Raw genomic sequence first — 72,089 nt, forward strand, 5'->3', positions numbered from 1 at the left:
CAAACCTATTTGTATGATCAAAGCCTTTAATTCCCATTTAACCCCAGGAATCCTGTATACCATACTCATCAGCTTAAAATAAAATGCAAAAGTGTGATTGGAAACTGAGGACTTATGAGTCAGATATAAAATAACTACAACTGATATACAAGCCATTGCTCAGCTGTTTCTGTCAGGGTCTACAATAGGCTCTTTCTGCTGACCTTCCAAGTTGTCTTGGGTTGGAAATTAGTTTCACTCCATCTTTTCATGGGTTCTGCAGCTCCAGAATTTGTTTAATGTCATATTTTAGAGAGTTCAGGGGAGTCCTTGTTTTACTCTATCATATTAGCTTCCTATAGGTTCACATAGTAGGTTCTTAATAAGTATTTATTGCCTGATTATTATGTGACTGATAGATATCTACTTTGTTTGCAATTCTGTGCTGTCACAAAAAGTGTTACTATAAAGTTACATTTTATCATCAATAATATATTTAGGGTATAAATCTCACAATGAAAATTCTTGGTGAAAAGGTGTACTTTAATCGATTTATTTGCATAGTTCCAAATTGGGCTTAGATGATCACCCTATGTATTATTCCACCATAAATTCAAAATAGATAGTTCATAGAGCAAGATTTGGAAGGGGGTTGGCAGAGAGGTAGGATGTGGGGATTGAGTACTGCTGCAAAGTGGAAAATGATCAGGGTGAAAGAGTATGGTCAGCAGAAGCTCTTTGTTGATCGATAAGTGGTCAACAGTTATGAACAGATTTCTCAAAATAAGGATCGCACAACATCGATAACCAAAGAAATGAATGCTCCAAAGGTAAATGCAAGTAAAAAGTGAGCTTTTGCTTCACGCTTTAGCAAACTGGCAAGAATAACAAGAGATAAGAATAGTCGCTGTCAGAGGGGTGTTGGGAAGACAGGCATACTGATGTATTGTTGGTAGAGCTGTGAATTATTATTATTTTTAGAAAGCAATTTGGAATGATGCAATAAATGATCAAAGCATAACCTTTGACCAAGATTTTTCACTGTGAGGTTTATATCCCAAGGTTGTTTTTGATAATAAGCATGTCTTCATAGACACACAAAAAGTTTATAGCAACCCTTTCTGTGGTAGGACAGAATTGTAAACAAAGTAGAAGTCCATCTGTCAGTGAATATACATTTATTAAGCACCTACTATGTGCCAGCCGCTACGCTTGTCAATTACTAACAACAATATATCAGCAATTGTGAAAAGGCCCAACAAATTTTGTGTGGTAAATTCAGGTAGTGGAATATTGCTGTCCTATAAGAAATAATGACTGTAGTAGATATGAACAAAGAGTTCTCAAAAAGATTGCAAAGCATTAACAACCATATGAATTAATGCTCCAAATCACTAGTAAGATGAATGCAAATTAAAAAACTCCTAAGGTTGATTTTTGTTTTTGCTCCCCCTCCCCACTCCAGCCAGGCTGGACTATATTGTACATGAAGGCAAGCTTTGTATAAAAGCCTGGAAACGAAGGTCTGAGCCCAGTTGTGAAAGTCTCTTTAAGGCCAAACAAAGGCATTTGTATCTGATCCTAGAGGGAAGAGGGCCCCTGGAGCTTGTGGAATAGGACAGTGACAGGGTCAGACGCCTTCTGTCATTTTCTTTTCCCTCCTGGCTTTTTGTAATGCTGAGGACCATGTTGCCTTCCCAAGCCAGCTCCATGCCAATGGGAGGCTGCTGGAGAATCAGAATCTTAGCACAAAGATATGAATGTTGATTAGTGGAATACTGGACTCTTTGCAGAATAAAATTGATGAAAAAGGTTTCTGTGAGAGTGAGAGGTGGGAGAATTAAGGAAAAGCAGACTTTCTTCGTGGCCTTCCTACAGCTATAGATTTATTTGATCTGCTGATAACTATGGTTGAGTTGAGCAGTGTCACTTAACTTTAAGTTCCATTTCATAGGAGAGCCGGAAGGGATCATTTCACTTCTCCAGAAGGGTGGTCCAGAGAACCTCATGTGACCTCCTGGTCACTCAGGAAGCAAGCTGTGCTTGAGGAAGATCATATTGGTGGCTGATAGCAGAAGGGGGAGACTAGAGGTAGGGAGGTGAATGAGAAGGCTATTGCAGTTGTCTAGGTGAGAGGCGACAAGGGCCTGACCTAGGAAGCTGTCCCTTCTACAGAAAGGGACGTGTGGGACAGGGACCACCCACTCAAAATAAAAGCAAAGACTTAGATACCTTGAAAGCAGAAAGGAGTTTATTGCTTTCTCATGAGAAGGGGTACCACCCCTACTCGTCATTGCCAGCCAGGAGATTAGGAGTTGGGAGCTGCACCCTTGGCTTTTTATCCCCTAACGTGATGCCCCCTCTTACTCTCTTACCCCTTTCTCTTTTGACTGGGTACTCAGGGTGTACATTCTAAATGTGGCAGCTAATACCCAATAGAAGTCAACATGCCCATGTTTGGACTAGATGCATATGTGTACTAGGAAGTAGGAGCGACCAGGCACCGAGCTCCCCCACCGTGCTGACATGGTGCTGGAGAAATAGAAGCTTATCGGGGAAAATGGAAACTTAACTCTAGGCTTTCTGGAGGAACAAAACTTGGACCTGTGGGAACTGCACTGTAGGCCATCTCTCACACTCAGGCAGAGTGCAGGAGAGAGATAGGAGCGGAGCAGGGAGGTAAGAGTGTAGCAGGGAGATACTAATAAAGGAACTTCACTGTGAGCCATCCCTGACAGGGATGAGGACGTGGAGCCAAGGTGGCACACAAAAGGCAGGGACTCGCCTGAGCTCTCCCCCAAATGCCTCTGAACACCTTTACATAATGTCATAAAACAGTTCCTGGAGGAGCAGAACCCACAAGTGAGTGGAGCATAGTACAGTGCAGACTGAGCTAACAGATACCCAGCTCCAGCAAATCATGGGCAGGCCTTGGGAGCCATGGAATCAGCAGTGACAGTGACTGCTTCTGGAGCTCTCAGTCCACAGGTGGTAAGGTAGTGAAACAGCTTGTCAGAAGATTATTGGGGTCTCTTTGCTAGCACTGAGCCAGGACTCTGTTGCTTTGCCTATACTCAGGTCCAGGTTGTAGACCTGGGTGGCAGTGCCAGGGTGAAGAGGAGCGCTAACGCACCAGAGCTTGTGGCTGCAGTGGAACCAGGACCTTTGTCAAAGTTCCAGGGCAAAAAAGAGTGCTTGTGGTTTGCTCACAGACCAGAGCACAGGCGGCCCCTCCTGTGCAGCTCATAGTGTCTTAGAGAATTGCCTTTAGCACTGAGAAGTTACCTTGCCCGGGGTCACATGGCCAGGATATGTTAAGAGGAGATTTGAACTGAGCTCTTCCAAGCTTTGAGGCTGGCTCTCTACCCGCTCTAGCTGAATGGTCTCTAGAGGCAAAACCAAAAGAGTGTCTGTCCTCACAGTGTAGAGAAATATCACAATAGTGCACAGGTGCTTTTCTAGGGCACCACTCCTTCTGAGCAGCCTGTGAAGCATCGGGCTCCTGGCTCAGTCCTGAAGGACACGGATGATGATGCGTATGCATGGTATTTGTTTAACAGATTGCTCTGATTATGTCAGTGTGTATATTATAAATGACAGTCTAGGACTCCAGGTTTCAATGCTTCTTTACTTATCCCCCACACAAAATGATGCTTTCTCCTAAAGAGCTGTAAGCTCCAGTTGCTACAATTAAAAATGTAAGGCATCTTCCTGCTTTCCGTTCAATGAATTTGCATTTCCCTTATAAACCTAGTTGTACCTTACTTACCACACAATTCCTTCCTAGTGCAACTCCTTCTTCAGTGAGCTGAGAGGTGCAATGGTCCTTGAAGAGCTGAGGCCCAGAGCAGGTAAGGAATTTGCTCAAAGCCAAATAACAATGAACAGAGTAGAGGATGAACCCATTTCCTTGATTCCAAATCTTGTGCTCTTCCCATGAGTTCATACTGTATTCCTAGGGGTAAGTATTAGCTTTGCTAGACAAATTTTTTTGGTTATGGTAACATCTTTGCTTTCCATGTCTCCCACTCAAGGAATTTAAACAAGACACCATCTTGTTTGTCTTAGACTTTAACTTTAACATCTTTACCTTCTTAGACTTCATTTAACTGCTGTTAACATGTTGTTAAAATGTGACTCATGATAGCCTGGAAAACATTTCTCAGGAATGCAGTCATGTCCAAAGATCAGAACTTGAGTGCAATAAATCAATCTTAGATGAGGAAGTCACCTTGGAGGTCATCTGCTCCAGCCCTCTCATGTGAGAGATGAGGAGAATGAGGCTCTAAGAGTAACTGGCAAGGTCCCTCAGATGGGCGGTGGCAGGAACTGGATTGAGGTCCACATACTCTGGTTCCAAATCCAGCATCCTTTCATTGTACCTTGAAACCTCTGTATGAACAGACACAAAACAGCAGGCATGCATGGATGAGTCCACAGTGTACCCTAGTGACTAGAGAGCTGGCAGTCTCTCTGATTGATTCCCACTAGACTAAGAGTAGCTTCTTTATCACCCCATACCCACACCAAGTGTTATGTACCTGAACAAAGGAATTGGTTTTTTCCTTCTGCTTTTCATATGATGCCACACAAAGAACCTCTAAAAGAGAAGCTGTGAAAAAGAGGATGATGTCTGTCCCAGAAACAGTCATCAAATTGGCCCCTTAATCTCTACAAAAAGAGACTAAACAAGTGTACATTAAGTATTGAGCAACAATGGGCAGAATGTCTGAGCCTAAAATTAGCAAATGGGTGAATCATCTGGTTTTCTCCAGACTTGAAGATAAGATAATGATTAATTTAAAACCATAGCAGGAAGATGAGTTAGGAGACAATGGAAACATTAGATATATAGCCCAAGAAAGACAAATAAACAAAGGAGAGGAGAGAGTTGGTAAATAACACACTCAAGGGTCATTTTGTGTGACAAATTTGAGTTTGAACCTCAATGGAGGAGAGGTTGCTCAGTGAAGATGGTACAGAGAGAGTCTGGAAGTAACAATGGTGAGAGAAGAGTCTTCCACCTCTCTTCAACATGACCCATAATGACTCAGGGTATGAATGTAACTAGTGCTAGAAAGGGTGGCAATGGAAACTGTGGAAGCTACGGTGCCAGGAAAGAGCCATGTCCCAGTGAGGATGGAGTGAGATGGAAGGAGTGAGAAAACAATATGGAGGATAAGAGGAATTTGTTAATTATGGAGCAGGCATGCCAAAGGGCACATTGGAGGCAGAAGACAGACATTGTCCTGGAGTAAGACAACAGGGAACAAGGGTAAACTGATTAAGTGTAAAGAAGAGGCAAGTCAAAGATGGGGAATTGTTTAAACCTCTGAGGCAAAGGCTTCAGAGTTACTGGGATGGGATCCTTGCAAGGGAATGGAAATATGGTAGCCATTGGCAATGAAGCTACGCAAAGTATTGATGGCTGGGAAAAGATTACTTACAGGAAGAACCAGATTAGAGTATTCCAGGTTGTTACTTGATGTTGGACCTCCTGGTAGACAGAGATGCTCTGTCGTCTGATACCCTAGGAGTCCTGCTTCACAACAGGCAGGACCAGGAAGCAGTATGGAAGCACAGGCAGGAGGCAAGGATAGCTTGCTTGTCCTAGAGAAGGCCCTAGGGCACAGAAGATGGAAGAGGTCTTATATAAAGATGGTAACTGGTCACAGAGCCCTACGGACTTGGGAGGAGGACAGTGATGTTTTACACTCAACACACACACAGAGACACACTGCAGAAGATGAACCTCTAATGTAATGACAAACTAGGCAAGAGGGCAGTGGAGCACCTCCTTCAAGTCGTAACCTAGTCCAAGAAGTAGCCTTGAGTGTTGGAGCAGAATGGTTCCATGGCCGCCAGTTATTGGATGCCTGATAGCCATCAGTGTTATGGGCCCTTACCAAAGATTACTGATTTGTGGGCTCATCAACTATGACAATGCCACCATCAAAAGGGTTTTTTGAACTGCTGTGGATTCTTGATGAATGTGAATAGGATATAAATGAATGAAAAAATTTATATTGTTTATTATCTGCCAGATAATTTGGGATTAGGGATACTAATACAAAAGCAGAACAGTCATTGACCCCAAAGAGCTTACATTCTAATTGTGAGAGACAAAACACATAAGGGATGTGGGAAATGTCATGGACAGAGAGTAAAGCTTTAGGGCAATTGATATGTCCTTTCTCAGGATGCTAGTGTTGATCTGATTATTGTTCCCGAAGAAAGAGGAGAAAATGGGGAAAGGGGGTGGCGCACTCGGCATTGACATTGCATGAACATGGCCAGACTGCATCAGTGTGGTGGGTCTGGTTCAGGCTAGTTATGGAGAGCTGTCACCGATCAGAGCCCAGGTCAAGAGCTGGAAAGCTGCACTGTGTAGTATTGGGGAAAACGTTGGGAAAGGAATGAGATGAACTTGGACCTTGCAAGAGCTGCCTCATGTCCTGAAGCCTCCTCAGTTGTCAAGACAGGTAGCTAGAAAAGGAAGCCTCTAGATATTATTAACTAAACCTAGACCTGGGATTTGCTAGAGAAAATGAAATGGAGTGGGAACTGTGAACTCTGATGTGTGAAGGGGCATGTCTCTTTTTCCAGACCCAGAACGAGTGTGGAGAATATAATTGTAGAACAGGCTGAATTTCCTCTGAGGGGCCCGAGGCAACTCTTGCTAGGCTGGGCAGAAGACACTCACTGCTGCTCTGAGGACCTAGGAGAATCTTTTGGCCCTGAAGATTTTCTTTGAAACAAATGGCTAGAGACTTGGGGAAAGGTGAAATCCAAGTCCATATTGTTTGTATAAATGAATACTGCAGCAGGAGAAGGCTTGCTCACCTGAATAACTCCTGAGAGACCACTGGAGACACAGACTGGGAGCTCCAGTGACCATGAACTTAGCCGGGCATACAACTGTCCAGCCTGGGAATGGGAGTGGACAAGCTCCAGAAGAAGGTGGAGGTGGATGATAAAAAGAGAGCTCCTCTCACTGAAGCCCTTGAGGTCTGAGCCCTGAGACTGAGGCAAAGCTGAATAGGAGGAAGAGTGTTAAGACCTCTGGGTGACAGTAATTTACCAGGATACTGTGCTACTGCTCTTGGTTGTAGACAGAGATGGAAGCAGTCTTACAAGTCATTGAATGTGACCCTTTTATTTTCTAGATGAGGAAACCGAGGCCAGAGAGTTGAAGTGGCTGCCCACAATCACATAGAAAATGGCAAGAGTGAGGATTCAGAGAAGCCCTTTGACTCAAATTCTGAACTGCATCTGTCATATCTTGCTGCCTCCCTGAAAAGGTGTTATATTTCTGTTGTTAATAAACCTGTTTATTCAATTGTTTGAATCTTCCTGCTTGAGGAGGTACCAGAAGGAAAGCTGCTTTAGCTATTCCTTGAGGTTGAAATCTGGGCAATTGCTGAATTATTTTTGAGAGGTTGAGATTTTGAGCCTGTGGTTATAGTGGTATGAGACCACCAGAAAGGGAGAAAAAAATACTGGCAGCCTTCAAAATGGAAACAACAGCCCTTGGAATGGATTCCATGCCAACAAAAATGGAGAGAGGAGTTAGTTGGGTGTAACATTAGGCTTATAATTCCCAACAGGGATCATGCCTCCCAACTCCACTCTTAGTTTCACTAAAGAGGCCATTCATTTGAACAAAGCATATGTCCCTGGGCATGTTTAAAGGATTAAAGGTGAGTTCAAAAGGCCCACAAAATGACAGAAATGAATAAACACACAAATGAGCCAAAATAGTGACATCTTGATTGTTAAGGAGAAAAGCCAATGGGAATAAGTACTGATAGGCTGGTAGGGAAACATCAGGGAGCCCAATTCCCCCAAATAAACCCACAGTGATTTCCCAAGCTGTCGTTTGACCAATGCTGTGAACACACCAAAGCTGAAACAGACTGAGGTCTGGCCAGCAATATAAATGCTCCAGAAACATTATTTTTTAAAATTTATTTTAAACTTTTTTAGTTTTGGTTTTAATACTTTAAAGCAAATATATGTTAAGAAAAGAAAAGGAATATAATATAAATTTAAATATTAAAACTTAAATACAAATTAAGCAAAGAAAAAATGCATTGCCATGTGAACAGCAGAACATAAGAGAGGATTCAATATATACAGCAATACATTTCCATTTCACAAAAGCTTACATAAGAAATACTATGCCTTGTGTATAGAGCTATACATCTTTTCTTTGCTTCCTTGTAAATTTTCTTTGTTCTCTGCTGTGCACTTTTTACTTTGTTCTTTCCTCCCCCCTTACCCCCTTCCTCAGTAAGGCTACAATTAAGTGCAGATATATGTATATGTATAAATATATTAAATATATGTATATAGATTTGTATATATGTGCATGTATATATACACACATCTATATACTTATACATACATATACCTTATGTATACATATACACATACAAGAATGAATATGTATGCACATATACACACAAAGCTATATATACATACATACCTATATGCATAGACATACATATATTTTGATATGTATAATCATCCTCATATATAGACAAGTACATTCATATGCATCTTTGTAAGACTATACTATACTGTTCTCTGCTTCTCTAAGGGTGAAGGGTAGATAATGTCTTCCATCATTAAGTATGAGTCTTTCCATATTTTTCTAAGTCCACCAACTTGTGATTTACCACACCACAGCAGTATTCCAACCTTATGCTATCTAGATATTTCAATACTCTAAAACAATATGGATTAATATGACTGACATGTAGTGTAGTTTCACTATTTTTCTCTTTTGATTGAATCTATTTTAGCTTTAACTTTGTCTGAGATCATGATTACTACCCATACTTTTTTTCCCCTAGTAAATTCCACTCCTGATATCTATTTTGTGTTTGCATGTATCTCTTATTTTCTATCCCTCTTTATTTCTCAACTTTACTTCTACCTATTACCTTGCCCTTCTATTACTTAACCTACCCCCCTTCCAAGGATCCCTCCTTTATCCTTCCATTCCTGTTAATCTAAACACCATTCTATACCCCTCTTATCCTATTCCCTCACTATCCCCTCTAAAATCCCTCCCTTAGCCTCTCCTCTCTCCCTAAGCCCCTAGCCTTTTATTTCTTTCTGAATTTAGAAGACTTTTCTACACATATACATATGTGTGTATACATACAGATGTATGTATTGTTCCTTCTTTAACTCATTCTCGATGAAAGTAGAGTTCCAGAACTACCAGTCCCCCTCCCCCATCTAATTCCTGTGTCAGTTCTTCTTCTCATACCTCACTGATATAACATAATTACTCTTTATGCCTTTTCCTAAATGGTTTTGTTTTTTAGAATCATATCATACTCAGTTGTACTCCAATTTTTCTTTTGAACTACCCTATTACTAATAAAAATATTCTTCTCTGAATTCCTTTTGGGCATGTATCCATTTGGCATTACTCTTTGGGGTAGGAGATGTTTTTTCTTTTGCTTTAGTATCCTCCTCTCAAGACAAACCCTGGTCTTGTCAATTTCCATAGTAACTTTCTGTGGTTGGAGTCTTTCTCCTTTGCCTGCTCTTTTTTTATTATTTGTAGCAGATAATTTTTTGTAGTCACCTCTAGTTCTGGGGTATGGTAGGCGCCTCTGGCCTGAGGTTCTGTTTCAGTTCTTCTCTCTGGCCTGGAACTGAAACCAAGAACTCAGCCCTCCTGTAAGTGCCCACAGCCAGCAGCATTCTGGCCCCACTGCTTCTGCACTCACCAGGTGTTCCTTCACCCCCAGGGCCATGCCTGGGCAGCCCAGCTGGCTCTGGACTCCCTTATCAGCAGAGGTTCCCTCAATCTTCCCCTGCTCAAGCTCTTGACTTTCCACATTGTCTGGGAGGTGAAAGTTCTTGTGACTGGTGCTGAAGCTACTTCCCAACCCAGCTAGCCCCAGGGCCCACTGCTTTCTGTTTCAGCAGAACTGGCCTGAAGCTGTTTATGCTACACAGGGCACCAAACCTCAGTCCTGGGCTTTTTCTACTATTCTCCAGTTTTCCCAGGAGGACTACTGTCCTGCCCCAACTCTTGTGTATTTTTTACCACTCTATGTTCACACTGAGGCACTATTTTGGCTTGTGTAGGGGTAAATCTGGGGGACTTGGAATTTTCTTCATCTCGTTAAATCCTCCCCAGGAACATTATTTTTAATTTTTTCTGTACGTAATTACCAAAAAGAGAGGGCATTTCCATACACACAGCAAAACAGAAAAGCAGGGCTGGGTATGGAGCCATGCATTTCTATTGCACATGTCTTGCTTTTATATATATACACACATACACACACATATACATATATATATACACACACATATACACACATATACATATATATACACATACACACATATGCATATACATATATAATATATACATGCACATATATGTATATATATATTTTAAAAGTCACATTAAAAATGGTCCTACTCGTCAGTATTTTCCTTTGAACTTCATTCTGTTCTCTTCAGTGCATTTTTTAAAAACATATTTCATTGACCCTTGCTTTTATATCACTCTTGCTAACTTCCTCAATCGCAAGAATGCCCAGTATTAAAAAAGAGAAAAACAAATCCTTTGTAGCATATAAACATATTGAAGCGAGGTTAATCAGAGTAGTTCCCATGGGCACCTCCAAAATTACATGTCTCTCTGTACTTTGACTCCATCACTTTCATGTCAGAGGGTAGGTAATATCCGTCATCATAAGTCCTTTCAAGACACGGACGGCCATTGCATTGATCAAAGTTTTGCTTGCAAAGTTCCTTTTCTTTGCAGTATTGTGGTCCTTGTAGAAATTGTACCGGCTCTGATCGCTTCACTCTGCGTAAGTGCCTGCTGCTGCTGATTCACTATTGAATAATCTCTTTTTATCATTTCTTACGATGTATTAAAATTCTGTTGTATCTGTGTGTCACAATTTGTTCAGTCATTTCCAAGTTGATAGGATTTTCTTTACATGCTATTTCTTTTCTCTTTTTGGGCTCTTTTAAATGCCTGTTCAGGATCAAGAAGTCTGATTTCTTTGCAACCATTTTTTCACCTCTTAGCTCCCAAGGGCAGCTAGATGGCACAGTGGATAGAGCACTGGGGTTAAAATGAAGAAGGCTCATACTTGTGAGTTCACATCTGGCCTCAGATACACACTAGCTATGTGATCCTGGGCAAGTCATTTAACCCTGTTTGCCTCAGTTTTCTCATCTGTAAAATGACCTGGAGAAAGAAATGTCAAACTACTTAAGTATCTTTGACAAGAAAACTCTGAGTGGCATCATAAAGAGTTGAACAGGACTGAAAAAAACACTGAACAACTCCCTAAATCCTCACTTTTTCTCCCTGATGAGTTTGACGTAAATGCATGCCAAACTATTTGTGTGCATTCTTTACCTGTTTCAGATAAATGTCAGCTTCCTGTGACTCCCACCTCCCCACCCATTCCTCCAAATTTGTATACTTTTGTCACACACCCCAATTATAGGAAATAGCAAGTTCCACCGATTACTTCCTTATTTCTGTTCTTAAAAATTGCAGAACAGAACCACTCCACCTCTAGGTCTTCTGTTTTTTTCTTATGTAATTCCATACAGATATCTTGAAAATATCAAGCTCTGAAGGAAAGTTGCTTCTCTCCCTACTAGGATGTTAGCACTATATCATTATGCAGTTCCTTCTAGTTGTTCAAATATATTTACCCTTCAAGGTTTCTCTGGATCTTTGTGTTTATATTTCAAATTTCCAAAACTTTGGTAATTTTGTGAGAAATTCTTGATGATCCTTTTTTCCCCTTAAAGGTCTACTTTTCCACCATACATTGTACTCAGTACTTCAGGGTAAGTAATTCTTAGCTATAAAGCTATCTGTTTTTGGTTTTGGAATATTGCATTCCAGGAGTTCTCATTTGTAGAAGAAGCCACCAGGTTTTGTGTAATCCTAACTATAGATCTTTAAGTACTTGAACTCCTTTTTGGATGCTTGGTCTTTTTTCCACCTTAGATATTTCCTTTCGGTGTTTCCTTCAGGAAGTGATCAATGGATTCATCATCACTTTTTTCTCCAGTTCTAATATATCTGAGCAATTTTCATCTATGATTTCTTGAAATATAATGTTCATACTTAAAAAAGTCATGAATTTCAAGGAGTCCAATGATTTTTAAATTATGCCTACACAACTGATGGAGCGTCAATAGCTTTAAGAAACTGGGGGAAAATTTTTACACTAATTTTTGTCTGAAAAAGGCCTCATTTCTCAAATACATACTGAGCCAAATTTATAAGAATAAGAGCCATTCTTCAACTGATAAGTGGTCAAAGATATGAACAGGTGGTTTTCAGATGAAGAAATTAAAGCTATCAATAATCATTTAAAAGTGTTCTAAATCACTATTGATTAGAAAAATGCAAATTAAAACAAATCTGAGGTACCACACCATAACTACCAGACTGGCTAACTCAAGAGTAAAGAAAAATGATAAATGCTGTAGAAGGTATTAAAAACAGGTATATTAATCTATTGTTGGTGGAGTTGTAAAGTGGTCCAACCATTATGGAGACCTATTTGGAACTCTGCCCAAAGGACTGACTATAAAACTGTGCATTCACTTTGACCCACTACTAGGTCTATACACAAAAGAGATCAAAGAAAAGGGCAAACAACTCACAGACACAAGAATATTTACAGCAGCTCTTTTTGTGGTGGCAATTTATGATCGGCTTCCCTAAACATTTGTTATTCCTTGGGTTTTCTGTAAGAATTTGGACTGTGGTTGGGTTATTTAGGAACAGTAAGCATCATGAATTATCAATATTGCCCCAAGAACTTTTTTCTTCTATTATCATCTCAGGCCCTATACCACAAGCAGTAAGTAGATGATTTGAAGAAGCTGGTGAACATAAAATTTTCAAGGCATTTTGTTCAGAGGTGACAGTGAGGCCTTTTCTTCTCTGGTAAAATCCGACATTGTGTGGAAATGCCGCCTCTTTCCTTGGCCACAATGGTTCTTCAGCCCAGGGCACTACTTGACAGAGAGGCCTGATGGCTTCCCAAATTTATAATTCAGATCAATTTTTCATCTTCATAACGTTAGTGTTCTTCCATAAATTCTAGGAAAAGATTGCTGATCAAACTACCACCATTTAAGATAACAAACAGATTTGTTATAATTGAACCCCACAAAAATGCAATGTGCTCTTTTCCCTCCCAAAGAGCACACTGAATGTGTAGTGTGCCAGTGTGATAAAGTTTCAACTCAATCAACCAGGCTTCATTTATTAAGCTAACTACAAAGGGCCAGGCTTTCTAGGGTCTAGGAATGGAGTCAGTGAGTGAGCTAGCATTTAGGTACCTACTATGTGCCAGGCATTTATGCTAACCTCTGGGGATACAAAGAAAGGAAAAAAGTCACCAACAAGAATGAAATAGTGTCTGCCTTCAAAGAACTTCCATTCTATCAGCGGAACCAGCTTATACACATATTATATTTTGTAGACCCATGATTTCATCTCTGTGTCTGCCTATTGAGATCACCATTTCCTCTGAGTTACAGTTCTGGTCAGTCATTTAGAGTACTGACAGGTTAACTGCTTTGCTCATGGTCACCAAGATGGAACTGAACCCGGGTGTCCTTGACTCCAAGATGGCTCTTCTCCCACTGTGCCGTATTGTGAGTGGGTGTCTGAATATATAGAAATTCCTATGTATGATATGTCCTTTCAACCTAAAATCCCAGTCCCAAAAAGCCATCTCAGCTTCCTCAACTAAGAAGCTTCACATCTTCTCCTTATGTTATTCTCATCTACATATGAATCCAAATGGAAGAAGGGAAAAAAGGACGACAGAGATTCAATAAGCTGTGAGCTGAATTTATTATATGGGGAGTGTAAAGGAGAGCATTAGTCCTTTGGAAGAATGATTCATGTTAATCTAACAAGGTTGGAGCTACTATCTAATGCTCAATAATAGAGGCTGATAACTAGGCAGATAGAGAGATTCACAAAGACAGCTTGAGTCAGTCTTCCAGGCAAAGCTACAAATAAACAAAAAAATATGGCCTTAGTTAGGTTTTATTCCACAATATTGTTTTTGGGGCAATCTGTTCCTGTTATTGTTGCTGTGAGCTATGAAGGCTACTCAGGAGCAACCGCCATGGAGGTTGTTATATTTTATGTTTTGGATTTTATATTTGATTCTGGATATAATAGAACCACTAGAATTTATTGGGAGGAGGCAAGGAATTGAATAAGCACCATGGTCACAGCTAAGCTTTAGGTATATCCTTTGGTAACCCAATGGAGAATGGACTCAGCAAAACCTTCTGCAGGAAAAGAGGCATTCAGATTCTGGCTGGTCCAGGTCATTAAGCTATTGAGGGTAAATTGGAAATTCAGCCAGGAGGTTTTTTTTAAACTGCAAAAACAAGTATTCTTCCCACTGCACCACCCACCCACCAAGTTCAGTACGAACAACTTATCTTTACCTGTGTTTATTGAGGTCCTCTTTGGGGGACATTTTGGGGATTTCTTAATATGGGGGATTTCCAGGATTTGGCCCATATCCACCATATGGAGGATATGAAGGTCCTCCAAGAAATGGACCATTTCCAGGATTTCCAGGATACTGAGGCCTCGGAGCAAATCCTCCAAAAAGTGCCTGCTAAAAGAAAGAGAAAATAGCAGACATGAGGTTATGACATTCTGCTTCATTTGTAATATTGTCAATTTCTTAGTATTCTTGATGACACTGAAAAAATAGGTATATACAAATGTAACAGGATTTGTAGAACTGCTCACCCATGACAGGGTTGTTTGAATCACCTGACTCACCTGTTTGCGCTCTCGAGTAGACTTGGCTTATGTATATATTTGACCTCTTTAGTACAACAACAGAAAATCTCTCAATCAACTAACCCATGAGGACTCACCAATTCTTCAAATATGATTTATTTGATAAAGTGGAGAAGCCTCATTCCCAAATACTAGTTATTCTTTTCATAGTTCATGCTTTTAAAAAAAGCTCAGACAGTTCTCTTTTCTATATTTTCTCACAATTGAAAAAAGAAACAGCAAACAGTATACTTTCCTTGACTCCATTGGGAGAAAGATGGAAAGGAAAAAGCACAGACTTTTCATGATTCCACAGGGAGAAGATAACCAGAGATGATGGTCATTACTGTAACTATGGCTTCTCTATTCTTACGCATGATATAGTGGAAAGAAATAAATACCTCTAGAATTAAAAGACCTGGCTTCAAACTCTGCCTGTAATGTCCACTGTCTATGTGAACCTGGGTGAGTCATTTAATCTTGAGGGGACTCAGTTTCCTTAGCTATGAAATGAAGGGGTTAGATGAGATGGCCTGTAAGGCTCTTTCTACCTCTAGATCTCTGATACTGTGAGAGAGACACCATGGCCTCTGAAGGAAGGAGTTTAGAAACAAAGTTTATAGATGAATCTATAGCAGGAGATTCCAAGACTGAGTGAGATGGGACCTTAGAAATCTGGTCCATCATCACTGAAACATAGAATAGAAAAAATGAGGTGACCTGATCAGTGTTACAGAGGTAATAAGCAGCAGATTCTACCCTGAATGACTGGAAAAGAATGATGACAGAGAAATATATACTGAAATCCTTCTTTAAAATAAATTTCAAAGTGTCTAAGAAATTTTTCCTTATGCTTGAAGGACATTGGCAGAGAAACCCATCTACATGACATTAAAATTAAATAAAAAGAATTGTTCTTAGTAAAAAAAAAATCAATTTATTTTGTGGACAGAACTGTTTGTGCATGAACTAGTTATCCCTGTTATTCAGTGGCAACCTAATATCTGTGAAAGTTTTGAGAAAATGCGTTTTACTCAAATTCTTCAGATATAGACAGGAGTCAATAAAAGGGAGAACTGATCTGTTTCATAGATGACATGTCAAAAATCCACTGTTGCTTAGTGATATGGGCATCATGATGAAGCCCGTGTATAGGCACAATTCTATTTAGCCACAAAAAATGTGGCTAGAAATCAGCTTGGAGGCCAAAAACTAGTAAATAGCAGAATAACTAGATCAGATAGTTGGAATTTGAGGAGATATGTTAACTCCTCACTCTCTAAATCCAAACCAAACCAAATTGAGTCATTTCAGCCAATATTTGTTAAGATCTTCCTTTGCGCAAAACCCTAGGCATATAAATGAGACTCCACTGAGACTCTACAAATGAGCAGAGAACCTTAAAATATCCAAGAATGCCTCTGATGTCTCTTGTGCTTGGAATGAGTTAGTGAAATCCTATAGAATCTTTGGCAAAATGATGTACAATTTAGGGAAGTAGGGAGAAGAGGCTGAGTATGGGAGTCATTTCCCGCAGTAAAATTTGACCTTATTTAACATGATTATTGTAATGTAGCAATTCTACCCCAATCAATGAATATGGAAGATAAATGTGTAAGCAGATTGTGTATTCAGAGCTAGTAAACTCCTAGCAGTCTCATACTTAATGAATGGAACCAATATCTATTTCTGCTTTATTTAAATCCATCTTTGCTCAGGAACAATGAACAATAAGATATTTTTTGGGGGAAATTAAAGATAAAGAAGTATACCAACATAATTTGCAACATGTTAAATCCAATAAATTACATGTTAAACACAATAAAATATAATTTTACCTCTCTGCAACAATCCCGCCAATAATACTTCTATTAAGATAAAGGAAAAAAAATTAAGGATATTCATTACTGAATTTCATTTAACTACTTTGAATTTGTTTGAAAATGTCTTACCTCTTCAGATGAATGGTCAGCTCCCTTTGGAAAAGAAAAACATAAATAGATTGAGTTATATGACATATTAAAACAAACAAACAAACAAACACATTGAGTTAACTGGGTTATGGAATGAGTTTCCCCTACACTGAGGAAGAGCAGAATTTTGTCCCAAATATGTAGATAAACATTCATCATCTTCACATTTGTTTGGGGAAATCTACATCTTGTCCCTTCTAGGGCAGGAAAAAGCTGGGAGTATAAAATGAAGAGTTGCTTAGCTGAGGCTACAGGCACAAGGAAGTTTTCTAGCTTCTTCAGAGACTGATATAGATAGTAAAAACAAAACAAAGAAACAAATTAAAATGTACTAATCTGGAGACACGGGAATGCCAAGTCTCCAGATGCCAAAGGACCATTGTTGGAAAGAGGGGTCGATCGCTCCCAACAACAGCCCCTTCTCAATTTCCCCAAGTGCTTATGGCCAGGACAGCCAGAAGAGGCACAAGAAAGGCTAAAAGATAGAGCTTTATGGTTCTAGGCTCCTATGGAATAGAGAGGACAAAAATCCCTGCTGCCTTTAGTCTCTTTTCTGCTTTGTGTTATATTTGTCTTTCTTTTTTCTTTGCAAGGCAATTGGGGTTAAGTGAATTGCTCAGGGTCACACAGCTAGTAAGTGTCAAGTGTCTGAGACCAGATTTCAACCCAGGTCCTCCTGACTCCAGGGCCGGTGCTTTGTCCAATGCACCACCTCGGTGCCCCCATATTTGTCTTTTCAATGAAGAAGAAACTTAGGTAAATAAATTAACTCTCATTTCTGTGGTGCCATTGAGTTTTAAAGTGTTTTGATTCCAAGAACCTTATGAGAAAATGTTATTTATTTTCATTTTACAGATGAGGGAACTGAGTCTCAAAAACTTAGATGACTTGTATCTATGTAGCCAATGAGTGTCAGAGCCACAATTTGGATGTGGGACACAATGTCAAGGACTCATTGCACACAGCATGCACTCACAGTGTCTATAGGTTTCTTGCAATTTGAGAAACAACATTAAAAAAAATTCAATTTAATTTTAGTTTCAGTTCCAAATTCTCTCCCTTTCCCTCTTTCACTCATTTGAGAAGGTAAAAAAACAAAGGTCATCACAAACATGTATAGTCATTCAAAACAAATTCCCTTAATAATAAAGAAGTAAAGAAAGAAGAAGGAAGGAAGGAAGGAAGGAAGGAAGGAAGGAAGGAAGGAAGGAAGGAAGGAAGGAAGGAAGGAAAGAAGGAAGAAAGAAAAAATTAACAAAGAAAGGTAGGCATGAAGGAATCAAGAAAGAAGGAAAGAATAAAGAAAGGAAATGAAGAAGGGAGATAGGGAGGGAGGAACATTGGAAGAAAGAAAGAAATGAAAAAAGGGAAAAGAAGAAAGGAAGGGACATGGAGAGGAAGGAAGGAAAGAACAGGAAAGAAGGTAAGAATGGAAGAAAAGAAACACAGAGAAGGGAAGAGAGGAAGGAAAGGAGGAAGAAAGGAAAGCAGAGAAGGATCCAGGAGGTAGGGAAAAAGAAGCATGGCACAGAAGCATTTTTCATTCTGTTTAATGACCCTCAGTTTTTATGACCACAATTGTCTATATCAACCATTCCTAATTACCTGATATTGAAGAGAGGGCACTCAGGAAACACTAAAGTGTCCAGATTCACTGGGTTGTTCCATTAAGACCCAAGGGAATATTTCTCTGTCTCCCATGAATTCTGTGCTCGGGAGCCTTAGGCTGTAAAAACAGCTCACATTTATGGGAGAAAGGGAAAGGACCCTGACTTCAAGGTCTCGCTGAGAAATTCTACCAACGCACCTTCCCTGCAACTGAGAGTCCTACAAAGTTGCCTGGAACCCTGACAGGTGACGTGATTTCCCAGGGTCACAGAGCCAGGGTGAGAGAGATCAGACTTTCTCAGTCAGAGACCAGCTTTTTACTCATCTTACCTTGGCTTTTTGTACCTCACACGTATCTGGTGCTATGAAGGTATTAAGGTCTTTATATGAATTATCTCCTTTCATCCTTATATGTCAGCCTTGCAAGGTAAATAGTACAATGCACTTTACAGATAAGGGAAGTGAGTTCCAGAGAAATGCATTTTACATATCTCTAGGTGAGGACTTCAGACTTGTAGTATCAACAGCAACAAATCCCATTTACAAAGGAAATCTACACTTTTCAAAATACTTCTGACAGCTACTGAGACAGCCAGGTGGCACAGTGGAGAGAGATGTGACCTTGCAGTCAGGAAATTCCGTGTTCCTTGGACATTCATTAGTCTGTGATTCTGGGCAAGTCAATTAACCTCTGCCTCCCTCAGTTTCCTCATCAGTGAAATTAGGATAATGAGTTGTACCTCCCTCCCAGGGCTGTTGCAAGAATGAAATGAGTTATTCCTAGGGAGCTGTGTAAATTTTAAAATGTTCTAAAAATAATGGCTATTATGTGCTGTCTTATTTGATATCCACAACAGGGAATAATCCGGGAGAATATTATTGCTCAAGTTTTAAGCATATGGGAATTACAAGATAGTGGAAACTTTTGTATAATAAATGGCTGAGATTGGACTCAAATGGGTCTCCTGACTCTGTCAATCAGCTGACCCAAGCAATTTCTCTGGTGCTAAGTGGAACAAAGACACGAACCAAAGCATTCTGGTCCTCAAGGAGATGACATTCTGTCAGCAGGAATAACATGTGCCTAGAAATTAAGGACTGAGCTGGTTGTGAAACAGAGGGGTCGTATTTCATCCTAGGGCCCCTGGAGCTTAAGGATCAGAAGAAAGACCTGGCCAGAGCTGTGCCTGAGGAATATCCTGTTGTCAGCTGCAGGGAGGATGGATGAGAGAAGGAAGGGAGAGGCAGGGAGACCAATGAGGAGGCTACGGTGATCATTCAGGTGAGAGGTGAGGAGGGCCAGACTTCCTCCAGAAGGGAATGGATGTGAGAATTGTGGCAGACCCAGAATCATCCAAATCTGCGATTGGATATTTGAGGAGAGGGAGTAGCTACATTTGAGGCTGAATTTCTATGTCTAGGCCCTTGGGAGGATGGGGCTCGAATGAGATAATGTTTATATTGTGCACAGCACAGTGACTGACTCACAAGCAGGCACTTAATACATTCTGATTTCTTTCCCTCTCCCTGGCTCTCTCTCTCCCACTCTGACAGAAATAGATAAGTTTAGAATAAGGGTGAGCCAGGGGAGGGGGAAAAGATAATGACTTCTATTTTGGTCCTGGGGAGTTTGAGATGACTATGAGCCAGCCACTTCCAAATGTCCAGTAGCTCACTGGATCGTGGTGTAGAACTGGAGCTCAGGAGAGACAACGTGATATCATTGCTGGAAATTGCAGAGAGGAAGCTTTAGGTTTCATGGAAAGAAAACTATCCTAATAATTAGAGCTATCCAAAAGAAGAATGATCTGCCATGATGGGTAGTGAGCCCATTCCCCTTTGTTGCCACCACCAGTAGACATACAAAGTCTAGATGACCATTTGTAGAATATATTGTTGAGAATATTCTGTTTCAGTATGAATCAGATGAGATACCCCAAGGAGGCCCCTTCCAACTCTATTCTTCATTCATTTCAATCATGCCTGACTCTTCATGATCCCATTTGGGGTTTTGCGACAAAGATACTGGAGTGGTTACCTCCATTTCCTTTCCCAGATCATTTTACAGATGAAGAAGTGAGGCAAAGAAGCTTAAGTGACTTGCACAAGGGTTATACAGCCAGTAAGTGTCTCAGGCCAGATGTGAACTCATGAAGATGAGTCTCCCTGACTTTAAGCTCATGTTCTAACATACTTTGGTCACATTAGGACTAATTCTGTTTACCTTACATCATATTGCCACTCAATCTTTGTAGTTACCTACTTCTAAAAAACACATGGCATTTCTCCAAAAGCCAGACAATAAAAAAATTGGAGTTAATTGAACTTTTAAAAAAATGTGAGTTGGGAACAGCAAAAACCTATAACTTGGTAAGCATGGTAAATTTACTTTATTTGATAAACCCAATGATACTGAAGATGCTCCTGGGGCAGACTTGGGGTAGAAGGAGAAGATCAGGCAAAAGAACCCAAACAAAATCACATTGGTGGAGGAAAGAAGAGTAGCAAAGGAGAAAGCAGAGGCAGAACAAATCAGAGGAAGGAAAGCTAGAAGAGAGGAGCATCTGGGCAGCAGAGGAGGGGAGTAAGTTAAGCAGGTGACCCTTCTTCAATGGGACAACAAGCTATTTCAGGAGAAGACTTCCAAAATTCCTGCTTTGGGAAAGAAGGGAGAGGAGCACAAAGTGGTACGTTGACATTGAAAGAAAAAGCCAATACTGAGCTTATTTTCAGGGGAAGACAAGCAAAGAGTCAAGTGGAGAACAGTATGCCAGATTGTCCAGTTACTACAATTTTTTTTACTAGTTCTACTTTATGAGAATTGTACTGTTATTTCTATGACCCTCGTAGTCCCCTTGCTAACCTATAGTTTGTAAAATCTATGTTACCCCATGTGAAAAATTGGCCATCTTCAGTTCTCCAACATCTTACCAATTTTGAGGCTTCTGGTGAGTTACTTAAGTTGCCTGAGCCTCAGTTTCCTCATCTGTAAAATGAATTGGCTGGACCACATAGTTTCTGAAGTTTTTACCAGTTCTAGATCTATAATTCCATCAAATCTCCCTTTCCCCATACCAAATGTACATATATTTAGTATTTAAAAGTATCAGAATTTCTCTATAAACCGTTATTATCTTATACATTTTATACCTTGTTCCTCACATACATTTTTCATTGATAAGATGCCCATTCAGTGATACATTAGAACAAAAATTACTTGATATAGGACATGTTACAGATGACTGGAAGATAAGATCTTCTTTAGAGAGAGGATGGGATTCAGGATATCTCAGAGCTATTTAAACTCTGCCATCAGTGATATGCTAGTTGTTTTTATTGTAAATAATGTCAATAGTGACCTTGAATTGTCTTTCCTGACTGTGAACGAATATTGATTTTGTGCCCATTTTCGGTACCCACCCATGCCAAGAAGTCATTTAACAAGGCAAGTTTCACAATAGACTGTATCATTGAAGGCTCCAAATTGAAAACTAAAATATCAAATGCTTAATCCTTGTGCCAGTCTGGGCAGATAAAGGTGAAGAGGATGTGATGACTCATAATTGGGATGTAAGTTCTTTAAATAACACAATTGGTAAGTATCTGAGGCAGAATTTCAATCCTGATCTTGCCAACTCCAATTGAAACATTCCATCAACTATGACCTATAGATGTGCTGCAGGATGTGTTCTTCAGCTGTAGTTTAGTCTAGGTGCCCTTTGGGTCTCCTCCAGCCTAAGATTCTGTGATTCAGTGATCATAGCACTTAGTAAGTGTCTGCAATATACCGGCCAGAGGAAGGCCGACAATTTTGTGCAGCTCTCCCTCATTTAAATACAATTCACACATAAGTCAAGACATCATTCTCATAACGTCATTGGTCCTCTTCAAGAACAATGGTCCACCACCTCCGCCACCACCAATGACAATAAGCAAACAATGTACAAAGTTGACAGGATGTAAAGCCTAAGTTTGGGATTTAGAATCTGCTTCTATCCCATCTCAGAATCCCTGGGGAAAGTTACTTAACCTCTTGGTTAAGTAACTAGACAACTCTCAATTATTATGCCATCCAGACAAGTTTGGGATCCACATTACTGTAGAGAATTTGCATAATAGAAATCCCTCATATCCATAGTGCACTAGAAAGTGAGAAAATTTTTTTAAAGAAATGTGTTACTGCACTGTAGACCAGCAATATAAAAACAAAACTAGCTCTGCTCTCAATTAACTTTTAGTCACTAGTTGGAAGAGAGAGGACTGTACAATATACACAGATCGGGAAATGTAAGGCAGTCTGAGAAGGGAAAGAATATTAATGCCTGGAGAGATAAGAAAATGATTTATTAACAACATAATGTCAGAGGCGAGCCTTCAAGAATTGTAAGGATCTTTTGAAGTGGAGGCGAACAGGGATTTATTTATCACTGCATTAAAAGCAAGCAGGATAGGGTGTGGAAATGCATGGAGGTGGGGGATGGAATATTGAGTTTGGGAAATGTTATTAATTCCATTTTGGTTTGACAGGAGTAATGCAAGAGAGAAAAGGCAGGGAAATTACCCTGGGATAAGATTGTGAAAGAAAATGGAATTTGCGTTTTAGCCTGACTTTTTTGCTCCATCATTATCTCCCGCTCATGCATCATCTCCCAAGTCTGGGTCTTGCATCCATTTTTCTTCTCTCTACACACTATCTCAACTAGAGTCCTCCTCAACTCTCAAGATTTCAGTTATCACCTTTTTGCAGGTGACTTCCACATCTTTACACTCAATCTTCATTCATCTTTCTCAGAAAGTCTAGCTGTATGTTACCAAATGCCTCCTTGGTATCTTCAATGGATGTGCTATAGGCAGATAGAATCCAAAGAGTCCCAAACTGTCCTCATCATTTTTTACCTTAAGCCTGTCCCTTGTCCCAACTTACTTTTACTAGTGGCACCATCATGCTTCCAGTCACCTACATTCATAGCCTCAGAGTAACCCTTTCCTCTGCCCTCTCCCTCACCCTCATATATAACCAACCATGAAACTCTGTTGGTTCAATTTTCTCAGCATCTCTGGTACCTGTTCCTCTTTTCCATTCCTCACCATCACCTTAGCTGAAGCTTCCTTCACTTTCACCAAAACAATTGCAGTAGCTTCCCATGCTCTTTATTTGCTTTTATTTTCTATTTTTTCCAATCAGTCTATCACATAACTTCCAAAAGTGACCTGAAGTTTTTTTCTGAAACCAACAGCATCTCCTGCTCAAAAAACATCACTCACTTCTTCTCGCTCCTAAGACTAAAATACAAATTCCACTGTCTTTCACAGTCTTACTTCGGTATAATTTTCCCTGCCTTTTCTTCTCTTGCATTACTTTTCAAGCACACTGTGTTCCAGCCACACTGGACTTAATAGCATCTCCAAAAGTCAACATTCCATCTCCCACCTCCATACATTTGCACACCCTGTCCTGATTGCCTTTAATGCAATGACAGATAGGTCCCCATTTACCTCCATTTCAAAGAATCTTCATCTTTCTTGAAGGCTCAGCTCAGACATAATATTGCTGATGAATCTTTTTCTGATCCCTCCATTCAGATAGGTAGGAAAAAAACCTGGAAAAGGAAGGAGTTGAGGGATATAATTGTAGCTCCCTCCACACACATAAACCCCAAATGCATGATTACATAATTTGTAAGAGAAATTATTTCAAATGAAGTTCTCAAGTAATTGAAATAAAAATATTTTAAAAATAATTTTTCATTCAGTTAGCATTTCATATCCTGGCTACAGACAAATCAACCTTTTCACATTTCATGTTGGTTATTTTTCCCCAAAACAATAGTTGAGATAGGTCTTGGGTGATTGTCTGGATAAATCTATTTTTAAAAGTCTAGTTAGTATTTCCTATTGGAGGAAATGTGAATGCATTTAAGGATTTAACCAGTAATCAATGATCACCGATAAAGGATATACAGAGCTTTTTCCTTGTGAAGTTCACTACAATGCAACATTTCATTAAAAAACTCAAAAATATTTTTGCCATATATTACAAATGCCATATGCAAAAAACTACTAAATTATAGAGCTGATAGCTGCACTGAGACATACTTGGGTAAGAAAATTCTCAGATCAAAAAGAAACTATTTGTAGACATTTAATCAGTCATTCAACACAGGATGATTATTATATAAAAATCTCCTCAGAATGCTTCTCTTATTCTGAGTCTGCCTTAAGTTCACCAAGATAGGAACTTTGTGGAAAATGTGTGACTATAAGACCCAAGAACAACAAATATTAGAAACAAAAAGAGTATTGTAAAAGATATCTTGTTATCTCTCATCAAACACCGTATGAATAGGAGGTGACTGGAAAAAACTGGTGGACTTGAAAATGCAATAATATTTATCATAAATTAAAAAGGAGACCTTTTTTCCTATTGAAAAATGACATGCTCTTTGTAAATGTCAACTCTGTGCTTTCTTAAAGATGTGCTTTCATTTGCTTGTGACACACTCCACAAAGAATCATCAGGTCCCAGTAGGTGACCCATTGGTGTCCTATGGAACCCACACCTGACTAGAATCTGGATACTTCCAATTCCTTTTGCTGTTGGTTTTCATCCCCAGTGAAGATCAGGATGATCTTTATCACCCAAAATCTACATCCGTGAGAAATGACTGATAGCAGCACAGAGAGAATTCTTAGTCAATCAGATGAGAGTCTAAGGTGACTCTTATTTTCCTGTAAGTGCTGGCTCAATTTCCTGAGGTTCTGGATCACAGAGAGTTTAGGTATTGACGCCTGGTCTTTAGTAGGATTATAGAGAGAGTTCACTGACAGTCTGAGGACAACAAGTCTTCTAACCGGCATTTTGAAGAGAACTGAATTGTTAGCAGACAGTCCTAGGGGAGCTCAGTTTGTTTAGGGGTTTGAGTGACCTTGAGGAAGGGCCTCGCTCCCAAACTTTGGGGCACCACATGAGGGGGCACAGAGGCAAGATAGAAGCAGGTAAACAAGGAGAGAGGAGTGTGACAAAGGAGTTGCCTGTGGTGAGACAGGCAGAACCAGAAGGGGGCGACAGGGAGAGCAAGTCCACCTAGCAGCAACTTTCTCCCCTGGTTCTGCAGAGCCCAGAGGTGACCGACTTCTGGTTCAATTGCAGCATTTTGCATTTGATCTAATTGTTTATCCTCTTTTCTTTCTTCTTGGTTAATAAATTGCTTGGTCACTAGCAGTGAAGTGTCTAATTGTATCAGATTGTTGTTTGACCAAAAGGAACCTAGTACATAGTGGAAGTCTTATTCCAGAATAGGCACTGAGCCAATTGCAAGGAATTTTCTCAGTTTTTGAAAATAATCCGGAGCACCCCCACTAGGCTGCTGTCCAACCAGGTAGGAGAGAATTAATGGGGAAAGAAGCCTCTATCAGAATGAAGAGTAGGGAGTTGTGGTTTTCTCTGGGTGTACCTTTGACAACTTGTATCACACAACTACGGGGAAGCCAGGTGGTGCAGTGGATATATTGGGTCTGTAGTCAAGGAGTCTCATCTTCATGATTTAAATCTGTCCTCAGACAGTTAACTTGCTGTGTGACCCTGGGCAAGTCGCTTAACCCTGTTTGGCTCAATTCCTCATTTGTCAAATGACCTGGAGAAGTACAGGTTGAAGCATCATTTTTTCATTTTATTTATCTTGGTTTTTTCTTTTTGTTTGTTTGTTTTCTCCCAGCATGGCTAATATGGAAATGTGCTCTGAATGGCTTCAAATGTATAGCTGTTTAACTTCTCAATCGATAGGAGAGGGGTCATAGGAGGGAAAGAATTTGGAATTCAAATTTTTTTAAAAGTTAAAATTAAATTAAATTAAAAATCAAAAAAAGAGAGCTCTGATCATCATAATGACCACACATGATTCCAAAGAACTAATGAGCCACTCTGCCCAACTCTTGATGGGGGATGGGACTCAAGGTGCAAGGGGAGACTTATTTTTACATGACCAAGGTAGAGATTTGTTTTGCTTTATTACATCTTTTTGTAACAGGTGTTTTATGTTTCTTTTTTTTTTTTATAATTTGGAGGAGGCAGAGGGTAGGATGGAGAGATGGTAGCCTTTTGCTGATTGAAATGAAAACATAATTTAATTTAAAATGAGCAAAAGCCATTATTGTCATTTTGTGGAGGCAAACAGGTTTAAGTGACTTACCCATGGTCACACCGCTAGTAAATGTCTGAAGCTGGATTTGAACTCAGGAATATGAACCTTTCTGACTATCAGGCTCAGCATTTTATCCACTGTGCCACCCAAAAGTCTTAGTGCACCTTTATACTTTAAGAGCTTTAATTGTTCCCAATTGTACTCAGAATTTTCTGGGAAGATCGCAGAGTAGAACAGAAAATTCCAAGCTCTCCAGATTTCCTCCACAAGCAAGACAAACTAGCACCTCAGGGTGAATGTAGAGCAACTAAATTAAAGAAGATTTGGGGCAGAACAGTTGTCCTGGCACAACTGGAGAAGACCTGAAGAATGATCCCAGGGTGGAGGATTGGCCAAGTCAAACGTAAACCCATCCAGGCTAGCTCCACTGAAACAGCCAGTAGTAAACCCTGGAGGCAGCCGCGACCTCAGCCACAGGAATTCTCACCTCCTGGACAGTGTGGAAAGTTGGGCATCTGAGAAGGAGAAGAATGAGGGAGCTGCTCCTGACAATGGATGCCAGGCCCAGCTATGCTGCTGAGACATGGTCCTGAGAGAAAAGGAACCAGCACTCACCTTGCAAGTACAGAAGCCGTGGGGTCGCTTATGGGTGGACTTACAGGAGAGCTAAGTTTCTGGTCTTGGTTATAGGCCAGAGGGAACAACTGAAGGTCATAGCCTTTGGAGGGTTCTCAGGGATCAAAGGTATTCCCAGCATAGTGTACTGGGGGCCATAGCTGTGGCTTGGAGGGGAAAAGGATTACAGAGGTTGGGCCCAGGATAAAGCTCAAAAAATAACAGTAAGAAGGACCTGAGGCCAGAGACACCATCCCCCACGCCCCAGGCTTAGAGGTGATTATAATAACAGATTGCTAAAAAAATTTTAAAAATGAGCAGACAAAGGAAAAAGAACTGAGTGAGAATAGAGAAGACCACAGCTCATCTTCAGAGGAGGATACTGAAGCAAAAAAAAGTCCTCCACTACTTCAAAGCATGATGCCAAATGGTGGTCTGCTGAAAAAGAATTCATAGAAGAACTCAAAAAATGACTTAAAAATCAAATCACAGATTGAAGAAAAATTTTAAAAAGAACAATCCAAGAAAAACAAGAAGATTATGAAAAAAAAAGTCAACCAATTGGAAAAGGAGATCCAGAATCCTAAAGAACAAAACAACTACCTGAAAATTAGAATTGGGGAAAGGGAAGCCAGTGAATTTATAAGAGACCAAGAAATAATAAAACAAAATATAAAGAATGAGAAAATAGAAGAGACTGTGAAACATAAGAAACACAACTGATCTGGAGAATAGATCAAGAAGAGAAAACATAAGAATAATTGGGCTCCTTGAAAGCTACAATTGAAATAGAATTTTTATATAATAATAGAAGAAATAATTAAAGGAAATTGTCCTGAAGTATTAGAACAATAGGGGAAAGTAGGAATAGAAAAAATCCATTGATTGCCACCTGAAAGAGCTCCTCAGAGGAAAACTTAGAGGAGTATCATAGTCAAATTCTGAAACCCTCAGGTTAAGAAGAAAATATTAAGAACAAGAAGAAAAAAACAAGTCAAATATAGCAGAGTCACAATTAGAATTACACAAGACCTAGCAGCAGCTACACTAAAGACTCCAGGTCTTGGAACACTATATATGAAAGAGCAAAAGAACTGGGGTTATGGCTGAAGATATCGTCCCTAGCAAAGTTCAGTATAATTCTGTACAAAAATAATGGATTTTCAATGAATTGACAGACTTTCAGCATTTTGTTGCAAAAAGACCAGAACTTTATAGAAAATTTGACATGCAAGATCTAAGAGAAATATAAGGTAAATATCAAAGACAAATTACAATGGACTCAATAATGACAGATTATTTAATTTTAACATTTATTTAATATATATTTATAATATATTGTAATATATACTATGTAATATTTAATTATCTCTTACAAATGAGGTGCAAGAGGAAAACCTGGTATAGAGGAAATAGTTTTGGGAGGAAGGTTAGTAGTTCTGGCACCCTACTGTCATCAAGAATGGGTTAAAGAGGGAATAATACATACACGCACACACATACATACATCTAGAAAGATATGAAAGTCTTCTAAATTCAGAAAGAAGTAAAAGGGCAAGGGGATAGAGGATAAGAGAGTATTAGGAAATAGGATAAGGGGGGTATAGAAGAGTCTGTAGATTAAAGAGAATGGGATAAAGAGGGAACAACATATATGTTTAGAAGGGTACAAAAATCTTCTAAATAAAGAAAGAAGTAAGAGGGTAAGGACGTAGGATGGAGGGAGAAGATAACAGAATGACTCTTCAAGGGAGGGTAGGAATGGGATGGCATGGTAACAGGTAGAAGTAAAGTAGAAGAGTGAGGAGGGATAGGAATAGAGTGAAAATGATAGTGAGGAAAATAGGATGGAGGAAAATATACAACAAGTAATTCTAGTTTAGAATATGAATGGGATGAATTTACTCATAAAATGGAAACTGATTAAATTAAATAGCAGATTAAAAATTCAAATTCAACCACATTTTACTTTCAGGAAATGCTATAATGAGAGATACACACAAACATAAAGGTCAGGAGTAGAATCTATTATGTAAAAACAGGGATATTATATCATGTTCTCAGACAAAGTTAAAGCTAAAGTCAATTTAATCAAAAGAGAAAAATATGGAATGCACACTGTGTCAGCCATATCAATCATATTAGAAAGTATAAAAAATATGAGAATATACCAGCCAAAACAGGCCCACGAACTCTATGAATGTAAATACAAAATACCTTTTTTGCAAAGTTAGATCTAAATAATTGAAGTAATGTTTTGTACATGAGTAAGTAAAGTTAATATAATTTTTATAAATGATAATTTTACCTAACTAATCTATGTAATGTTATCCCAATTAAATTACTAAAAATTATCTTACTGAGTCAGAAAAATGATAATAATGGGGCTCATTTGGAAGAGCAGAAGGTAAGGAACTTCAAGAAAACCAGGGAGAAAAATGTGAAGGGACTAGATTTAATAGGATCAGACCTTAAACTATATTATAAGGTGAGAGCAGTGTTGGAGTATAAAATGGATAAGTTTGGTTATTTTAAATTAAAAATTTCTTGTTTAAATAAAACCTATGTAGCCAAGATTATAGGGGAAAAAAAACTTCTCATAGACAGTGTTTCAGATTGAATGTGATTGGGCTGTAATATTGTTGTAGTGTGGAAATGCTTAGGTGGTGGATCTAGAACAATATGGAAAGATTTGGACTTATGAAGACTTAATTGTAGTTTTAGGGGGTGGGTAAGAAGGAGAGAAATATAGTAAAAATTGCACAGCAGAGGACAAAAGAAAACCTATAAGGAAGTAAAGCAAAGATGGACAGCTTTGAAAATAAAGTGTATTATTTATTATATATAATGTATATTATACACTAATATATATTATATATTATCATATAGATATATATTATATTGAAATGGAAATTTATTGTTTTATATTGAATCCTCTCACATTCTGCAATGTGTTTTTTCTTATTTTGTATTTAAGTTTAAAGTAAATTTAAAAGCTTAAAAAAAATTCTCCTAAAACAACAAGAACTAGGTACTAGGAACTAGGTAGTAATTAAGTCAGCTAGGTTTTCATTTTCCCAGAACAGAGACACTTTCAAATATGTTGAAACCCTAAGGAACCCTAAGGAGGGACTTTTATCATGCTATAGGACATTTCTTAACTCAGAAAACTAGGAACTCAGAAATAAGGAACTAGCTTGATTACTTCTCTGTTAAAGGTAGATATCCTAGGTTTCTGATACATAATTATGTTATTTAAAGTCACAGTTCTTTCATTCCATTTGGGTGTAATTCTTTTATCTGAGACTCTCACATCAGAAAGAATTGTTGTCCCTTTGGAGAATTTTTCCCTATTCTGACTTTTTGGAAAAAAATCTGACTTCCTTCTTGAAAAAAATATATGGACATCATTCTTAGATGTCCTTCAATGTATTGGTACCAACTCCCTTTCCCAGCAGGCAGCTCAGAAAATTAATAAAATGAAATTTATTTGAAAGATTAACAAATAAGATTTATGATGTATCCCTGGGACAATAAAGACACCATCTGCTAAAGATCTCTGCAGTCTTGAGTGTTCATTCTGTTCTATGCAGTTACCAGCAGGTAGCATCATGCATCATGCCACTTTCCTTGTATTCTCTGCCATCCCAAACAGCTCTCTTGACCCAAGAGTGTGGCAGAGAGGGCACAAGTCCTTCACAAGTTTCCCTCTGACATCCAAAGAGTGAATCACTGAGGTAGGGTGAGATTTGACTCTCATTTTGAGCCCAGAGATCCCTAGACTGTTTTTGAGAATCTTTATGCAATAGAGAGAAGAATGCTTCTAGAGTGTTCCCAGGCTGCCAGAAGGGACAGTTCTCCCTGCTGCCAAAGTGCCTTAAATGCATATGTGATCATGTAATTCTCTTACTCAATAAACTTCAGTGGCTCCCTATTGCTGCTAGGACCAAAAAGGGGAGGAGAAAAGTCTGTGAACTACAGGCTAATGAGCTTGACTTTCCTTCCTGAGGAAATTGCAGAAATACATGGTTGGAGAAAATTTGGAAAGAGCCAGCATGGCTTCATTATCAGATCCTGCCACACTAACCTGCTCATACAGAGGTTTCAAGAGTTACATGGTTAGATCTGCATTTAAGGCACTTTGGCAGCAGGGAAAACTGTAGGGATTGGAGAGTAAGGGAGGAGTCACTGACATAACAGGTGCAAGCCTAGGAGCTTCCAGGGGCTGAGATGACGGATGACTATGGTATCACAATTGGGAAGAAAGATGAGGGAACTCTTGGCAAATGGTCCCAAGTTTTTGAGCAAAAACCTTCAAGTGACAAGGGGAGGGAGTGACTGGATGTCATGGGAGGCTTGAGAAGAAAGGAGAAGCTTTGCAATGGTTACTGTAGAGGTTGGGACAGTGAATTTATTAGATAGCAATAATATGTTTGTTTTGATGCAGTGAGGATCCAGTTGAAATTAGGTAAGATAAGTTTATAATGAGCCCAGTTAGAATAAATCTTTGAATTTCCTTTTGCTCTGTTCAGCTCCATGCAAAAGGAAGAAGTAGATGGCAGGAGTAATCTAGGTTTGGCATCTGGTGAAGTGTGATTACTGATAGGACAAGGGGACAAGTGATGTGAGCATAGGAGATAATACTGAGTTGACTTAATTCACTAAGAGGGTTGAGAGAAGAAGAAAGTGTAGTCAGTGCTGGTATGAAAGCACGGGAAAGAAAAGGAAGGAATAGAAATCAGAATGAAGACAAAGAACAGGTTTAGTGGTCTTAAGGCATAGGGAATGATAGAATGGTAAAGGATTATGATGAGATAAACAAGTTCAGAGTTCTTGAACAAGGAAGTGGAAGACTTCTGAGTGATTACAGAATTAAGGATGTCACCATTTCTGTAAGGCTGAAGTGGAGCAGAAGATCAGGTCATGGGCAATGAATGGATTGAGGAACCTGGGCAGTTAGGAAACTTGAAAGTGTATCAATATGTATGTCAAATCCTCCTAATATGGGAGTAGGGAAGAAATCCTTTAAGGCAGGCACTGAAGTAATTTTAGGAAGGAAGGAGAATATCTGGGGAGTTGGTAAGTAATACCCTCAAGGGTCATTTTGTGTGACAAATTTGAGTTTGAACCTCAATGGAGGAGAGGTTGCTCAGTGAAGATGGCATAGAGAGAGTCTGGAAGTAACAATGGTAAGAGAAGAGTCTTCCACCTCTCTTCAACGTGACCCATAATGAGTCAGCATATGAATGTAACTAGTGCTAGAAAGGATGGCAATGGCAACTGTGGATGCTATGGTGCCAGGAGGGAGCCATGTCCCAATGAGGATGGAGTGAGATGGAAGGAGTCAGAAAACAATATGGAGGATAAAAGGAATTTGTTAATTATGGAGCTGGCATGCCAAAGGGCGCATTGGAGGGAGAAGAGTGGCATTGTCCTGGAGTAAGACAACAGGGAACAAGGGGTGAGGTAGATAGGGGTAAAGAAGAAGAGATTTAAGGATGGGGAATGGTTTAAACCTCAGGAGGCAAAGGCTTCAGAGTCACTGGGATGGGACCAGTGAATGGAAATATACTAACCATTAGCTCTGGATTTAGGTGGAGTATCCGAGATTGGAAAAAGATTACTTAGAGGAGGAACTAGATTAGAATATTGTAGTTTGTTCCTGGAGACTGAGCCTCCTAGTAGACAGAGATGTTGTGTCCTGTGAGACCCCAGGAGTCACAACTCACAACAGAAAGTACAAGAAAGCAATATGGAAGCCTGGTCAGGAGGCAAGGAAGGCTTGTTTGTTCTAGAGAAGGTCCTAGGATGCAGAAGATGGAAGAGGTCTTGTCCAAAGAGTTGAACATGACTCAACGACAACTGAACAACTCCTTACACATTCATTTTTCCTCCCTGTTGGGGTTTGTGTATATTTATGCCAAACTATTTGTGTGTAATTAACCATCAATTAACCTGTTTCATATAAAAGTGAGCTTTCTGTGAAGCCTGCCTACCCATCCCCCCCCGATTCCTCCATATTTGTATACTCTGCTCATACAATCCAGTTATAGGAATAGCAGCTTTTACCTCTTTCTTCCTTCTATAATAGTGTAAGGCTTTTATCCTCTTTTTTCTTTCTGCACTTAAAACCTGAGGAACAGAACCAGTCTACCTAGCCTACATCATCTGTTTTTTGGAAAAATAATTTATTTATTTTTAGTTTTCAAAATTCATTTCCATAAGATTTTGAGTTCTAAATTTTCTCCCCCTCCATTTCTTTCCCCCTTCCCAAGATGGTGGGCAATCTGATATAGGTCCTACACATACATTCATATTAAATATATTTTCACATTAGCCATGTTGTAAAGAAGAAAACCAATGGGAAGAACCACAAAAAAGAAGAAATAAAGTGAAAAAAGAGAGCAAATAGTATGCTTTGATCTGCATTCGGGCTCCATAGTTCTTTGTCTCAATGTGGACAGCATTTTCCATCATGAGTCTTTTGGAATTGTCTTAGATCCTTGCAATGCTGAGAAGAGCTAAGTCTACCAAAGTTGGTCATCACACAATGCGGCTGTTAATTTGTACAATGTTCTCCTAACTCTGCTCACTTCACTCAGCATCAGTACATGTAAGTTTTTCTACCTTTTTCTGAAGGCGCCTGCTCATTATTTCTTCTGGAAAAATAGTATTCCATTACATTCATATAACAACTTGTTCAGCCATTCCCCAATTGATGGGCATCCTCTCAATTTCCAATTCTTGACCACCACAAAAAGAGTTTCTTTAAATATTTTTTGTGTGTTCTTTTCCCATTTTTCTGATCCCTTGGGGATACAGCCCTAAAAGTGCTGTTGCTGGGTCAAAAGGTATGAACATTTTTATAGCTATTTGGGCAGAGTTCCATGGAGTTTCTTTCAGGAGGTGATCAGTGGATTCTTCACTTTGCCCTCTGGTTCTAATAGATCTGTGTAATTTTCACCCATGATTTCTCAAAATATAATGTTTATACTTTTTTTCCCAAAGCAGAGGCATGATTTTCAAATGATTTTTAAATTATGTCTCCACAACTGGTGGAATCTCACTAGCATTCAAAAACTAGGAAAAATTTTCGCACTAATTTTCTTTGATAAAGGCCTCATTTCTCAAATATGTAGGGAACTGAGTGAAAGTTATAGGAATAAGAGCCATTCCCTAAACGATAAATGATCAAAGGATATGAACAAGCAGTTTTCAGGAGAAGAAATTAAAGCTGTCAATAGTCATATAAAATGCTCTAAATCACTATTGATTTAGAACATACAAATCAAAACAACTTTGAGGTATCACCTCTTGCCCATCAGATTGGTTAACCCCCAAATAAAGAAAAATGATGAATGCTGGAGTATGTATGGAAAAATAGGTATATTAATGTACTGTTGGTGGAATTATGAATTGGTCCCACCATTCTAAAGAACTGTTTGGAACTCTGCCCAAAGGACTATAAAACTGTGCATTTCCTTTGACCCCCCTACTAGGTTTAAATCAGAAAAAGATAAAAAAAAAAAGGTGGGACAAGAGTCACAGACTCTAGAATATTTATAGCAGTTCTTTTTTCAGTGGCTATTTATGATCTGCTTCCATTACCATGTGTTATTCTTTGGGTTTTCTGCAATAACTTGGTCTGTGGTTGGGTTATTTGGGAATAGCAAACATCAAGAATTATCTACTAAGAACTTTTTTCTTCTAGTTACCTTATTATCTCAAACCCTTTACTATGAGAAATGAGTAGATGCTTTGAAGAAGCTGGTGGACACAAAAATCTCAAGGCATTTTGTACAGAGGTGATATTGAGGCCTTCTGCTCTCTGGTAAAATCCCATATTGTGTTTAAATGCCAATTCTTTCCTTGGCCACCATGGTTCACCTGCCCAGAACACCACTTGAAAGGGAGGGCTGCCGGCTTCCCACAGGTGCTCGCTGAGATTGTGCTACATCTGGCCAGGCAGATTTATAATTCAGATCCATTCTTAGTAATCAAAATGTTAGTGTTCTTCCCTAAATTTCGGGAAAGGATTGATGATTCAAAGTGCTACCATTTAAAATAATTAACAGATTTGTCATAATGGACCTCCACAAAAAATGGAATGTGCTCTTTTCCCCCCAGAGAGCATGCTGAATGTGGAGTGTGTCAGTGTGATAAAGTTTCAACTCGATCAAAGAGTCTTCATTTATTAAGCTAACTACAATGGACTAGGCTTTCTAGGGTCTAGGAATGGAGTCAGGCAGTCAATAAGCTAGCATTCATTAAGCACCTACTATGTGCCAGGCACTATGCCAACCTCTGGAGGGACAAAGAAAGGCGAAAAAGTCACAGAAAAAAATAGCATCTGCCTTCAAAGAGCTTAGGTTCTATTAGTGGAACCAGCATATACACATATTATATTTTGCAGACCTGTGATTTCATCTCTCTGCCTATGGAGATCACTATTTTATGTCATGTACAATTCTGGTTAGTCATTCAGAGTGGTGAAAGTTAACTGCCTTGCCCGTGATTGTGAAGCTGGAACTGGAACCCAAGTATCCCTGCCTGTAAGATGGCTCTTTTCTCACTGTGCCATGTTGCAAATGGGCATCTGAATGTGTACAAGTTCCTATGTATGGTATGTCATTTCAGCCTGAAGGCCAGTTTTGAAAGGCCGTCTCTGCTTCTTATACCAAGAAGCTTCACATCTTCTTCTCCTTATGTTATTCTTATCCACATGATGAATCAGAACCGAAGGTTGGAAATTAGGACAAGAGACATTCAATATGCTCTGAGCTGAATTTATTTTATGGAGGGTGTAAAGAAGAGCATTAGTCCTTTGGAAGAATGATTCATGTTAATCTAACAAGCTTGGAGCTACCAACTAATGCTCAATAATAGAGGCTGGTAAGTAGGCAGATGGAGAGATTGATGAATTTGTAGACTTGGAGATTCATCATATGGAAAGATCAAGTCAGTCTTCCAGGCAAACCTAGAAATAAACAAAAAACATTGCCTTAGGGTTTCCTTCCTGAAATTATTTTTGGTGTAATCTGTTCCCTTCGTTGATGCTATTAGTAGTTCAAGCTAGTCAGAAGCAGTCTCTGTGTATTACAGAAATAGATTCTCACCTAATGATTATGTTGGTTTAGATGATGTTTGATAAAGACACATCTATTCTACCTGGTCCCCAAACCATCCTTAAGTCTTTACAATCTCAGAGGCTAGTCCAGGAAAAGTTACTAGGATAGTCCATAGCACTGTAGCTGAGCATATATGAAGAAGGCTCCAAGGTTCCTGAAAGTGTGATTTTGCTTTGTCCATTTCCTCCTGATTTGAGAAATAGACACTTGTCTATTATTCCTTAGTAAAGTTGATGCGCACTAGAATAATCCTTGCTCTATTAACAGTTTTCTCATCCAACCCATTAAGGGTTTGGCTCCCATTGGACAATGCTGCATGCTATATCTGTCTCTCATGCCTGGTCACCAGAAGCTGAGATGTTCCTCTTTTCTCTTGACTGAAAAGTGGATTACCATTTTCTCTGTAGAAGTTCAAATCATCTTCAGTTGGATTTGAAAAAACATAAGGCTAGTATGAAGATGGATCATGGAGAAGGTAGATTACCTTATCCCTGACTTCTACTCTAGTCAGGATGTAATCTCTGAGGCTCTCATTGGACATAAGGAGAGTCAAGTCAACAAATATTTATTAAGTGTTTACTATGTGCTAGAGTCTATCCTAGGAGGTAGAGATAAATGAAAGGAGAGATAGATGATTCTGGGGGTGGGAAACAGCAGGAAGGCCAGTATGGCTGGATCATTGCGCAGGTGGAGGGTTGTAAAGTGTAAGAAAACTGGAAAGTTAGGAAGGAACTTATTTTGAAGGGCTTTCACAACTAAATAGAGGATGCAATACTTCATCCTGGACATAATAGGTAACCACTAGAATTTATTGGCATGGGGGAGAGGATTGAACAAGCAACACTGAGTTTTAGGAATATCACTTTGGTAACTCAATGGAGACTGGACTCAGAAAAATCTTCCACAAGAAAGAAGATGTTCAGATTCTGGCTGGTCCAAGTCATTCAGCTATTAAGGGTTACATCTGAAGTTCAACCAGGAGTTTTAACTGTAAGATCCAGTATTCTTTCAACCACACCACCTACCATACTTTCAGTAAGCACAACTTATTTTTACCTGTGATTATTGATATCCTCCTTGCTGTGCATTTGGTGAATTGGGAATTGGAGGTTGTTGACGAAATGGAGGATATTCATCATTTTCAGGATATCCTTCAGAAAGTGGCTTCTAGAAGAAATAGAAAATAGCAGACATAAGGATGAGGCACTCTGGTTCATTTATAGCTTTGTAAAATTCTTAGTATTCATGCTAACATTGAAAGAATAGGCATATACAAATGTAACATGGTAGCTCATTACTCAGTGGATAAAGTGCTGGGCCTGAAGTCAGGATGACTCATTTTCATGAGCTCAAATCTGGCCTCAGATGCTTACGCTGGGCAAGTCACTTACTTCATCCTGTTTGCCTCTGTTTCCTCATCTGTAAAATGAACTGGAGAAGGAAATGGCAAACCACTCCAGTATCATGGGCCAAGAAAACCCCAAACGGGTCACAAAGAGTTGGACACAAATGAAATGACTGAACAACAACAATAGAAATGTAGCGGGATTTGTACGACTGCTCACCCACGACGGGCTATTTGTGTCACCAGATTCACTTGTATCATATCAGCCTGAGCTGCAGAGCAGACCAGAGATAGGTATGTGTTTGTACTCATTAATACAATTTCATGAAATCTCTCAAACCACTGAACTGAGAGTACTCCCCAGTTTATCAAATATGATTCATTTACTAAACTAAAAAACCTCATTTCCAAATAATTGTTACCCTTTTCATAATGTGTCTTGATAAAAAATAATAACTTCATTCCCTTTTCCATATTTTCTCACAGTTGAAAAAAATCAAACCCTGTACTTGCCCCGACTCCATCGGGAGAAAGATGAAAAAAAAGCCCACATAGTTTCCTTGATTCCATGGGGAGAGGATAATCAGAGACAACCGTTACTACTGAACTGCTGACTTCTCTGTTCTTATTCTTGACAGAGTGGAGAGAATGAAATAACCTAGCTTTAAATCCTGCCTCTAACACCCCCTGCTGTGCGATCTTGGGTGAGTCATTTAATCTTGATAGGTCTCAGTTTCCTGAGCTCTAAAATGAAAAGGTTAGATGGGATGGTTTGCAAGGGTCCTTCCACCTCCAGATCTCTGATACTGGGAGAGAGACACCGTGGCCTCTGAAGGACAGAGTTTAGGAACATAGTTTGTACATTAATCTTCAGCAGGAGATTCCTGGACTGAGTGAGATGGGACCTTAGAAATCTCTTCCAGCATCACTGAAAGTTAGAATAGGAAAAGTGAAGTGACCTGATCAGTGTTACAGAGGTAACAAGCAGCAGATTGAAACCTGAATGACTGGAAAAGAATGATGACAGAGAAATATAAACTGAAATCCTTCTTGAAAATCAATTTCAAAGCATCTAAGAAATCTATTCTCATGCTTGAAGGATATTGGCAGACTAGCCCACCTATGTGACCTTAAAAATAAATAAAATGAACTATTTTCAGTATAAAAAAGTGCTTATTTTGTGGGCAAAACTGTTCATGCTTTAACTAGTCTTCCCTGGTATTCAGCAGCAGTCTAACAGCTATGAGTGCTTTGAGAAAATGCATTTAATTTTAATTCCTCGGGTATAGTCAGGAATCAATGAAAGGGACAAGTGAAGCATTTCATAGAAGACGTGGTAAAAATCCACTGTTGCTTGGTGACATGGGCATCATCAAGGCCATGTATAAGCACAATTCTATTTAGCAACAAAAATGTGGCTAGAAATGGGCTTGGAGGCCAAAAACTAGTAAATAGTAGAGTACCTAGATTAGCTAGTTGGAATTTAAGGAGATAGGTCAACTCCTCACTCTCTAAAACCAAACCAAACTAAATGGAGTCATTTCAGCCAACATTTGTTAAGATCTTCCTTTGTGCAAAGCTCCAGGCATATAAATGAGATCACTTAGGACTCCATGAATGAGCAGAGAACTCAAAAACATCCAAGATTGTCTCTGATGTCTCTTGTGCTTGGAATGAGTTAATGAAATCCTATAGAATCTTTGGCAAAATGTTGTACAATTTAGGGGGAAGCAGGGAGAAGAGACTGAATATGGACATCGTTTCTTGCAGTAAAATTTTACTTTATTTAACATGATTATTGTAATGTAGCAATTCTATCCCAATCAATGAATATGGAAAATAAATGTGTACAGAGATTGTGTACTCAGAGCTAGTAAATTCTGAGCAGTCTCATGCTTAAATGGAATCAATATCTATCTCTGCTTTATTTAAATACACATTTGCTCAGGAACAATTAGCAATGAGATATTGGGGGAGGGAAGTTAAAGAAGTATACTAACAAATTGCATATGTTAAATCCAGTAAATTATACGTTAAACACAATAAAATATAATTTTACCTTGTGATGGTGCTTGCCATGGTGCTCCTGTTAAAAGAAAGGACACATTTTTAAAGGCTACATATTACTGAATATTAAACAACTGTGCATTTTCTTTTTGAAAATGTCTTACCTCTTCTGATGAAGAGTCAGCTCCCTTTGGAAAAGAAAAAAAAAACATCGGTAGACTCAGTTATGTGCCATATCAAAACAAACAAACAGACAAACAGACAAACAGACAGACAAGCTCATTGAGTTAACTCTCTGGGTTACGGAATTACTTTCCCTACACTGAGAAAGAGCAGAATTTTGACCCAAATGGCTAGATAAACATTCCTTATCTTCACTTTTGTTTGGGACATGTAGATCTTGTCCCTTAAAGGGCAGGAAAAAGCTATGCATGTAAAATGAAGAGTTACTTAGCTGAGGCTACAGCCACAAGGAATTTTTCTGAATTCTTCAGAGATCAATACAGATAGTAAAAACAAAACAAAAAAATCCAAAACAACAACAAATTAAAATGTACTAATTCAGAGACATGGGAATGCAAATGTATAGCCAAGCCTCCAGATACTAAGGGACCATTGCTGGAAAGAGGGGTTGATGGCTGCCAACACCAGCCCCTTCTCCATTTCCCCAAGTACTTACGGCCAGGACAACCAGAAGAGCCATAAGAAAGGCTAAAAGATAGAGCTTCATGGTTCTAGGCTCCTGTGGAATAGAGAGGAGAGAAATCCCTGCTGCCTTTAGTCTGTTTCCTGCTTTGTGTCATATTTGTCTTTTCAATGAAGAAGAAACATAGGTAAATAAGTTAACTCCTATTTCTGTGGTGCTATTGAGTTTTAAAGTGTTTTGATTCCAAGAACCTGATGAGCAAATGTTATTTATTTTCATTTTACAGATGAGGGAACTGAGTCTCAAAAACTCTGGTGACTTGTTTCTATGTAGCTAGTGATTTTCTGAGCCAGAATTTGGATGCAGGACACAGTGTCAAGGACTCATTGCACATAGCATGCACTCACAATGTCTATAGGTTTCCTGAAATTTGAGAAAGAACATTTTAAAAATTTCAATTACATTTTATTTTCAGTTCCCAATTCTCTCCCTTTTTTGAGAAGGCAAGAAAATTAAGGCTGTCACAAATACATATAGTCATACAAAACCAATTCCCGTCATAGTAAAGAAAGGAGGAAAGAGAAAAAAGACAGTGAGGAAGCAATAAAGAAAGAAAGTTAAAAAAAGGAAGGAATGTAAGGAGAGAGGGGAAAAGTAGGAAGAAAGAAAGGAAGGAAGGAAGATAGGAAGGAAGGAGAAAAGGAAGGAAGGAAAGCAGGGAGGGATCAAAGAGGTAGGGAAGAAGAAGAAAGAAGAGATGGAAGTATTTTTATTTTTATTTAACGGCCCTCAGTTTTTATGACAACCGTTTTCCGTATCAATCATCCCTAATCACCTGATTTTGAATAAAGGGAACTCAGGAAACGCTGAAGTGTCCAGATTGACTGGGTTGTTCCTTTAAGACTCGGGGCAATATTTCTTCTCCCATGAATTCGGTGCTCAGGAGCCTTAGGTAACAATAACAGCTCACATTTGTGGGAGAAAGGAAAAGGACCTTGACTTCAAGGTCTCCCTGAGTTACAGTCCTTTCCTAGGAAGAAATTCCTCCAATGCACCTTCTCTGCAGCTGAGAGTCCTAGAAAGTTGCCTGGGTCCCTGAGAGGATAAGAGATATCCCAGGGTGACAGAACCAGGGTGAGTGAGAGAGATCAGACTTCGTGGCTCTGAGACTAGGTCGTCACTCATCCTGCCTTGGTTCTCTGTACCTCACACGTATCTAGTGCTATGAAGTTATTAAGGTCCTGCGCATGAATTATCTCCTCTCATCCTTATATCTCAATCTTGCAAAGTAAATTCTATGAGTTCCAGAGAAAAATATTTTACCTGTACTTCAGACTTGTAGTATTATAGCAACAAGTCACGTGTACAAAGGAACTTAACATTTTTCAAAATACTTCTGACATCTACTGAGACAGCCAGGTGGCACAGTGGAGAGGGAGCTGACCCTGCAGGCAGAAGAATCTGTGTTCCTTGACATTCATTAGGTGTGTGATTCTGGGCAAGTCAATTAACCTCTGTTTCCCTCAGTTTCTCCATCAGTGAAATTTGGAGAGTAATTGCACCTACCTCCTGAGGCTGTTATATGCGTGAAATGAGATATTCATAAAGAACTTTGCAAAATTAAAATGCCATATAAATACTGCCTTTTTTGTGATGTCTTATTGGACATCCATAGCAGGGAATAAGCAGGAAAAATATTATTACCCAGGTTTTAAGGATATGAGAATTGTGGTACAGGGGAGACCCCCGATAGTAAATGGCTGAGTATAGACTCAAACAGGGCTTTTCTGACCCTGCTGATCCATCATTCAGCCAAGTATTTCTCAAGCACTCACTAAAGGCAAGGATTAGTGCTGGTGCTAAGTGTGCCAAAGACATGAGCTGAACAGTCCCTGCCCTCAAGGAGATTACATTCTGTCAACACAAGTAACATGTGTACACATGTTCCAAATGACACAGAAGCTGCATTAGAACTATAAGCTGATGATTCACTATAGACGAGCTATATGAACAATAAAGACAAGGCCTTTTCTTTGTGGGGGAGGCGCCAGGACTTGAGGGATTAGGAAAAGCCTCAGGTGGGAGATGGGGCTGATGATGAGTGAGAGATTCTAAGCAGAGGAGAGGAGGAGGAAATACATTCCAGTCCTGGAGAACAGCCTTGTGGAGAAGAGAGACAGAGGGAGAGTCGTGTGTAAAGAACAAGAAGAAGAAGGCCAGTTTGGCTGCACCGTATTTCTACATGAAAGCAAGCAGCGTATAAAAAGCCTAGAAACTAAGGTCTGAGCTGGTTGTGAAACGGAGGGGTCATATCTTATCCTAGAACCCCTGGACCTTAAGGACCAGAAGACTGACCTGGCCAGAGCTGTGCCTGAGGAATGCCTACTGTCAGCTGTAGGGAGGATGGATGAGAGAAGGGGCAGGCTAGAGGCAGGGAGACCAGTGAGGAGGCTATTGTCACCATTCAGGTGAAAGGTGATGAGGGCCAGACCTGCTCTAGAAGGGCATGGATGTGAGAGATGTGGCAGACCCAGAATCGTCACATCTGGCAAGTGATTGGACATTTGGGGAGAGGGAGTAGTTATGGGTGACAACAAATTTCTATGTCAGGGTAACTGGGAGGATGGGGCTCGACTGGGATAATATTTATAATGTGCATAGCACAGTGATTAACTCATAGTAAGTACTTAATAAATTCTCATTTCTTTCCCTCTCCCTACACCTCTCTCAAACTTGTCAGAAATAGGTAGGTTAAGAATAGGCATGGGCTTGAGGGGAGAGACAACGACGTCTAATTTGGTCCTGGAGAGTTTGAGATGACTGTGGGCCAGCCACCTCCAAATGGCCAATAGATCATTACATGGTGATGTAGAACAGGAGCTCAGGAGAGACAACATGACCTCATTGCTAGAAATCACAAAGAGGAAACTTTAGGTTTCATGGAAAGAAAAATAGCCTAACAGTAAGCTATCTAAAAGGAGAATGGTCTGCCATGGTAGGCAGTGAGCCCTGTTCTCCTTTGTCACCACCACCCCTAGACACGTTGCACAGTCGGGATGGCTATTGTAGAATATATTGTTGAGAATATTCTATTTCAGTGTCAGTCAGATGAGATACCCCAGTGAGGTCCCTTCCACCCCTGCTGTTCTTTCATTTCAATTGCTTCTGACACTTTGTGACCTCATTTGGGGTTTTTGCAGCAAAGATACTAGAATCGCTTGCCATTTCCTTCTCCAGATCGTTTTACAGATGAAGAACTTGAGAAACAAGGTTAAGTGACTTGGCCAGGGTCATGCAGCTAGTAAGTGTATCAGGCCAGATTTAAACTCATGAAGATAAGTCTTCTGGATTCCAAGGTCAGTGCTCTATCCATTGGGAATAACATAATTTGGTGCAATTAGGACTAATTCTCTTTCCTTTACATCATACGGTCACTCAATCTTTGTAGTTACTTACCGCTAACAAACACATAGCATTTCTCCAAAAGCCAGACAAGAAAAAATCTTGAGTTAATTTAATTTTTAAAGAATGTGAGTTAGGTGGGCAGCTAGGTGGCAAAGTGGATAGAGCTCAGGCTTTAGAGTCAAGACTATCTGAGTTCAAATCCAGCATCAGCCTCTTGACACTCACTAGCTGTGTGACCCTGGACAAGTCACTTAACCCCTTTTGCCTCACCAAAAAGGAAAAAAGAAAAGAAAAGAGATGTGAGTTGGGGACAGCAAAACCCTTTAACTTGGTAAACATAGTACATTTACTCTATCAAGTCTAATGATATTTAAGTTGCTCCAGCGGAAGACTTGGGAGTGGAAGGAAGTCAGACAAAAGAGCCCAAAGACAACAAAATGACATTGGTGGAGGAAAGAAGAGTAGCAATAGAGAAAGTAGAGGCAGAACAAATCAGAGGAAGGAAGGCTAGAAGAGAGGAGCATCTGGGCAGCAGAGGAGGGGAGTAAGTTAAGCAGGTGACCCTCCTTCAGTGGGACAACAAGCCATTTCAGGAGAAGACTTCCAGAATTCTTGCATTGGGAAAGAAGGGAGAGGAGCATAAAGTGGTGTGGTGACATTGAAAGAGAAAGCCAATACTGAGATTATTTTCAGAAGGAGGAGATTAGCAAAGAGTCAAATGGAGAAAAGTATGCCAGATCGTCCAGTTACTACATTTTTTTTTCTGGTTCTACTTAAGTGGATTAGAACTGTTTTTTCCACAGCCTTCACCGTCCCCTTAGTAATCTCCAGTTTATGAGATACTTGTTGGCCTCTGTGAAAAATGGGCCATCTTCTATTCCCCAACATCTTAGCAATCATGAGCCTTCAGGCAAGTTACTCAAGCTGCCTGAGCCTCAGTTTCCTCATCTGTAAAACGAGCTGGTTGGACCAGATGGCTTCTGAGGTTTTTACCAGTTCTAGATCTATAATCCCATCACATTCCCTTTCCCTACACCAAATATACCTGTTAAATAAAAAAAAAATAGCTTTTTTCTATGAACCATTATTATCTTATGCAATTTATACTTCATTCCTCACATGTATTTTTAAGATGCCCATGCAATGATAGGTTAGAATAAAAAAAAATATGTAGGAAATATTACCTAAGACAGGTGACTGGAACAAGAGAGCTTCTTTCAAGAGATGATGGCTTTCAGAGTATCTCAGAGCTATTTAAATTCTGCCATTAATGATATGCTAATTTTATGGTTTGAAATAACGTCAATAATGACCTTGAATTATCATCACTGACGGCGAACGAGTATTGATTTTATGCCCATTTTTGGTACCCACCCATGCCAAGAAGTCATTTAACAAGGCAAGTTGCACAACAGACTGTAGAGTTGAAGCCTCCAAGTTGAAAATCAAGATATCAAATGTGTCAGTCTGGGTGGGTGGATATGTAGAGGATGTGATGACTCATAATTGGGAGTAAGTTCTTTAACACAGTTTCTAAATGTCAGAGGAAGGATTTGAACCCAGATCTTGCCAACTCCAATTGAAGCACTCTATCAACTATGGCATGCAATTTACCGATGTATTGTCAGAGGTATTCTTCAGGTTTGGCTTAGTCTAGGTGCCCTGTTGGATCTCTTTCAGCCTGAGATTCTGTTATTTAGTAATCATAACACTTATTAAATGTCTGCAATGTACTGGCCGGAATGAGGTGACAACTTTGGGCAGCTCTGCCTCTCTTAAATCCAATTCACACACAAGTCCAGTCATCATTCTCATAATGTCCTTGGTCCTCTTCAAGAATGAAGGACCACCACTACCACCACCACCACCACCACCATAAACAATGACAAGCAGGCAATGTCCAAAGCTGAAAGGAAACACAGCTTAAGATCAGGGTTCAGAGTCTGCTTCTATCCCATCCTGGCTGGTATCTGGGGGAACGTCACTTATGTACACTAGACAAATCTTGATTACTATACCATCCAGACAAGTTTGGGATCTGCATTTGTGTAGAGAATTTCCACAGAAGAAGTCCTTTATGTCCATAGTAGATGAGAAAGTAATTTTTTAAAAAGAAGTGTGAGTTACTAAGCTTTAGACCAGCAATATAAAAACAAAACTATGTCTGCTCTCAATTTATAGTCACCTGTTGGTGACTATACACAGATAGAGAAATGCAAGGCAGTCTGAAGAGGAAGAGAATACTAATGAATGGACGGATCAGAAAAAGACTCATCAGTAACATAATAACTGAGCTGAGCCTTCAAGAAAGGTAAAGATCCCTTGAGGTAGGGGCAAACAGGGATTTATCTATCACCACATTAAAGGTGGGCAGGATAGGGTATGGAAATGCATGGAGGTGGGAGATGGAATGCTGAGTTTGAGAAATGCTCTTTAAGTCCAGTTTGATTGGAACATGGTGTGCTTGAAAGGAGCATTGTGGGAGAAGAAAAGGCAGGAAAAATTACACTGGAGTAAGATTATGAAAGACAATGGAATTTGTATTTTAGCCTGACTCTTTTGCTCCATCATTATCTTCACGTACTATCTCCCAGTTCTGGATCTTGCATCCTTTTCTCATCTCTCTACACACTCCCTCAACTAGAGTCCTCCTCAACTCTCATGGTTTCAATTCTCACGTTTTTGCCGGAGACTTTTAGATCTTTACATCCAATCTTCTCTCCAGAAGTCTAGGTATATGGTACTAAATGCCTTCTTGGCATCCTCAGTGGGTGTGCTATATGTAAATAGAATCCAAACTGCCCCAGACTGTCCTCATCACTTTCTACCTTAAGCCTGTCACTTGGCCCAACTTACTTTCTTTTACTAGTGGCACCACCTTCCTCCCAGTCACCTACATTAATAGCCTCAGAGTAATCCTTTCCTCTGCCCTCTCCCTCAACCCCATATCTAATCGGTCATGAAAATTCATTGGTTCAATTTTTCCAGCATTCTTAGTGTCCATTCCTCTTTTCCATTCATATAGCCATGAGCTTAGCTTAAGTTTCCATTGCCTTCACTGAAATGATAGCAATAGCTTCCTAAGCCCTTTCTTTGTTTCTATTTTCTATTTTTTCCAGACAGTTTACCACATAACTTCCAAAAATGACCTGACCAATATTTTTCTGAAACCAACAATGTCACCCCCTGCTCAAAATCTTAACTCATTCCTTCTTGCTCCCAGGCTAATATACAAATTCCACAGTCTTTCACAGTCTTACTTCAGTGTAACTTTTCTTGCCTTTTTTTCTCTCTCATCACTCCCTTTCAAACACACCATGTTGCAGCCAAACTTGACTAGATAGCATTTCCTGAACCCAACATTCCATCTCCCACCTCCATACATTTGGAGACGCTGTCCTGTTTGCTTTTAATACAATGTTAGATAGGTCCTCATTTCCCTCCATTTCAAAGGATTTCTATCTCTCTTGAAGGCTCAGCTCAGACATAATATTGCTGATGAATCTTTTTCTGATCCCTCCATTCAGATAGGTAGGAAAAAAACCTGGAAAAGGAAGGAGTTGAGGGATATAATTGCAGGCCCTATCCACACACATTTTCCCCAACACATGATCACATAGTTTTTGAGAGAAATAATTTCAAATGAAATTCTTAAGTAATTGAAATTTTAAAAGCATCAAATTTTTTCCATGTATTTGCAGTTTTATATACCGGCTATAGAAAAATTAACATCTTTGAATTTCATTTTTGTTATATCTTTTCCAAAATAATAAATGAAATGGTGTCTTGGGTGATTATCTGGATAAACCTATTTTAAAAGCCTTTTAGTGTTTTCTATTGGAGGAAATGAGAATGCATGTGAGGATTTACCCAATGATCAGTGATCACTGATAAAGGAAATATAAAGAATTTTCCTCGTAAAGGTAACTAGGACACAACTTTTCATTAAAAAACTAAAAAATGGGGGCAACTAGATGGTGTAGTGGAAAGCAGAACAGCTCCCAAGTCAGAAGGACCTGAGTCCAAATCTGGCCTCAAATACACAGCATTCACTAGCTGTGTGACTCTGGGTAAGTCACTTAACCCCAATTGCCTCACCAAAATAAATATGTAAAAATCTCAAAAACATTTTTGCCATGAATTACAGTACCATGTATAAAAAAAGATGACTAAATTATGAAAGTGATATCTAGATTGAGACATAGTTGGGCAAGAAAACTCTCAGGTCAAAAAACAGCTGTTTACAGAATGTCAATCAGTCATTCAACATGTGGCAATTATAATATTTTTATGTCTTATCAGAATGCTTCTCTTATTCTGAGTCTAACTTGCATTTCCCAAGATAGGAACTAAATGGAAAATATATGACTATTGGAACCAAGATTAACAAACATCAGAAATGAAAAGAATATTGTAAAACATATCTTTTTACCTCTGGTCAAACACTATGTGACTAGGAGGTGATTGCAAAAACTGGTGGACTTGAAAATGCCATAATGTTTATCATGAATTAAAAAGGAAGCCTTTCTCTCTATTGAAAAATGCCAAGGTCTTTCAAAATGCCAACCCTGTGCTATCTTGAGGATGTTCTTTCATTTGCTTACAAAAAGCACAAAGAATCTTCAGTTCCCAGTAGGTGACCCATTGGTGGCCTATGGAATCTGGATACTTGACTAAGATCTGAATATTTCCAATTCCTTTTCCTGTTGGTTTTCATCCCCAGTGAAGATCAGGATGACCTTTATCACCTAAACTTGATATGCATGAGAAGTGACTGATGCCAGAAAAGAGAGAATTTAGTTAATCAGATAAGAGTCTATGGTGACTCTTATTTTCCTGTAAGTGCTGGATCAATTTCCTGAGGTTCTGGATCACAGAGAGTTTAGGTATTGATGCTTAATTTTAGTAGGATCACAGAGAGAGTTCACTGACAGTCTGAGAACAAGTCTTTTAACCAGCAATTTGAGGGGAAAAATTGCTAGCAGACAATCTGAGGGGAGCTCAGTTTATTTAGGGTTTTCAGTCACCTTGAGGAAGGGACTTGCTCCTAAATTTTAAGGTGCCACATGAGGGGGCAGAGAGGCAAGACAGAAGCAGATAAACAAGGAGAAGGCAAGTATGTGACAGAGGAGTTGATTGTAGTGAGGCAGGCAGAACCAGAATGGGGTGACAGGGAATGCGATTCTACCTAGCAACTCCTTTCTCCCTTGGTTTTGCACAGCCCAGAAGTGATTCTAACCTCTGCTTCAATTGCAGTATTCTGCATTCTGTTTAATTCTTTATTTTCTTTCTTCTTGAGACTGTTAATAAATTATTTGGTCACTAACAGTGAGGCATCTAATTGTATCAGATTATTGTTTGAGAAAAAGAAATCTAGTCCATGGTAGAAGTCTTATTCCAGAGTAGGGACTGACTCAATTGAAGAGAATTTTCTTAGTTTTTTGAAAGTAACACAAAGCACCCCCACTAGATTACTATTAAACCAGGTAGGAGAGAATTAATAAGGAAAGGAGCTTATAAGAATGAAGGGAAGGGATTTGTGGTTTTCACTGAGTGTACTTTGATATCTTGTATCATACAAGTTTAGGTTAGCTACTGGCACAGTGGATAGAGTGCCAGGCCTGGAGTCAGAAAGACTCATCTTTTGCGGTTCAAATCTGGCCTCAGACTGTTGTAAGCTGTATGACCTGGTGCAAGTTATTCAATCTTGTTTGCTTCAGTTTCCCTTCTGTGAAATGAGCTGGAGAAGGAAATGGCTGGTACTTCCATGGGGATGCTGGAAGACCCACAACAATTCGCATGTCAGGGATCCCTCTACATATTTAGACAATCATTTTTTAGTGAAATCATCATGATTCCAAAAAAAACATGGGTATTATTCAAAGAGACTAGTTCTCAACATGAAAATATCTTATCTTAAGTACCAGGCACAGTACCTGACACATAGGTGCTAAATAAACGTTCACCCTGAGGCTTAAAAGATATTATGCACTAACTTTCCCAGTATTTTTTTTCTTTTTTTAGATATTGGGGATACGCATTTTCAGGCATTGTCTCCTCAAGGCTGCATTTTTCTTTTACTTCAGAATTACAACTTAAGTGAAATCAAGTCAACAAGTGTTTGTTAGGGGCTTTCTATGTGTCTCTCCCATCCTTCCTGACCCCCAGCTCTGTTTCTGACTTTTCAGACTTTGCCACCATGTCTCCCCTGCCCTCTCACCCTGGAACATCCCTCCACCATTGATGAGCCTCTCTTGGTGCCTCCATATTGGGGAGGGGCCCAGGATGGCCGACCTTAATTCCCTTCTGGCTCTACTTCAGACCTTCAGTGCCTAGAACATCATATGTTCTTCATGAATACTTCTTGTCTTCTCTTCCTGGTGCTGTGCTGATTTGAGCACTACTATTGGGGATGGAGAGGGAAACATCATGCAAATAACTGTATAAATGAGATAGAGACTGTGTCACAGGGGCTTTTGCTGCCTTTGCCTAGAACACCTAACATGGAAGGACCCTGTTTCTGGGAGAAGACATCCCATGTTCTGCCACCACCTTAGGGGGTGGGGGAGGACCAGCCCCTTTTAATGGTTGTGTAGCAGAACTGGCTGTTTCTATAAAATGATAAGACTGGGACACTTTTGCTCTTTCTCAGTCCCCAAAAGGGTAAAGGTCCAGGTTCATCCACATGGCCTAGGTGACATGAATTGACTGGGTGGGGAGAAAGGCTACTTTCTCCTTCACCCACTTTTTACCCCAATAGCAGGTTTGGGTTTGGAATATTGTTCTGTTTCATTTGTCCTCTCTTCTAGATCGCTACTAAAACCTCATCTTGTACAAGAGACCTTTCTTAATCCTCCTTAGGGCTAATGCCTTCCCTAGGAGGCTCCCCCTAATTTTTCCTGGATAGATGTTGTTCATATGTAGTCGTGTGCTAGTCATCTCCCTGCCAGATCCTTGAGACCAGAGATGTTTTTTTGCCTTTCTTTGTAACCCCTAAACTTAGCACAGTGCCTGGAGGAGTGGAAATACTTGATAAATGTTGACTACTTACCTACCTACCTACCTGCCTGCCTACCTATCTACCTATTATCTATCTATCTATCTATCTATCTATCTATCTATCTATCTATCTATCTATCTATCTATCTATCCATCCATCCATCCACTCATTCATCCATCTATCTGTCTATCTATCTGTCTATCTATCTATCTATCTATCTATCTATCTATCTATCTATCTATCATCTATCATCTATCTATCTATCTATCTGTCATCTATCTATCTATCTATCTATCTATCTATCTATCTATCTATCTATCTATCTATCTGTCTATCTGCATTTTATAGATGCTTGATGTCTCCCTCCTTAGATTGTAAACTGTTTGCGAATAGGGATTATTTTATTCTTTGTACTTGTATCCTCATTGCCTAATACAGTGCTCAGCACATAGTAGGCATTTTATAAATATTCATTTTTGATTAATTTTTTTGAAATCTCTTGAAAAGTGGCCCAGGCTTACCTTGGTCTTAGCTGCCTTCTCAAAGTTAGAAAGAATGTGGTGTGCATTAAATAGTGGCAGTAGCCAATTTCTTTCTTGCATTTTCATTTATGATTTAGGTGTTTGTGTGCATATGTATGTGTGTTTGTGTTTAAAGAGTCTTTCTTATTTTTTAATTTATTTATTTTTAGTTTTCGACATTCACTTCCACAAGATCTTGAGTTCCAAATTTGCTCCATATCTCTTCCCTCCCCCACCCAAGAAGGTGTGCATTCTGAATACCCCTTCCCCCAGTCTGCCCTCTCTTCCATCACCCCCCCCTCTTCTCTTATCCTCTTTCTGTTCTGTTTTCCTGTAGGGGCAGGATAGATTTATATACCCCATTGCCTGTATAGCTTATTTCCCAGTTTCATGTAAAAACAATTTTTAACATTTGTTTTTAAAATGTTGGGTTCCAAATTCTTTCCCTCCCTCCCTCCCCACCCACCCTCATTGAGAAGGCAAGCAACTCAATACAGGTTATAGATGTGTAGTCATGCAAAACATTTCCTTAATAGCCATGTTGTGAAAAACTAACCATATTTCCCTTCATCCTATCCTACCTCCCATTTATTCTATTCTCTCTTTTGAACCTGTCCCTCCTCAAAAATGTTTGCTTCTGATTACCCCTCCCCCAATCTGCCCTCCATTTTATCCTCCTCCTTGCTTTCTTATCCCCTTCCCTGCTATTCTCCTGTAGGATAAGATAGATTTCCATGCCCAAACGAGTGTGTATGTTATTGCCTCCTTAAGCCAAATACAATGAGAGTAAGATTCATTCATTCTGTCTCACTTCCCCCCTCTTCCCTTTGTGGTAAAAGCTTTTTCTTCCCTCTTTTATGTGAGATAATTTATGCCATTCTACCTCTTCCTTTCTCTCCCTGTACAATCACCTCCTGCCCCTTAATTTTATTTTTTAGGTATCATCCCTTCATATTCAACTCATCCTGTGCCAGCCATCTATTTATCTATCTATATCTATCTATCTATCTATCTATCTATCTATCTATCTATCTATCTATCTATCTATCATCTATCATCTATCTATCTATCTATCTATCTATCTATCTATCTATCTATCTATCTATCCATCTCTATCTCTATATGTACATATGTTTTTTCCCCTCCAACTATTGTAATATGGACAAAGGTCTCATGAGTTACAAATATCATCTTTCCATGGAAGAATGTAAACAGTTCAAACTTAATAAGTCCCTTATGATTTCTCTTTCCTCGTTTACCTCTTCATGCTTCTCTGGAGTCTTGTATTTGAAAGTTGAATTTTCTATTCAGCTCTGGTCTTCTCATCAAGAATGCTTGAAAGTCTTCTATTTCACTGAATTTCCATTTCCCCCCCCCCAAAGGATTATACTCAGTTTTGCTGGGTATCTTTTGTTTTTATATTACTTTAATTTCCATCTACATCCCTTTCCTGACCTTCTCCCAAAGAGCTACCCCATATGACAAAGACTGTTTTAAAAGAAAAAAAAGAAGAAAAAAATAAATAAACCAATAAATACATTGAAAAGAATCTTCAATCTATATAATATTCCATACCCCTGGGCCTCCTACTCCTACAAAATAGTGGAAGTAGAGAGGAGGTGTCTTCTCACATCTCTTCTTTGAAGTCAACTTTGATCTTTCTAATTTTGTAACATTCATTTAAAAATTAATTTGTGGCTGTTCTTTCCATTTGAATTTTTGTAGTCAATGAGTACATTTATTTCTTGACTCTGTTTACTTTATTCTGCATCAGTTCATGTAAGTCTTTTGACACTTCTCTGCGTTCATAGTAGTCATCATTTCTTACAGCACAGTAATATTCCACCATATTAATTTGTTTCACACAATTTATTTGGCCATTCCCCAATTGATGACTTCTTGTTGTTGTTAATTGATTAGTACAGTGTTTGGAACATAGTAGATTCTTAATAAATGTTTATTGACTGATTATTGGCTGACTGATGGACATCTACATTGTTTGAAATTCTGTGCTGTCACAAAAAGTGTCACTATAAATTTTTGTATGCATGAAGACATTTTCTCATCAACGTATTTCGGGTATAAACCTCACAGTGAAAACTTCTGGTCAAAAGGTATAATTTAACCACTTTATTACAAATAATTCCAAATTAGGCTTAGAATATCACTCTGTGTCACATTCCATCATAAATTCAAAATAGATATATGACTTTCACGTTGAAGATCATGCTATTTAAAAATTAGGACAACACATATTTTTCACAGCCACAGGTAGGAAATCTATACTTAATCTAGGAAAAAGGACAAATACCAAAAAACCCAAATACATCATTTTGATTATATGAAATTGAAAAGCTTCTGTATAAACAAAATTAATTCATATGGAATAAGAAGGGAAGCAGTTAAATTGGGGAAAATATCTCTGTATTAGACTTTCAAGAAAAGCTTGTAGTATTGAAGAGAAATAGATAATTAAGGACATATTTTGATAAATACATACATTTATATATATTGCATATTGATATACGCGTGTATTTTTTTAATCCAAAAAGCAATTTCCTAACAAATAACTGGTCAAAGCATATGCATAAAGAGTTCTCAAAAGAAAAATTATGAACTATTAATGATCATATAGAAAAATGCTCCAAGTCAATGATATTATGAAAAATGAAAAGAAAACAATACCGAGGTTTCACCTCACACATTCACACACCAAATGACAAAGATAACAAAAAAAATTGGGTGGATTATGAGAAGATAGACACATTTACTAGGGTGTGGTTAGTGGTGCTGTAAATCAGTGACCCATTTTGGAAAACAATCTGGAGTTACACAAAGAAAGTCATTAAAATGTTCATGCCCTTTCACACAGAGTTTCCACAGCTGAGCATATCCTCCCAAGAAATTCACTGATAAGAAATTGTGTCCATATCTAGATGGCACAGTGGATAGCATGCCAGACATGAAGTCAGAAAAGACTTATCTTTCTGAGTTCAAATCTGGCCTCAGAAACTCCTGTTTGTTTCAGTTTCCTCATGTGTAAAATAAGCTGCGAAGGAAATGGCAAACCGCTCCAGGATCTTTGCCAAGAAAACTTCAAATGGGGTCAAGATGAGTCAGACATCACTGCAATGGCTGAAAGCATTGAACAGCAACATATGCCAAAATGTTTAGTACATTTGTTGTAGCGAAGAACTGGTGACAAAGTAGATGCCCGTCATGGGGAGAAGCTAAACAATGTATATGTGGTAAATTGTGAAACTGAACATCAGTGTGCTGTAAGAAGCTATGAACATGGTGAATACACAGCAACATGGAAGGCCTTGCATGAACTTATACAGACTGAAGGATGCAGAATCCAGAACATAACACACACAGTGACTACCATAATTTACACTAAAGGAACAACCACAAAGCAAAATTAATGTTGTGTAATTCACCAAATATGACCCCAAAGAAGAAAGCTGAGAAAACACTCAAGGTGATATTTCTGTGGATTTAGGTGAAATATTACATAGGGTTTTAAGATATTTTTAATTGGTTTTGCTCATTTTTTTCTCTTCTTGGTTTTCTTAAAAAGTTCTTTGCAATATGAAATGGCTATTTGGGAGGAAGACAGGAGGTAACATAATGGAAGAAAATTGTATGTAAAAACACTAACAAAAATATAATTTTAAAAGGAAAAATATAATTTAATTAATGGTGTTCAATTCAGATAACTGAAGCTAAAGCCACTTCTATGCGTTCCTTCATTTCAAGAATTAGAACATAAATTGTTAAAATGCTTCACTAGTTTAACTTTCTCAATGGTCTATGTCTCACACATATACATCTGCATCATCTCTCCCCAAAAATATGGCTTTTGATTGTTCATTTTGTTTGTGAAGTTGCTTCTCAGAATGGATCCTTGCCAATTTTAGACTTACGAAAGAATTCCAATAAAACAAAGTTCTTAGTAAATTGCAAAAGTCTAGAAATTTTCACTAACCTAGAATCTACAGCTGAAATCAATAAGTCATTCATTCTCAGTACTGATGTATTTTACAGACCCTAGGCCCAGGGTGTTGGTTCTATTGAATCTAAAGCATTGAAGCAAAGGAAACAGAATGGACACTTAACCTTGCTATTTCATCATGCTTTGGGGTAATTTCATAGTCATGTTCTGCTAATGCACCAAAGGCCATGCTGACCTCACTGTTTGTCTAGTCTCTTCATTCCCACACATTCCACCTTTCTATTACCTTTTCCATTCTTTATTGATTCCAAACTGGCACAAGAGCTCATTAGAGCTTGTGGAAGCATACTTAAATTGATCTGATGCCTAATGGAGAGAGAGTTGATGTCAGAGCCAGGCAGACATTCGTTCAGGGTAAGCCTCTGACTTGTGGTGTCTCTGTGACACTGGACAAGTCACTTAACTCTTCAGTGCCCTAGGCAACTCTCCAGCAATCTAGGAGGTCACAGAATTGGGAGAGGGAGTTTCCTTATCAAGCAGCTCCCTATAGAAGGGAAATCACAGGTTCTGTCCCTACTTTTAAAAGCGGCTCAGGCAGAAAGCATTCTAAGACAATGGAAGCATCTAGGTGACCCAAAGAGAGAAGGCCCTAGGGATTTGTCTCTGGATATGAGTGATTCCAAATCACCATTATTGTAACCTAATATGAGCATTCCTATCCACTCTCCAATTTTGGTGTTCTTTCTTCGTGCCTGGCCTTTTCAACCCACTCTGTAATATGTTCCCAATACCAGGATCCTTCTCACAGTGATGAATAATGTTGTAAGATGGTGCAGATCCATACGTAAGAGCTTTGTGATCTCTTCTTTTTTCACCTTGTATAAAGCATTTTTGTCTCATACTTCATAACACTTAACAAAATGTGTAATTTGCTTAGATGTCTGTCTTGATTTTTTTCCATGTGTAAGATAAAATGGCTTATAAGAAGGAGCTATTTACTTGAAAGAGGAAATCCTGCTCGTCACACAGTTTCCCCCATCAGAACTTAAAATAACAATAAACTTTCTTGATCTTGATATACAGTGTAGCCCAGACTTTGTTCCCTTTTTGTGTGTGATGGTTTTAGTGCATTGGGTGGATTCTAAAACATAATAGAAGTCATGAACTCCCTTCTTATCTGAGACACTTAAGTGAATAAATGAATAAAAAGCATTTTATATTCTAAACACTGCAAACAGAAATAGAAAAACGAGATGGTCCTCCTTACATATTAAGAGGGGGAGATACAACATAGAGGGGAGTAGTGGAGATTGATAGTTTTTGGTTTGGGAAATCAAAGAGAAGATGACTGCAATAATGGAGTCCCAATCAGCATGCTCTTCTAGAAGTGCTCTTCTAGTAGTTTTTAGGTTCTTATGGTTCATAGAGCAAGTATGGAAGGGGATTGGCAGAGAGGTGGGATGGGGGGATTAGGTGCTGCTGCAAAGTGGAAATTGATCATAGTCAGCCAAAGCCCTGATAGATAAGTGGTCAACAGTGAGCAGAGTTCTCAAGAAAAAGCTCTCAACTACTTTTCAAATGATTGGTGAAAGGTTTGTTCCTCGTACTACTGCTTTCTCAGCTTGTTTTCACTATGGAGTTCCTACTACTTGCAAGAACTAGAAACAAAATAATACCAAAAAACCAATAATCTGTAAATATGTCCTTATATTCCTGATTTCTATTTTCCTTATTCATCATTCAGCCAATGGAATGACAATTCCAGTCTGCAGACATGTCTGCATTTCTGTACAAAAAAAGTAAATCTGTACGGCACCAAAAAAAAAAGGGCAAACCAAAAAACCAGACACCTTGTGTAAATATGTGAAGCATGTAGGTGGCATAAATGGCTGTAGCTGTGCTATATGCATAGCTACTCGTCAATTCAATTTTTATAATTAATGCAGAATGATTCTGAGGGTCTGTGGATTGAAGCAGTCTTTAAAACCTCCTGCTTTGTTTCCTTTGGGTCACTTTGCAGCAAATTACAGATCTTTCAAGAGATTCTGGGCTTCAGTTTCCTCCCAAAAAACCAAACTACAAACACTTATTTTGTTTTTTATTTGAAAATGTGCAGGGTAATGGGCAAAGAAGACTGGTTACAATAATGCCCTCATATTGAGTGGTCTGTTAATGACTGCACACTTCAGGCATTGTAATAGCTGAAGATGACTTGTTAAATGTGACTTTTCCCCAATGTTACAAATATGTAGAATGATCTACACAAGGTATTGAAAAGTGACTATTAATTAAAAAAAAAGATCTCAAGACATCAATAACCATAGAAATGAATGCTCCAAATCACTAGTAAGATAAAGGCAAATAAAAAGTGAGGTTTTGCTTCACATCTAGAAAATTGGCAAAAATAACAAAAAATAAGAATAGTCATTGTCAGAGGACTGTTGGGAAGAGTCACACTGATGCATTGTTGGTTGAGTTGTGAATTGATATGGCCATTTTGGAAAGCAATTTCTAATGGTGCAAATAACTGATTAAAGCATAACTTTTTTTTTTTGGTGAGGTAATTGGGGTTAAGTGACTTGCCCAGGGTCAAGTGTCTGATGTCAAATTTGAACTCAGGCCCTCCTGAATACAGGGCCGGTGCTCTATCCACTGCACCATCTAGTTGCCCCCCAAAGATGGTATTCATAATAAGAATGTCTCCATAGACACACATAAAGCTTATAGCAACACTTTTTGTGTCAGTATCAATTGTAAACAAAGTAGATGTCCATTAGTCAGTCAATAAACATTTATTATGCACCTACTATGTGCCAGGCACTATGCAAATCAATTAACAACAAGAAGCCATCAGTTGTAGAAAGGCTAAACAAATTATGCATGGTAAATTATGAAGTGGAATATTGTTGTGCTATAAGAAATAATGACTGTAGTAGATATGAACAAAGAGTTCTCAAAAAGATTGCAAAACATTAACAAGCCTATGAATTAATGCTCCAAATCACTAATTAGACAAATACAAATTTAAAAAAACCCATGAAGTTTTTTTTTTCTTTTTACATTCCAGCCAGGCTGAACTGTTTTGTGCGTGAAGGTGATCTTTGTGTAAAAGTCTGGAAATGAAGTTCTGAGCCCAGTTGCGAAAGTCTCTAAAGGCCAAACAAAGGTGTTTGTAGTTGAGCCTAGAGATAAGAGAGACCCTGGAGCTTGTAGAACAGGACAGTAACAAGGTCAGCTGTCTTCTGTCATTTTCTTTCCCCTTCTGGCTTTTCATAATACTGGGAAGCACATTGCCTTCCTGAGCCTGCTTCCACACCTGCAGTGGGAGACTGCTGGAGCACAAAGGTATGAATGCTGATTAGTCGAATATTGGACTCTTTGCAGAGCAAGGTTGATGAAAGAGGTTTTTTATGAGGGGTAAGAGGTGGGAGAGGCAGAGGAAGGCAGACTTTCTAGGTGCCCTTCCTTTAGCCATAGATTCTCTTGATCTACTGATAACTATGGTTGTGTTGAGCAGTGCCACTTAACTTTAAGTTCCATTAGTCACACTGAAGTGTGGCACAGAGAACCTCACTGATCTGCTTAAAGGTTACACAGGAAGTCAGCTGTGCTTGAGGAAGATCATATTGGTGGCTGATAGCAGAAGGGAGAGACTAGAGGTGGGGAAGTGAATGAAATGGCTATTGCAGTTGTCTAGGTGAGAGGTGATGAGGGCATGACCTAGGATGGTGTCCTTTCTATGTAAAGGGATGAAGGGGTGGAGCCAAGATGATGGAGAAAAGGCAGAGACTTGCCTGAGCTCTCCCCAAAACACCTCTGGACGCCTTTAAATAATACTGTAAAACAATTCCCAGAGCAGCAGAGACCACAAAAGGATGAGGTGAAGTAATTTTCCAGCCAAAGCCAACTTAGAAGGTAAGCAAGAAAGGTCTGTGACATGAGAGTGAGAATAGAGCACAGTCCAATGCAGGCTGAGCCAACCCCCCAGCCCCAGCAAACCAGGAGCAGGTCTTGGGACCCATGGAATCAGCAGTGTGAGCAAGTGTTTCCGGAGCTCTCAGCTCACAGACGGCAAAGGGGTCAAACAGCTGGTCAGAAGATTACAGGGGACTCTTTGGTAGCAGTGAGGCAAGACTAGGCCAAATGGTAAAAGAGGTACAAACAAACCAATGTGGAGAAGAATGCCTTAAAAAGCAGAATTTGTCAAATGGGAAAAAGAGGCACAAAAATTCACAGAAGGAAAAAAAAACTCCTTAAAACTAGAATTGGCCAAATGGAAAAGGAGATACAAAAACTAAGCAAACAAAGAAATTCTTTAAAATTAGAATTATGCAAATGGAAGTTAATGAATTAATGAGAAATGAAGAAACAACAAAACAAAACCAAAAGAATGAAAGAAAATAGAAGACAATGTGAAATATCTCATTGGAAAAACAACTGACCTGGAAAATAGATCCAAGAGAGAGAATTTAAAAATTATTGGTCTACCCGAAGGCCATGATCAAAAAAACAAGCTTAGGCATCATCTTTCAAGAAATTATCAGGTAAAACTGCTCTAATACTCTAGAACCAGAGGGTAAGCTGGAAATTGAAATAACCTACTAATCACCTCCTGAAAGAGATCAAAACGAAAACTTGCAGGAATATTATAGCCAAATTCCAGAGCTCAAGGGGTCAGAGGTCAAGGGGAAAATATTGATAGCAACCAGAAACAAACAATCCAAGTATTGTGGAGCCATAGTTAGAATTTAGCAGCTTCCACATTAAAGGATCAGAGGGTTTGGAATGTGATATTCCAGAGGGCAAAGGAACTAGGATTACAACCAAGAATCATCTACTCAGCAAAACTGAGTATAAGCCTTCAGGGGGGAAATTGATATTCAATGAAATAGAGTACTTTCAAGCATTCTTGATGAAATGACCAGAGATGAATAGAAAATTTGACTTTCAAATACAATTTGTCAGCTAAGGGAATACTCAAGATACTAAAACTATCTTTGTGTTGGAAGGAGAAAAGAGTCCAAACAAAGAATAAAAAATACACTCGTGGTAAAAAAAAAAGGGGGGGGCAAAGAAGAAATCAGAGACAGAACAAATCAGACAAACAAAGGATTATAGGGAAGCTAGAGGAGAGAGTATCTGGGCAGCAGAGGAGAACAGATTAAACAGGTGATATTCCTTCAATGGGAAAACAAGCCATTTCAGAAGACTTTCAAAATTCCTTCATTGGAAAAGAAAGGAGCATAAAGGGGGTATAGTGCCATTGAAAGAGAAAGCCAATATCTGAGTCTGCCTTCATTGTAAGACTAGACAGTCTCAGTCAAGAGAACAGTGTGGCAGATTGCGTTCTATGAAATAAAGGATCAGAAGGGACAGTTGTTGAAATGTTTTATGGGATTTCTTTTTAGGTGTTCATTGCCCTATTCCTCATAACTCTATCTTACCCTGTCTATCTATCTTAGAGATTCATCTTTCCCTTTGGGAAATATGGTACATTTGGTAATTTCCAGTTTTCTAATATCATGTCAGATGTAAGACTTTGAGCAAAAATTTCCTGAGCTTCAGTTTTTTCATCTGCAAAATGAGTGTGTTAGACTGGATGGCTTCTGATGTCCCTTTCAGCACTAGATCTTTGATCCAGTCACACTCCCTTTTCTCACACCAAACGTTCAGATATAAATTACTGAAATCATTTCTCCATAAAACTGCAAGCTATTACTGTTATTTTCACATATGTCTTTCTATTTTTTCTTTCAATGATACTTTTCATTGATTAAAAAACAATCTAATGATAGATAAAAAACCAAAAAACACATTCAAACTGTATAAGAAAACATTACATCTCTTAACAGGACAGATGATTGACAGATGAGAAGCCTTGATTCAAGGGGCAATGTACTTCAAAAATAGCTTCTCAGAGCTATTTAAACTCTGCCATTGATGAAACAGCAAGTTAGTAATCACAAGTAATGCCAATAGTGACCTCACATTGTAATCACTGAGCATAATTGAACGCTGATTTTGTGCCCAACCTCTAGACCCACTAAAATTCCACCTAACAAGGTAGAATTCACAACAAACCATGGAGTTAAAATGGAGAAGTTAAATGCCTAAGCCCTATGTTGGTCTGGCAGAACTGGGGGTTGAGAATATGGTGATGGATTATTGACATATAATATAATATATTGACATATAATACCTTTAAATAATATTGATTTAGGCCCTTACAAGGACATGAGGATGAATTAGAGAAAGCAGAGGAGCTATCCGAGCTTGACTAAGTAGGAATCAGCATGGTATAACGGAAAAGAGTTCTGTACCTGGAGTCAAGAGACCTGGATTCAAATCTTTGTTTTCAGCTCTAGATGACTCATGTTAGATAACTCACTTTACCTCACTTCTCTGAATTTCCATTTCCTTACCTGAAAAACCAGCAATCATATACAGATATATATATATATATATATATATATATATATATATATAAATCTATATCTATATCTATCTATCTATCTATATCTATCTACATCTATCTATCTATCTATCTATCTATCTATCTATCTATCTATCTATCTATCTATCTATCCTGCTTATTCCTCCAAGTTGTTTTGGGAAATCTTAAATCATTACAGAAATATGATTTTGGATTTTTAAGATTGAATGATCCTTATTACTTTCTAGAGGTTTAGTGAACTTCCTCCAGAGCTGAATAAAAAATTTGACATTCAAACACAGGACTAAAAGAAGCATTAAAAATTAAACATGAGTGAGAAACTAAACAAAATTAAACTGCTTACATTCTTGTATGGGGAGATGATACATGTAACCATTCAGAATTTCATCATTGCTAGAGGTCTTCAATGGAGCATACCTAAGCAGAGAGACTGGGTGTGATTCTATTATATTTAATTGATCTCAAAAGAAGAATGGAGTAGATGGAAAGAGGAATACACTGGGAGAGGAGGGGAAAGGAGAGGAAGGATGGGGAAAATTGCCTCATATTAATAGGAAACTCAGAAAAGAATATTTAATGAGGGGCAGTGGAGGGTGTTGGGAGTGAGGAACACTTAAACTTCACATTCATCTGAACTGTTTTAAAGAGGGAAAATTCACATACAGAATTTGGTACAGAAATTTTTCTCACACAGTAGGGAAGTAAGAGGGAGAGAGGTTAAGAGAAAGGGGGAGGGGAATAAGAGAGGAGGTAGTTAAGGGAGACAGTAGTCAGAAGCAAAACAGACTTTTGAGGAAAAGAGAATTCTCTTTAAAATTCTTTAAATTCTCATAAGAGATTAGGATGCAGAGAAATGTGCAGTTGGCAAGCAAACTGAATGCAAATGAGATGGATTTACCTTCAAAATAGAAGGATAGCAAAGTGGATTAGAAACCAGAATCCAACATTATGTAGTTAATAAGGAATACATCTGAAACAGAAAAATACACATAGAGCTAAAAATAAGGAACTGGAAGATAATCTATTATGTTTCATCTGACGTGGAAAAAGGTAGAGGTAGCAAACATGATGTCATACAAACCAAAACAAAATTAGATCTAATTAAAAGAGATAATCAGAATAACTATATTTTGCTAAAGAGTACCACAGAAAATGAATTAATATCTATACTGAACATAAACAAACTAAATTTCATAGCATCTAAATTCTTAAAGGAAAATGTAAATGAGTTATGGTAGTAAATAAATAATAACACTATTATGGTGGGACATGTCCCTTTATTCCTCTCAGACTTAGGCAAATTAATTGTAAAATTAACAAGAAGACATTAAAGAGATGAATGTAATATTTGAAAAGTTTGATATGATAGCACCCTGTAGAATATTGAATGGTAACAGAATGGAGTATACCTATTCTTAGCTGTGGATGGCACTTTCATAAAAATTGACCATGTAAGGTCATAAAACTGTACAAATGCAGAAACCAGACATATTGAGTACATCTTTATCCAAACATAATGCAGTAAAATTACATTAAGTAAAGAAGTACATATTAAAAATTAGTTGGAAACTAAATAACCTAATCCTAAAGAATGAGTGGGTAAAAGGGAAATCATAGAGATGACAGTTTTGTGAGATGACATAAGAGAATGAGTGGGATGCAGCCAAAATGGAACTTATAGGAAATTTTATATCTCTAAATCTATATATCAATAAAAGAGCAGATTCAACTAAAAAGTTGTTCATGTGACTAAAAAAAGAAACAAAATTAGAAAACAGATTTAAAATCTCAGTGAAACACCATAATAGAAATCTTGACAATGAAAGAACAGATTAATAACTTGAAAGTTAAGGTGGCTAGGTGACACAATGGATAGAGTGCCAGGTCTAGAGTCAGGAAGACCTGAATTCAAATTCAGCCTCAAACACTTACTGGTTATGTGACCCTAGGCAAATCACTTATCACCTAACTCACAGTGTTGTTCAATGAAATGAGGGAATCAAACAAGATAATACTTGTAAAGTACTTAGCATAGTGCCTGGCACATAGTAGGTTCTATATAAATACCTATTTCCTTTTCCTTATGGTCTTCCATCTCCCTTCCCCAAAGTAAAAAAAAAAAATGAACAAATAAATAAAACTAGATTTTTTTTGGGGGGGAGGGAAATGGGGAAACAAAATAGATAAACCATAGGCTAATTTTATTAAAAGAAAAAGGGAGAAAATAAAATTAATAAAAGAGATGCATTCATAACCAATGCAGAAGTCATAAAAACAGTTATTAAGAGCTATTTTGCCCAACTATATGACAACAAAACTGACAGTCTAAACAAAATAGATGAATATTCTCAAAAATATAAATTGCCCATGTTAACATAAGAGGAAAGTATTTAAATAACCTCATTTTAGAAAAAGAAATTGAATAAGACATAAACTTCCAAAGAAAAAACAAATCAAGATCATATGAATTTGCAAGTGAATTCTACCAAACATTTAAAGAGCAATTGATTCTAATACCACAAAAACTGTTTCCAAAAAATAAAGAAAAATCCAACCAAATTCTTTCTATGACACATTTATGTTCTTGATGCCTAAACCAAGGAGACTGAAAACAGATAAAGAATACTATAGACATATTTCCCTGATGGATATTAGTCCCAAAAATTTTAAATGGAACACTAGCAAAAAGATTACAGCAATATAGAATAAAAATCATATACTATGGCTAAGCTATATTTATACCAAGAATTCAGAACTGGTTCAGTATTAGAAAAACTAAACATATTTGACCATATGAATAACACAAATAACAAAAATCATATGATTATTTCAATAAATATAGAAAAAAGCTTTTGACAAAATATAATACTCATGCTTTTAAAAAAATGATCAATTTATTTATTTTTAGTTTTCAACATTCTCTTCCATAAGATTTTTTTTTTTTAGGCAATTGGGGTTAAGTGACTTGCCCAGGGTCACACAGCTAGTAAATGTCAAGTGTTTGATCTGAAGCCAGATTTGAACTCAGGTCCTCTTGACTTCAGGGCTGGTGCTCTATCTGCTGTGCCACCTAGCTGCCCCCCATAAGATTTTGAGTTTTAAATTTTCTGCCCCCCAAGATGGTGTGCAATCTGATATAGGCTCTACTTACACATTTATATTAAGCATATTTTCCCATTAGTCATGATGTAAAGAATAGTTAGAAGTAATGGGAGGAATTAGGAGAATGAATCAGTAAAACAAAGCAATAAAGGAAAAGGAGAGTAAATAGTATGCTTCCATCTGCATTCAGACTCCATAATTCTTTTTCTGGATGTGGATAACATTTTCCATCATGACTCTTTTGCAGTTGTCTTGATCCATTGCATTGCTCGGAAGAGCTAAGTCTATCAGAGTCAGTCATAACACAATGTGGCTGTTACTGTGTACAGTGTTCTCCTGGTTCTGCTCATTTCACTCAGCATCAATTCATATAACTTTCTCTAAGTTTTTATGAAGTCCACCTGCTCATCATTTCTTAGAGCACAGTGGTATTCCATCACATCCATATAGCACAACCTGTTCAGCCATTCCTGAACTGATGAGCATTCCCTCAATTTCCAATTTTTTGCCACCACATAAGGAGCTGTATACATATTTTTGTACAGGTGGCTCCTTTTCCCATTTTTATGATCTCTTTTGGATACAGACCTAGAAGTGGTATTGCTGGATCAAAGGGTACGCACAATTTTATAGCCCTTGGGCATGGTTCCAAATTGTTCTCCAGAATGATTGGATAAGTTCACAACTCCACCAACAATGCATTAGTGTTCCAAATTTCTCACATCTTTTCCAACATTTATCATTATCCTGTTTTGTCATGTTAGCTAATCTGATAGGTGTGATATGGTACCTCAGAGTTGTTTTGATTTGCATTTCTCTAATCAATAGTGATTTAGAGCATTTTTTCATATGATTACAGATAGCTTCAATTTCTTCCTCTGAAAACTGCCTGTTCATATCCTTTGACCATTTGTCAATTAGGGAATGCCTTGTATTCTTAAAAAATTGACTCAGTTCTCTATATATTTTAGAAATGAGGCCTTCATCAGAGACATTGGTTGTAAAAAATTCTTTCCCAGTTTTCTGCTTCCCTCCTAACCTTGGATGCATTGGCTTTGTTTGTGCAAAATCTTTTCAATGTAATATAATTAAAATTGCCCATTTCACTTTTCATAATGTTCTCTATCTCTTGTTTGGTCATAAATTGTTCCCTTCTCCATAGATCTGAAAGGTAACCTATTCCTTGCTCTCTTAGTTTGCTTATAGTATCAGTCTTTAGATCTAAATCCTGCACCCATTTTGACTTTATCTTGGTATCCTATTGAAAAAAAGACACTAGAAAGTACCAGAATAAATGGACCTTTCTTTAAAATAATAAGTAGTATCTGTCTAAAACCAAAAACAAATTATTTGTAATGAGGATAAGCTAGAAGCTTCCAGTAAAATCAAAGAAAAGATTAATGTCATGAGTCAAAAAACATTTATTAAGTGCATAATTTATAACAAACATTATACTCACTAAGCTCTGGGGATACAAAAAGAGGCAAAAGACAGTCCTACCCTCATACTGGGGGAGACAATAAGCAAACAAATGTGTGAAAGCAAGCTATGTGCAAGATATATAGGAAATAATTAACAAAGAGAAGCCACTAGAATTAAGAGGAGTTTCCTGTAAAAGATAGAATTTTAATTGGGACTTAAACAAAGCCAGGGAAGTCTGTTTTCAGAACAAGAGAGAGAATGGAGTATATTCCAGGCATCAAAATTTTCATCGATGGAAAATGTCTGGAATCAAGAGATGGACTGTCTTGTTTGTAGAATAGCAAGGAGTCCAGTGTCACTGGACTGAAGAGCAAGGAGTGAATTGTAAGAAGACTGGAAGATACAAGAGTGTTAGGCTGTGAAGAACTCTGAACACCAAATAGAAGATTTTAAAATTTTAATTCTGGAAGCAATAGGGAGCCATCAGAGTTGATAAAATAGGAGAGTGACATGGTCATATTGTGTATTAGGAAAGTCACTTTGGTGGGTAAATGGAGTGTGTATTAAAGTGGGCAGAGACTTGAGACAGGCAGACACACCAGCAGGCTATTGCAGCTTCCTAGGCTTGAGATAATGAGGACTTGCCCCAGAGTGGTGGCAGGAAGAGGAGAGGAGGAAGAGTATTCAAGAAGTTTTGCAAAGGTGAAATCAGGCCTTGGCAACATGTTGGAAATGGGGGGAAAGGCAGGGTGTGAGATAGTGAGTAGTTGAAGATCATGTCTAGATAGGAATGGAACCAAGAGAGAGGAGTGTCCCCAAAACCTAGAGGAAAAAAAGTATATCAAGGAATAGAGGGTGATCAACAGTATAAAAGGCTGAAGGGCTGAAGGGAGGTAGAAGAGGTTGTGGATTGAGTAAAAGTCATTGGATTTGGCAATTAAGAGATCATTGGTAACTTTGGAGAGAGCGGTTTCAGTGGAATGATGAGGTCGAAAGCTGGATTTTAAAAGGTTAAGAAGAGAGTGAAAGGAGATGGCCCTTTCAAAAAGGTCTCATAAAGTGCAGAGGAGATATATGATCATGGTAGGGTCAAGTGAAGGTTTTTTGAAGATGAGGAAGACATGGGAATTTTTACAGGCAATAGAGAAGAAGCCATTAAACACAGAGATATTGAAAATAAGTGAAAGAGCGGGTATGCCAGGGGGGACAACCTTGGAGGAAATGGTTTTGCTTGTGCATGTAAGACTACCTCTCTGTGTGAGACAGGGGTGAAGGAGGACAAAGTGGCAGAAAGTATCAGAGATATAAGATGAGGAGGAGGGGAAAAGAGGGAGCTCATGATGAATGGCCTCAATTTTTCCTATAAAATATGATGCAAGATGCTCAAGAGGATGGGGGAGTGGGTGCCATGAGAAGTTTGAGGAAGGATGAAAATGTTTGGAAGTGCCACTTGGGAGAGTGGCATAGTGAGCTGATAAGGAATGTATGGTAGGATTGCCTAACAATGAGGGTCTAGGTGAGAGTGTGCAACATAAATTTTTAGTGGACCCAATCGGTATAATTATGTGGTTTTCTCTACCTTTCCACAGCTTGTGTGTAGGAGTGAAGGTGGCTAATGGTGGGAGCCACCCAATTCTGAGGCATGGGCAGGGAGAATAGGTGATATGGTGAAGGGGCTAGGAAATCAAGTGAGGAAGACAGTGTAGAGTTGCGTTGGATTACCAAGGGGTCAGGATGGGGAAAAAAAGGAGGAAGTGGCAAGTGCAGGGAAGACAGTCTAAGAGCGAACTGAGGGGCCAAGGGATTGGAGATCACAGTGCGGATAAATAGTAGGGTTTGGTTATGGAGTGAAAAGAGATAAGGGGAAAGTCAACATACTATGGTCAGAGAAGAGGATATTGAAATTCTCAAAAACAGAATTGGTTAATGGTGTGACCATCTCTGTATGGTGGCTGAGTGACATTTGGTTGGACCTTTGGGTTGAGAGGCTATAGGTGAATGGAGATGAGGAACTGAGTGGCGGGGGGTGGGGAATGGAGTATGGATGATGAGAGACAGGGGTTCAGAATCTCTGGGAGTGTCGGGCATGAGCAAGCGGGAAAGTGTCTATCATTGAGCGGAAGGGGCCGCTCCTCTTTCCAGAGGAGGCTGGAGATTGCCCAAAGACAAGTGCAGCAGAGACATAGCATGTGATCAGATGGGGAGGCCCCCTTTTACTACCTCTCCTACCTCTGAAGGCTGGAGATTAGGCAGGAAGTGGCACGCCAGGAGATGGAAGCTGAACCAGGAACCAGAAGCAGGAAGTCCCCTTCCCACCTGATCTCCTTTCCCTCTTCCCTTGAGGGACAAGTGCTGCAGCAGATAGAAGGGCGAGGCCGAAGGCAAAGCTGCTCACCTTCGGACCAGAGGTTCTCCTCATCATGTTTGGGAGATCAAGCTAGCAGCAGGATGTATGAGTTGCCCTGTGGTCACACAGATGGAATTTGAGCCATTAATCCCTAGCAGCCTTCCATCAGGGGACACATGCAGCAGGAGATGAAAGGAGCCCCGTCACAGGCAGATCTGGATTTTTTAAATGCCTAAAAGAGAATAGAACAGAATTCCAAGGGAAGCACATATAAATAAGATAATTTTGAAAGTAAATTGTTGTGGTATGTGAATGTAGTGGAATACTATTGTTCTATAAGAAATGATGAACAGGTGAATTTCAGAAAAACCTGGAAAGACTTGTACGGTCTGATGCTGAGTGAAGTGAGCAGAGCCAGGAGAACACCGTACACAGCAACAGCAACATTGTGCAATGATTAATGGATCAAGACAATTCCAAAAGACTCATGGTGGAAAATGCTAACCACATCCAAGAGAAAGAACTATGGAATCTGAATGAGGATCAAAGCATACTATATTCTTTTTTTGTTTGTGTTTTGCTTTTTCTTATGGTTTTTCCCTTTTGTTCTGATTCTTCTTTCACAGTGTGACTAGTGTCAAAATATGTTAACATAATTGTACATGTATAACTGATATCAGATGGCTTACTGTCTTGGGAAGGGGGAGGGAAGAGAAAGGGAGGGAGGGAGGGAGAAAAATTTGTAAACCAAAATTTTAGAAAAATAAATATTGAAAACTATATATGTAATTTGAAAAAATAAAATACTATTAAGGAAAAAATAAGGAAGGGAATTGTTCTGTATAAAATACTGAGAGAGAATTATGATTTTCAAATGTCATAAATTATATGTTCTTTTAGTGCTTAGTAATGTTACATGTCTTTTAGCAATCAGTAAAACAGTTATATAACATCTAATAAACTTTAACTTTTTAAGAAAAGAAAGTGAATTGTCGAATGTATTACTTTTTTTTGAGCAATGGGGGTTAAGTGACTTGCCCAGGGTCTCATAGCTAGTAGGTGTTTCAAGCCTGAGGCCGGTTTTGAACTGATGTCCTCCTGAATCCAGGGCTGGTGCTCTATCCACTGCACCAGCTAGTTGCCTCAAATGTATTACTTTCTTAAAGAAAGGAATTTGGAATGGAGATTTGTGGTTTCATATGTAACACTTTTTTCATATTACTTATGCCCGTGGAAATGCCCTTTTTTGATGCTTAAGTTCAGATTAAAAAATAATTTTTTAAGTAAGAGAGTGTTAAGAGAAGGCAAAGAAACCAAACTTTATTAGTACGTATCCTGCCAAAGTTGAACTTTTTTTTAAATTTAAAAATTTATTTATTTATGGAATAAAACAAGCACTTCTATAACGTAGTATAATAAAAAAGATGATTGCACATGAAATTGCAAATCCAGCACATACAATTGCTATTTCTTTGAAATATATAATAAAGTTATCATGTAAATTTCTTTTTTCTTCCTTTTTTCTTCCCTCCCTTTCCCCACTTTAGAGATGACTACTATTTGAGACAAATAGGTATACACATAAAATTAGCCTATACATACTTCTATTTATCAATCTTTCTATGGATGCAGATAGTGTATTTCTTCATATGTCCTTTATAGTTAATTTGGGTTTTTATAATGTCAAAATGACTTAATCATCTTTTTGGGCTAGGCAATGGGGTTAAGTGACTTGCCTAGGGTCACACAGCTAGTAAGAGTTATGTGTCTGAGGCCTGATTTGACTCAGGTCCTCCTGAATCCAGGGCTAGTGCTCTATCCACTGTACCACCTAGCTGACCCCACTCAGTTATTCTTAAAACAATATTGCTGTTACTAAATACAATGTTCTCTTGGTTCTGCTCATTTCACTCTTCATTATGTCATGTAAGTCTTTTTATGTTTTTCGAAGATCACTGAACTCATTACTTCTTATAGCACAGTTGTGTTCCATCATAATCATATACCACAACTCAGCTGGCCATTCCCCAGCTGGTGGACAGCCCTGCAATTTCCAAAGGTAGCCAAGATCAGAAGGAGAGCAGAAAAAGTTTAACTGCTATAAAGCATTTGCCCCAATGAGGAGACTAAAACTTTCAGCACCTGCATTGGTTAATACTTGGTCTCGTTGCCAAACACAATTTTTTGGGAGCCAAAGGCAACACTAATTAGAATACAAGCTCATTTGTGATAGTACATGTTGGCAGATGACAAATGTTCATGAGCTGTAATACTTCAGAAAATGATCAGAAACATTGGAGGGGAAAACAAGTTTGCAGGTTCTACTAAGATCCTTCTAAGCCACATCATTTCAAGAGTGTTCATAGAAAAAGCTTTTAGAAATACAACAAATTGATGAAAAATAGAACTGATTTGTCATTATTTGAAAAACAATGTATTTTCACCATCAACAACAATGAAAGTACTACACATGGATCCTAAGATCTCAGTTCCCCATGGGCTGTATGAGGGAATAGAATTGGAACTTTAAAAAAAATCAAAGAAGATGTCTAGACTGGAATAAATACATACCCAGGAAATTCAGGCTAGAGGTGATACAATCTTGAAAGCTGTTTCATGGCCATACTTCCCATGCTCTCGATTCTCCCTCTGGTCCTACACCCCAAGCTCGTCCCAGGGACCTTGGGTTAGCAGATTGATGAGCATTTATCACATCTAGGCTGGATCTAGACCCACTATGTCATTACTACTGCCCGTCTTTAGGCCAACCTGCTCCATGAATTCACTTCTTCCTCACTTCCACCCCATGTTCCATCTCTGACTCTGCAAACACTCATCAAATCAACGCTCCCTAAACAGTTCTCTCTGGCCCCCATTTTCCTGTATTTGTGTTCTCTCCTCCTGTTAGGACCTAAGTTTTTGAGTCAGGGAAGGTATTGTATTCTTATCAACACTGCTTAACATGGTACCTGTTACAGAGCAAACAATAAATGTTGCTCATTCATTCATTTATTCATCCATCAAGAGATTTATTTGGTGGGGAGGGAAGGTGCTGTTTAGGATTATACTTTGAAATGTTTGCTTATTCGGAAATTGACTTACATGAATAAAAATGAATATTTCGATAGACAAAAGAAAAAGAGGATTTTATATAAAAACACAAAACTTGATTCTGTACAGCTTTTTAAAAGCACATAATCAATTCAATACTTTCATTTAAAGCTATCCTACTTATGTCTCTCACTTGGAGCATCCATCTTTTCTATATATTTAAAAATGCTCCAGTGTCCCTTTTTTTTCCTCCTTTTTTGGAGGATAACACTATCACCATTTTCCTCCTTAAATAGCCCCCAAATTAAAAAAAAAAACTTGACCACAAATTAGCCCAGTTAAGCAAACCAAATCCAGATTAGTTATGTTTCATTTTGTACTTATAGTTCATCGTCACTCCATCAGGATATTAGGTAGTATGCTTTATGTCCCCTTAGGGAATGGTTGGAGACTGCAGCAATCAGACTGTCTCAATATGGCAGCCCTGCCCCTCCTTCTTAGTGATGTCTTCCTGAATCTTGTTCAGGTGCCTGCATAAAACCCAC

At 38.7% G+C, this 72,089-nt stretch overlaps 2 long non-coding RNA genes across 11 annotated transcripts; both read right to left on the minus strand.

The window, feature by feature from the left end:
- Positions 1-13,843: 13,843 nt before the first annotated feature.
- Positions 13,844-27,499, minus strand: LOC110209861 (uncharacterized). Of its 10 annotated transcripts, XR_013483891.1 has the most exons (6): positions 24,502-24,596; positions 23,902-24,005; positions 16,777-16,800; positions 16,663-16,692; positions 14,479-14,654; positions 13,844-14,028 (listed from the first exon to the last, which is right to left on the minus strand). It is a non-coding gene; the product is annotated as an uncharacterized LOC110209861 (long non-coding RNA). The 10 variants fall into 10 exon arrangements; XR_013483896.1 differs by lacking the exons at positions 23,902-24,005; positions 24,502-24,596 and adding an exon at positions 27,162-27,499; XR_013483890.1 differs by lacking the exon at positions 16,663-16,692 and having other exon boundaries at positions 24,502-24,595.
- An 8,432-nt stretch (positions 27,500-35,931) lies between these two features.
- LOC110209823 (uncharacterized) lies at positions 35,932-44,983 on the minus strand. The gene is made up of 6 exons (XR_002324933.2): positions 44,877-44,983; positions 40,321-40,383; positions 39,806-39,829; positions 39,694-39,720; positions 37,346-37,456; positions 35,932-36,138 (listed from the first exon to the last, which is right to left on the minus strand). It is a non-coding gene; the product is annotated as an uncharacterized LOC110209823 (long non-coding RNA).
- Between the last annotated feature and the right edge of the window lie 27,106 nt (positions 44,984-72,089).

The sequence above is a fragment of the Phascolarctos cinereus genome, unplaced genomic scaffold (assembly GCF_003287225.1).
Source record: "Phascolarctos cinereus isolate Bilbo 61053 unplaced genomic scaffold, phaCin_HiC Scaffold_9;HRSCAF=440, whole genome shotgun sequence".
Taxonomy (NCBI): Eukaryota; Metazoa; Chordata; class Mammalia; order Diprotodontia; family Phascolarctidae; genus Phascolarctos; species Phascolarctos cinereus.